This window comes from Arachis hypogaea, chromosome 17 (genome assembly GCF_003086295.3).
Source record: "Arachis hypogaea cultivar Tifrunner chromosome 17, arahy.Tifrunner.gnm2.J5K5, whole genome shotgun sequence".
NCBI lineage: Eukaryota > Viridiplantae > Streptophyta > Magnoliopsida > Fabales > Fabaceae > Arachis > Arachis hypogaea.
The window spans coordinates 44,592,585-44,664,673 of record NC_092052.1 but is presented as its reverse complement, the minus strand read 5'-3'; the positions used below and the strand labels follow the sequence as shown (position 1 = coordinate 44,664,673).

Genomic DNA, 72,089 nt, shown 5'->3' with positions numbered 1-72,089 from the left:
GATTTGAAAATCTTTGAAGCCTAACTATCCATCCTTCTTGCTCAAGCTTAGTTTTTCAAAACTTTTTCAGTGAATGCCTCTCCTCTTTCGTAAACATCCTTATCAAAACTTAGCCACCTTTGTGCTCAATCTTTGGCAAAAATTCTTGAAAAATTTAATCACATTCATGACATATGATGAATAGTTTGAATAATTGTTTTAACTAGAACTTCTTTACCAGTCTAATTTATAGTAGCTTTTATTTCGATCCCTCTACCTTATTCATCACTCTTTCCTTTATCCATGTTAGAGCATTATTTTTGGGTCTTTTCCATTGTGCTGGTAATCCCAAGTACCTTTTTGGATTATCCTAAGTAGTTATATCCAATATCTCTTCAATGTTGACCCTTATTTGGATCGGTACTTGACTCCCAAAGGTTATTTCAAATTTTTCAAGATTTCTCTTATGACCAGACACATCAGTTTATTTATTGAGGATTATAATAATTTGATAAATCTCCTCCTCTTTATCCTCTGCTATGATGATACAATCATCTGCAAAAGCAATTGAATGATAATTGATATGGTAATTACAAATCATGACCAAGAACAAAAAATGGTCCCTTATATAGCCTAATAGAAAGGCCAAACAATCCAATTGTTGAGGTGTACAACAACAAAAGCCAAACCAATAACAATAAGAGTATATAGCCATTTGTAACCATGAAATATTAAGGCGCTGACAATACTGACCATTACTAATTTAAATAAACTTTGTAATTATGAAAGATTTACTCCGTTTGACATTTCTAACCAAACGTCAATGTTTCAAATTTGCCGTTAGTTTTGCAGCCCACGTGGCAAGTTACTAATATAACGTGTTAATATACTATTTTAATTTAAAAATAAAATAGTTATTCACTTTTGTCTCCAGTAAGACTCTTTGGCTCTAAAGGTGAAACAAAAAAGGGTTGGAGTTCACGCGTAAAAAAGAAACTTCCCCATCAATGGTGATTCCCATTCTCCTCTAACCCAACTGAGTTCCTCACTCTTTAAAATCGCGCATCGTTTGTGAGTGGCATGCATTCATCATTTGCGTCTGCCCTTCCTCACTCTACAGCGGCCCTCTCTCGTGTATCCATCCTCTTCACGTCGTTGTGTCAGTTGTCACTGTCTTCATCTGTAACCCTTTCCATGGAAGTAGTCATTCTCTCCTTCAATCATCATCATCGGTTCCTCTCTTACAGGTTAGTGCAGTCCTCTTCTTCTCATTTTTTCCATTCTCTGGTTCAGGGCATAAGCTACTGTTCTCTAATTTAGTAATAATTTGGGTTAAAAATTTACAAAAATTTTGCTAATTAGGTTGTTGATTGCTAATTAAATTTTTTGTTTTAATAAATTGTTCCACTATTACTAGAGTAATTTTTACTTGATGATAATTGTTAATTTCTGTTTGCTATTGATGAATATTAGTAGTTTAGAGAAGAGGGTTGAATCTAGGCCTCTTTTAACTTTGTTTGAGTAATCTTAGATCAGGATGAAACTTTCGAATTCTATATAGTTGCCTCGGGTGAAAAGTATGAGATTCTTTTATTTTGTCTCTTGTCAAAGGAGGAGCCATAACAGAAGTATGTGTAAGGCATGTAGCTGTAAAGTCTATTTGGATAGAATAAGTAGGAGATTATTTTGTTTTGTCTCCTGAAAAACCAGAAACAGAGAAGAGAAAGAAAAATGACACAACCATATATCATGGTTCAGCTACTCAGTGCAATGTAGCCTACATCCAGTTTTCATCACAACAATGACGAAATTTCACTATCTTTGAACAAAATTACATTCACTAATTTCTCTAGGATTCTACCCAATCCTATCTAGGACAATCCCAGCTTCTACTCAAGTTAGATTTGACTAGGAACTCACCCTAGATTTCAACTACAAAGTGCTCACCCAACTTGCAAGAGAATCTCCTTAGGATCATGAAAACAAAAAGAAAAATGTACCAAGAATTTCTAAAATAAACATAGGCTTTTCTCCAAGTCTAACTCTCTTTGCCTTTTTCCACTCAATAGCTTTTTCTTACATTCCTCACAATAATGTCTTTTACCATTGAAAAAAAGAAAGATTAAACTGAGAAAATGGAATATTCAATGAGAACCATGAAGGAGAAGAATGAATAGCTTTGTAAGCTATGGGAATCCAAACTTTATGCTCTCACTCCTTGCTCCAATCCTTGACCGTTTTCCCCTTTAATAGAGGAGTAAAGCTTCCAAAGTTTGAAACTTTTCTTCAGCACATTTGACTTCTTCTCCAAAAAATTAGTAGCAGTAATGGCATAGAAGTGATGGAACAGAATATGCATGTCTATACCTTCTATCTTCTCTTTTATCCTTTTTCATTGCTTCAAGAATATGATCCCTTCATTTGTACTTTGGCTCTAAGTAACTTTCTTGTTCGTTGATTCTTTGCAAAGCTCCATGATATTCAAATCCTTGAGCTTTCCAATTCGGTGTATGTAGAGAGGAGGTTTTCTTTCACAAGCTTCAATGTTGCACAAAAATGGAAAGATTTCTCTAATGAGGCTTTGGATATGATCTTTGCTTTTAGCCATAACTTCTTTGACTTCCTCTTATTGCTTATATTTGATAACTCACTTTTTGTTCTTTGATTTTTCCCTAATCAGAGCATCTGTTTTTTCTTGCTTTGCTTCAGAGTTTCACGTGGGTGATGGAAAAGAGAAAAGAGAGAGAAGAGAGAATTTGGTTCGGTGGTGTGTGGTTTGGTTCAAATGAAAATGAGGATCCATTCTTTAGTCAACAACCAACTAGAGTGAGTAAGTAAGTGGACTTGGATCACTTAGTTGGGCCGTATGCTTGTGTTTGGTCCAATTTCATTTCTTCACATTAGCCATCTAGATTTTTTTGGGCTTTAATAGTTTGTTGGGCATGTTTTCTTACTCCTTGGGCCAGCTTGCTTTGATTTAATTTCCTGCACACTTAAGGAAACCAATTACACACAAAATTGGCTTTTACACCAATAATAATGTTTAGTCATCATCTATAATGTGTCGTTAGTTCTTCAAACTCAACAATCCCCTCTTGAGATAAACATTATAAAATAAATTGAAAAAAAGAAGAGTTTTAGGAACTTCACTTTGATGATTTCACTTTGATTTTAAAATTCTCCCTTTCTTTTATTCACTTTGCTCTCCCTGAATTAACCTGTGATCAACAAAATTTACATAGAAACAATACAAACATCCAAAAATTATTTTAAATAGTTTTATACATGAGAGAACCCGTTTGATCACTAGCAAATATTTACAAAGTTATTTATCCAAACAAAATTATCAAACAGCTTCAGCTAATATCAAATAGTAATTATAATAGTGATCAAAACTCAATTAGAGCTGCAACCAGTATTCTCAAAACATCATCCATCCTCAAGCAAAATTTTAAAACAACAGTCAACCTCAATTAACCAGTTCATCAAAGAAAAATAATCAGTCAGCCTCAATCAACTAGTTCATCAACCAAAATAAACATCTTGACAATTCATTTTTTATTTTTCTTTCATTTACTCCCTCTTTTGTTATCAAAGAGGGTAAGTGAACTCACACAAAGTTGTTAAGTGTCCAAAATAGTCTATCAAAATAGTTCAAAGTTAAATGCATACAACTATTACATTCATCTAAAGTTAAGTAAACACTATTTAAAAATATCCAAAGACCATAAATTTGCAACAACAGAAAACAAGGTTTTAGAAAGCAGCAACATCAAATAGGAGGTAGACATCAGATTTCTCATCCTCGATTCCTAGAAGATCTTCTTCTTGCTCAGGCATCACTTGATCATCTTCCAAGAAATCTATGTATTTTAATAGCACTTTAACTGGGTTTTGAGACTTCCGTAAGGAATTCTCATTCTGTAATGCTAGTTTCCTAGCTTGTTAGCTCGAGTTGATTTTTTTGTTTTGTGAGGTTCAAAAAATTCCTGTAAGGCATCCTTAACAATTCCATTAGTAAGTACTTGTGAGAGGATAATGTCCCTGCAGCTGATAGAAGAGGAACGCTTTCATCCTCTTCTTCTTCCATAACCGTATCCTTTGATGCCTTTGTCCCTTTTCCTTTTGATTGCTTGACTCCACGACCGCTCTTAAGATATGAAATTCAGTTCTATTGGGTCTTATTGTTTAGATCAACACCAAAGTACTCAAAATGCAAGTTAAAAATATGCCATATGGTAGAGAACTATTTTTATCGCTTTTGATACAATCATACATATGGCACATGATTAATTAAGCAAATGAAATTTTAGTTTTGTTGAGTATTGCATAGAGAACCAAGGTATCACAAAGGGTGACTCGTTGATATGAACCACTTTGGGGCATGAGAATGTAGGTAATGAGGCAGTGAAGTTGGGCTTTGACAGGACCTAGGGCTCTATGGTTGGGGGTAACACCATCCATGAAGGAAATGTTTTTACATATGTTTGCTAACATATTCTTGTGTGAAATGCCTAGATTATTATCTCACTTTTCAAAAATATAGGCATTGACACCAACATCATAATAATCAAGGGCTTCACCAATAGATTCCTTATTTAAATGTATTTCTTGGCCTTTTACATATGAATGACCAGATTCCTCACTATAATATATATTTGCAAAAAAAACTCTCTAACTAAGTCAGGGTAAACAGGTTTTCTGATTTCAAAGAGTTTTTTCCAATCCAAGTAAACAAAGTTTTCAACAAAATCAATCCCTTTTTTGGCCAGTGCCTTTAAGTCAGCCACAAAAGATGAATACAAAGGTCTTTTGGAAATAATTTCTCTATAGAACTCAAAATTCATACTTGAAGAAAAATGCAGCAGATCATAGTGAGAATATAAAAAGTTACAAAATGAGTTCTTTCACTGAGTTAAGGAAAGGTCTTCGATTACCTTTGGAAGGGAGACTAGAGGGAGTCGAACGTCCTTGAGGACAAGAAGATGAGTGAGGTGGAGGAGACAACGAGGGTTCTTTTTCGTGCATGGGCTTCTTTCCTTTGGCGACGTTTGACCTAGAAGTTCCTGCTTCTTGTGGTGCAGAAGATGGATGACGAGAAGTGATTTTGGTTCGTGCCAAAGGTTCAGGAATCGGAGAGGAATGAGAGGAAGGATGTGAGTGGATATGGATGAAGGTGAGCTTGGCCTTTGGGTGGTGGATTTCTGGGAGCGCGAACATGCCTGTACCTCTTCTCGTTGCAACCTTCCTTCTCATTTTAATGAAATAACAATGAATGCAGTTATGGAAGTGGTAAAGGTTGGATAAGATGAGGGGTTTTCAATGAATAACTGCTATAGATGCTTTAAAACCCCCTTTTTTTTAACACAAAAGGATAAAAAATGAAAAAGTATTTCAAATAAATTTGAATTAAAAAATGCAAGCAAGTAGTTTTTTAAAAGACAAGTCAAATATGAAATTTTGAGAATTTGAATTTGATTTAACTTGAAGAGAGATCCTAAAAGCAAAAACTCTTTTTGATGTAAATGATCAATGCAAACAATGAGGCCCACATCATAGAATAGAACTTCATCCTTTTGGATCCAGTGGTGGTTTGTAAGGAAACACAATGGTTCGCCAAAGTTCAGTTTTTCACCCAAATAAATTAACTTTACCATCACTCAGTCCGAAATTCAAAGAAACTAAAGGTAGTCATCATCTGTCTAGTTTTATCTCCTGTCGACATGGGAGACAAAAACAACCAGAAAGCAATTTCATCAATTTAATTTAAGAATTCAGCATCAACAATACCTAATGCAGTTCTCAACTTGCAAAATCTATCTTCACACAGAGGTTTTGTAAAAATGTTAGCAAGTTAATCCTCAGATTTCACAAATTGTATGTCAATTGTTTCCTTTTGCACATGTTCTCTAATGGAGTGAAATCTCACTTCAACGTTCTTAGTTCATGAGTGCAAAATAAGACTTTTGAAAATGTTAATTGCACTCATATTATCACAAAATAAAGGGATACTATTGACTTACAATTTGCAATCTGTAAGATGTGTTTTAAGCCATATCAATTGAGAACAACAAGAAAAAGTGGCTATATATCCATCATCAACTGTGGATAATGCAATAGTAGCCTTTTTTTTTTTTTGCTTGACTACAAGTTTAGGGACTGTCTAAGGAAGCAAGAGATTTTAGACGTGCTTTTTCTATTAACCCGGTCACTGACAAAGTCTGTATCACAATATCCTACCATACAAAACTCATTAGACTTGGGATACCAAAAACTAAAATCAATAGTGCCATTAATGTATCTAATGATCCTTTTTATAGCTGAAAGATGTGATTCTTTTGGATGAGATTGGAATCTAGAACAAATTACAACACTTTGAATAATATCTGGTCTAGAGGATGTTAGATACATAAGAGAACCAATCATTCCTCTATACCTTGTTTCATCCACATCTTTCTCTTTTTCATCCTTCTCAAGTTTAGAGTTTGGATGCATTGGAGTACTCATTGGTTTGAAATTTTCTAAACCAAACTTTACTAATTCTTTGGCATATTTATCTTGGTGTACAAAAATTCCACTAGGAGTTTGTTTGATTTGGAATCCTAGGAAGAATGTGAGTTCTTCCATCATACTCATATCAAACTCACTAGTCATTAAATTTCTAAAATCAGCACACAAGGCTTCATTAGCCGATCCAAACACAATGTCATACACAAAAACTTGAATAAGAATGAAATTATTATTAGATTCTTTAACAAAAAGAGTTGTATCCATAGTATCCCTTTGAAAACTATTTTTCAATAAGAAAGAGCTAAGTCTTTTATACCAAGCTCTTGAAGCTTGTCTCAAACAATAAAGTACTTTAGAGAGTTTAAAAACATGGTTTGAAAATTTTTTATTTTCAAAATTGGGAGGATGTGCTACGTATACTTCTCTATCAATAAATCCATTCAAAAAGGCACATTTAACATCTATTTGGAAGAGCTTAAATCCTTTGTGGGCTACATATGCAAGCAATAATCTTATTGCTTCCATCCTTGCAACCAAAGCAAATGACTCATCAAAGTCAGTGCCTTCCTCTTGGTCATATTCTTGAGTTACTAGTCTATTTTGTTTATAACAACATTACCACCCTCACCCAGTTTATTTCAAAAGATCCATTTGGTACCTGTTACCTTCTTACCATCCAGATTTAGCACCAATGTCCAAACCTCATTCTTCTCAAATTGGATCAGTTCTTCCTCCATTGCTTTGACCATAAAGGATCATCAAGGACTTCCTTCACATTTTGAGGTTCCACTTTATATATAAGAGTAAGATCATTGAGTTCCATTCTTTTTCTACTTGATGGTCTTGTGGGAACTCCTTGAGATGGATCTCTAATTATAAGTTTTTGTGGATAGTTCTTTAAAAAATTTCATTCTCGAGGTCTGGGTATTGCAAGAGCATATCTGGTATTGGTTGGCTTAGCATTATTGGGATTTTTAGAACTATTAGCATTGGTAGTAGATAAAACAGAATTGTTTCCTGTAATTTGCTTTGTAGAATCAGTTATAGTGCTTTCCAGCAAGGGATCTAATTTGGCTTCACTTTGGGTTCCACTTGAATTTTGTTCAATCTCATTTCCTGCATCATTTTTGTTAATAACACTTGAAATTCTGTTAGATTCATAACAGGTGACCTTAAGGTAAACTTTTAGGCTTTACTAGTGGTTGAATATCCAACAAAAATTGTAAAACCTGCAAAATTAATAAATAATTAGTCAATAAATAAATTATTATTTAAAAAATTAGAAAATTAAATTTTATAATTTAGAATAGAAAAAATAATTAAAATATGAATTTTAACATAAATTTTAAAGGTTTTGGCCCAAGATTGGGCCGAACGAGCCAAACTGGTTGAACCAGACCCATATTGGGCTCAATGCCCAACCCAATACCCATTTAATGAAAGAGCTTCAGCTCTTGTCCCTTCCCTCAAAACTTGTCAAAAAGGGGGAAGAACATATGAAGAACCCCAAACCCTTGTCAAACTTCAAATTGCCATAACTTTCAATTCGGAGCTTCAAACGCTGCACTGTTTGCGGCCACGTGTCCACCGCGTCAAGCTCTACAAAGCCCACTACTCAATTTAGTATGTACCTCATTATTTTTTTCTCAGCCACTCTACCCTAATTTCAAAAATTTGAGGATTTATTTTGAAGAATTATATGATTTTGGTGCTTTAGGATCAAATTAACCTTGTGGACTTGTCGGGCCTTGTCCCAAAACTTCCATTGGTAAGGTAAGGAACATTTAATCCTTGTCAAGTTATCTAATTAGTGAACCATATGGTAATTTTAGTGTTAGTTTGTGCAATTAGATTGAATTGTGTATTTTGAAAACAAATTGGTGGTGTTGGATACTTGATATTGGACTTTGGGGAGCTGAAGATCTGTTTGGTGTAACTTTGGAAGCTTGGGTTTTGTGGACGATGACAAATTGTGACATTCTAGGTTTTATGAGGAATCAGCCAAGGTATGGTTTTAGTTTCTCGGATATAATATGTAATGTGTCGTGAAAACTTAGACTAGACGACCTAGGATAAGTTGAATTATGAATTTTTGGAGCTTGATTGGTAGTTTTAGTTGATAATGTACTATGAATTGATAAGGCATGATAGATCAAATGATTTATGATATGAATATAGTTGGTTTGGTGAAAATGATTAATGAATGATGATGTTGATAGTGATAGATGAGAACATTGGATATGGATATATAAATGTTGAAGATTGTGTTAGTATGATTGAAAATGTTGGGAATAAAACTATTCAAAATTGAGGTATGATTGGTTGTGGTAGAATGTGTGGTTGTGTTGGCTATAATATGGTATATTTTGATGCTGGGTATGACTTTGTAAATGTAGTTAAAGAGTATGATTTGGTGAAAATAGAGGTTTAAGACTTTTGTGAAAATTTAATTTTTGGGCCGAAATTTGGCGGGCCATAACTCAGCTTACAAAACCTCGAACTTTTCCAAACTTGTCTTAAATAAAAATTGGGTTTGTGAAGGTTACGTCGTTCAAAGAACGGATGAAAAACGATTTTTAACGAAAAAGTTATGTGCGTCAGAAGTTTTGTGTGTAAAATAAAATTCTGCAACACTTAACAGCTTTTTGGCATTTTGGGGAGGCTCATATATGCGAGGGTACAGGCAATGTAGCCGTTTGGTTCGACCAGATCTGCTCGCGTACGCGGGAAAAGGTCGCGTATATGAGTTGGGAAAAATCACACTTCTGCGTACGCGGGACATGGTTTGCGTACGCGGGGTCCTATTTTTTAGCAAATTGAGTTTTGTGTTTTAAACATGATTTTGAACCTCTAAACCTCTATTTTACCCTCTAAGACCCTAGAATTGAGTTGTAGTGATAGTGAAAGGTGATGAACTAGGAAGGAAGGTTAACTTGGAAGTGAATAAAGTTGTGAAGTGGTGAATTATGAATGAGAAGTGCTGAAACACTAGATGGTGATGAGAGCGAACTTGATATGACAATGTTTTGTGGGGTTCATGGTGGTTTACCACCCACATGTTTTTAAATGACAATCTTTTGTGGGGTTCGTGGTGATTTACCACTCACGTATGTGTTGTTTTTCCAATTGAAGGTCTTACGAGGTTCGTGGTGGTGTACCGCTCGCGGTGGGTTCGTGGTGGTGTATCGCCCACCGGTTTTCAAGAGGACGATATCTGGGTTAGCTACCGGATATGTTGGGTTCTGGCAAAGTAACCGACACGTAAACTCAAGGCCAGTAAGAAAGGCATACATCGTATGTATTTATGTGTCTTGTTTGGTTTTGAATTACTTAGGTTTGCTTATTTGAATATCTGTGCTTATCTACTATATTTTCTATATTTGACTATCTACTTGTGTTTGCCTTGTCTGCTTTATTTGTCTGTGTGGCTCTGTTGGTGTTTTGGAGGATTTTAGAGGAAGGAGAAGGATATTTGGAGGGGCTTAGCTAGAGTTTGGTTAAGTTTAGGAACCTTAGAGAACCATCCCTATTTATGATTTCCATTTAAATCTTTAAGTTTTATAATCTGAGTGTCAGAGTTCTAGGACTGCTTTTGGCTTTTTCGGAACCTTATATCTTATGTATGTGGCACCATTACCATGCTGAGAACCCCAGGTTCTCATTCCATACGGATATTCGTATTTTTCAAATGCAGATCAGGAGGCACCTCACTAGGTGTCTGGAGTTCTCTACATCAAAGTGGGACTTTTAGGATATTATATTTTCTTCTATTCAGATATATCCATATGTATAAACTCTACTTATAAACTTGTTTCACTTTTGCACCTTATAGAGGTTGTATGGAGAACTAGGGTTTCTTTTGTGTAGTTTGGGACTTGGGATTTATATGTATATATATAAATATCCTCCAGCTAGCCTTAGCTTCGCAGACTGAGCTCGGAGCTTGAATATTTTGTATTCTTGACTCTCTACTCTCAATGTCTATATATGTATGTATATGTACCTATGCTTTCTTCGTACGCAAATAACGTTATCTCTGAGCGTTGTGCTTTTAATTTCACGATTTTGCTTTAACTATCATTCAAGGCTCCTCAAATATTATATTCTTTCAATTATTACACGTATATATATATATATATATATATATATATATATATATATTATTTTAGAGGTCGTAATACCACACTACCTCTGTTTTACAACTTAAGCGTAAAGTTCTGTGTGGTAGGGTGTTACATTATGGTATCAGAGCAGTTCGTCCTGTAGAGCCTAAGGGACTGACTAACTATGCTTCTGAGCATACTCTAGGAGTCTTTACATGCTAAATTAGGTTATCTAACTAATATATATGGCATGAATGTTCATGAGCATGCATTTGGGACTTTGAAGCACTAAACTTGCGATATCGAGACTGGTCAACTTGATATCACTTGTTTGGTGTGAACATGAACCAGATGTTGACTCATGAACGCAGTCGCGGGCGAGGCAGAGGTAGAATAGGTAGTGCAAACCCTGAAACGGCAGGAAACGACCCTGTTGCCTTTATGGCTGCCTTGGGAAACATGACTGCGACTATACAAGTGACAGCTGAAGCGTTGGGTAATCAAATGAATAACAGAAATGGGAACAACAGTGAAGAGGGGTTGATGACATTAGTCACTTTTCTGAAGGTGCATCCTCTGACCCTTAGAGGGACCACAAACCCTACTGAAGCTGATAATTGGCTTCAAGCAATGGAGCGGGCTCAGCAAGCTCAGCAAGTTCCTGAGGAACAATGGGTAGAGTTTGGGACCTACCAGTTATAGGGTGAAGCCCAGTATTGGTGGTAGGGAACGCAGCGTATCCTGCAACCAGATGGTGCTGTGATACCTTGGGAGGTGTTTCAGACGGAGTTCTACAGGAAATACTTCCCTGGCTTAGTTAGAAATACTAAGGATCTTGAGTTGCTGCAGTTAAAGCAGGGTCAGATGACTATTGCAGAGTACACCAATAAATTTGAAGAATTGTGCCAGTTTTCCCGAATCTGCCAAGGTGACCCAGAAGACTTTGCATAATGGAAATATATAAAGTACGAGGGAAGACTTTAGAGTGACATTCTGAGCTCCGTTGGGCCAATGGAGATTTGGGTTTTCTTTGAACTTGTGAACAAGAGCCGAATTGTTAAGGATTGTGTGTTAAAGGCAGCTTTGGATAAGGGTGACCACTAGGCCTTTGTTAGGAAAGATCAGGGTAAAAACTTTGCATCAAGGGGCCAAGAGTTTAGGAAGAGTGGTAGCCACCAAGTGAATGATAGAGGGAAGCAAACAACAATTAACTCAGAGGATATGAAGAGCCAAAGGTGTGGAAGCTTCCACCCAAATGGACCATGCCGAAATGGTTTAGGTCTGTCTTATAAGTGTGGGGTGCTAGGTCATATCTCTAGAGACTGTTCCCACAGGAGGACTCAGGATGTTGATCGAGCGTAACCACCAGGTGGAGGAAATCATGAAATTGCTAATCTAAATTTAATTGCTTTATATGATATTAGGATGCCACAATTAGTTTTAGCATATAATGGAGATAAGGACTTTGAGCTGAAGGTTCCAGGCTTTACTAGTAACTTGAATGTGCATATCCTAATTTCTTAACTTATAGCGGTTAAACTTGAAATTACTTTTCCTTGCCGCTGGATGGTTATTACGGGTTACCAACACACCATGTATCATTAGATTGTTTCAAATGTTCAAATCAATTTTTGCAATAGGCTTTGTGTCAATAAATCTTCGTGACTCAATCCATCCTTTCTTTTGGAAATTGTGTTAGGGTGCTATTTCGGATTTATTCCTGAATGACGATTTGATCATTTTCTGAATTCCATTCCTAACACACAAGAATCTGTCCTTTCCAAGGTGAGCTTGACCTTGTTGTGGTATAAACAAATGATCCATGTATTTTGAAAACTTGCTAAGAGTGGAGTGCTCTTTTACGTAACCTTACTAGGTTTGATCACCCTGTAATACATCCTTCTACTTTCTAGTAAACACCATTGTGTTATTTGATAACTTTTAAGCTTAAAATTCTTTTTGAAATCAACTCGAACTTAGTTAACACCTCATACAATTTCTTGATATAATCATCATGACGCTAGTTCCTTAGAGAAAGAATTCAGAACATGAGAAATGAGGAGTGTAAGTATGCGACATCAAGAGGAGTTTTGGAGCCTTGATTCTTTCCTACTGTATTGTCTGTGATTACATCGATGTTCCAGAATATACTGTTTGTATGGATGCCTAAATGTGAAGTAAGCTTTTGAACCTCGGGAGAAAGATTAACTCCAATGCCAGTATTCGTGATACCAAACCTGATGAACTATTCAAAATTACTGCGATGCATTATCGAAGGACTTAGGATGTGCACGGATGCAACATCATAACGTAGTGACAGATGCCTCAGTAGAGAATCTCTGAATATTGTTTGAAGAATTATTAAAGAGAAAGAATCGTTGGTGGTATTCTAAAGGGTCTCCTAAGGGATATTGGGTATAAGCTTGTGAATGAGTGTTATTGGCTGATATCTAGTAAGGAGCTTAAAGATAGGTTGAATTTACTGAGGACTGACAATGACATAATTGAGATGTATAATGCTGTCATCATTGATAGTAGGCAAATGGATGTGTTTACTGAGCATCCAATTAGTCTTTCTGTCCTAGCCAAATATGATAAATAGAAGTCAAGTGGAGACAATGTTATTATAGTGGAGGTTAGAATTTTACTGTAGAGGATATGAACAGCAAAGTAGATGGGGCAACTGACGAGAGTAGACAAGTTAAGAAGGTGACCCAAGTTATAGTGAACCAAAAATCTCACTCCAAGTCCACTAAATCTCACTTCCAGCCCACTAAACCTTACTCCCAGCCCACTAAATCCTTTCTCACCCTAACCCATATTCTGAAGAATCCACTGCAGCACACACGCAAGTACCATCCCTTTCTTCATTTCCTATACCTCCCAATAGTAACCAAGCTCAAGAAAAACTATTTACCCAATAACTCAGTAAGAAGCAAATACATCTAGTGGCACAATGAACTACAATTGAATAGCAACGCCAAGTATGGTCCACTTTAGGTTCAGACTTAGTTCCCTAATAGCAACCCCAAGCTGAAACAAAGAGTACTCCAGATGAAGAAATAGGTAGGAGCAAGAGAAAAGTTAGAAATGTTAGAAGGTCGGCTCCTGCGGGTCAAACGTTTCTTCAAAATCAGGATCCAATGAAATTTTCATGCATTTTCTTTTCCGTTAATGAAGAAGACTCTTCATCAGATGATACTGGATATCACAACTATGAGCCTGAATGTTGCAATAGCATTTGTAGTGATGAAGAAGATGAGCAGGCAGCATTATACCTATAAGAAAATGCAGATGCTCTAGTTCAGCAAGTTCATTTGGATGTGTGAATGGATTTTGAGAGCATGGCATTGTTCAAGAAAGCAATAAGAAAGTATAATATTATCCTTGGAAGGAGCATTTTCTTCCCCAGAATTGACCTGAAGCGATAAAAAATCATGTTACGATGAGAACTACCCATGGCAGATTTATTGTGCATGAAGAACATATCCCTTAAGTTATCAAGTGAAAACCTTTGTTGATCAACACACTTGGCAAGAAACAACAAGTATAAATCAGTTGATGGAAAGTGGGTAGTGGATGAATTAGAGGAAAAGATGCGAACTTATCCATAGTTGACAGTGAAAAAGGCTGAGTAATACTTTAGAGAAGAATATGACGTAATGGTAAATGAAAGAAAGATTTACCGGTGTATAATCAAAGCAAGGGAGAGGATTGGGGAATCAGAGAAGGCACAGTATTCATTACTTCGAGACTATGGATTTGAGATTTTAAGATGTAATCCTAGTTTAACTATAATTATTGAGACAACACCGATGTCTGATTCGGATAATCTGTTCAAGAGAATATATATCTGTCTTGACACTTGCAAAAAGGGTTTTCTGGGTGGATGTCGACCCTTTATATGCTTGGATGGGACGTTTCTTAAAGGATATTATGTGGGTAACTGTTGACGACTATCGGGCAAGATGCTAACAACCACATCTGCCCCAATAACCTATGCAATTGTTACTGCAGAATCAAAAGACAGTTGGAAGTGGTTTCTTCAACTATTATGAGAGGATCTTAAAGATGGTACATCACATGGGTTTATTTTTATGAGCGATCAACAAAAGGTAACATTATTTGCACCTCATTAACTTTGATTAAATGCATTGTGATTAGCCTATTTGATTAACTTTAGAATTAATTCATGTCTTTCTAGCTCCCAAATTTGTTTGGTTTGTTAGCTATTATTGCGTATGTTTTTTTTTAAATAATCTTCGATATAACAAATGGTTTTTGTTGATTTATTAGCTGTTATTGTCCATTACATTTCTATGTTATTTCTACTACTACATGATATATGTAATAGTACTATTCAGAATAAAATTAATTGCTTTATTATATAAAATTAATTACTTTATATGTAATAGTGTTGTTCAGAATAAAATTAATTACTTTATATAATTAATAATATGCAATATAAAATTAATTGTTTTATATGTAATAGTGTTATTCAGAATAAAATTAATAGCTGTAACATATTTGAGTGGTGTTGGATTTGTAGGATCTTATTCCTGCTCTACAGGAAGTTATGCTAGGATAGCATCACAAATTCTATTCTAGGCATATATGGCAAAATTTTGCTAAGAAATGGAATGGTCTTGACTTCAAAGGAGCACTGTTCAGCTGTGCAAAAGTCATGACTCTCCAAGAATTCAATGCTGCTATGGACAGAGTTAAGAGCATGAACCCTCATGCGTGTAAGCATCTATAGAGAATTGCACCTTCTCAATGGAATTGATCACATTTTAGCGAGTGGCTGAAGAACGATAATATCAAAGACAACAATAGTAAGGTTTTTAATGGTTACATAAAAAAGATGAGGGGCAAGCCACTTTTTCCACTTCTAACAAAACATCAACAATCTGATCTTACTTACCATCCACTTTGGACAACGGATGACGCTTCTTCCAGGATTTGTCATAGTACTAGACTTTAGCAATACCACTTTTATCCCACAGTAACATCTTCCATCCAAATTTTTAGCCTTCTTTTTCTTTAATTCATCGCTTTCAGAACTGTTGCAACTCGCATTAGATATAACTGGGTTTGTGATTTGGTACTTCAACATTCCTCCAACAAGCTCCTTTAAAATAGTTTTCTCAGCCTTTCATAATTAGGGTTTCAAATTTTTCAAAAACCCACACACTTATGAAGAAGCACTGGTACGCGGAATCGTGATTACACTTTAATTATGTAAAATTCATTGCTCTTTCTTTCCCTGGAAATGGCGCCAAAACTTGGTACCAAGACCATGGTTCACAACTCCGTGTAACTAACCAGCAAGTGCATTGGGTCGTCCAAGTAATACCTTACGTGAGTAAGGGTCGAATCCCACGGAGATTGTTGGTATGAAGCAAGCTATGGTCACCTTGCAAATCTCAGTCAGGCAGATATAAATTGATAATGGTGTTTTCGAATAATAATTAATAGAATAGGGATAGAGGTACTTATGTAAATCATTGGTAGGAATTTCAGATAAGCGAATGGAGATGCTTTTCATTCCTCTGAACCTCTGCTTTCCTGCTATCTTCATCCAATCAGTCTTACTCCTTTCCATGGCTGGCTTTATGCAAGGGCATCACCGTTGTCAGTGGCTACATCCCCTCCTCTCAGTGAAAAATATGCTCACATGCTCTGTCACAGCACGGCTAATCATCTGTCGGTTCTCGATCATGCTGGAATAGGATTCACCCTCCTTTTGCGTCTGTCACTAACGCCCAGCACTCGCGAGTTTGAAGCTCGTCACAGTCATTCAATCATTGAATCCTACTCGGAATACCACAGACAAGGTTTAGACTTTCCAGATTCTCTTGAATGCCGCCATCATTCTAGCTTACGCCACGAAGATTCCGGTTAAGAGATCTAAGAGATATTCATTCTAGCTTATTTCATGTAGAACGGAAGTGTTTGTCAGGCACGTGTTCATAGGGGAGAATGGTGATGAGCGTCACACATAATCATCACCTTCATCACGTTCTTGGGTGCGAATGGATATCTTAGAAGCGAAATAAGATGAATTGAATAGAAAACAGAAGTACTTTGCATTAATCTTTGAGGAACAGCAGAGCTCCACACCTTAATCTATGGAGTGTAGAAACTCTACCGTTGAAAATACATAAATGAAAGGTCCAGGCATGGCCGAATGGCCAGCCCTTCTGATCTAAGAACCAGGCGTCCAAATATGATCAAAAGATTCAAAGATGGTTCAAAAGATGCCTAATACAATAGTAAAAGGTCCTATTTATAATAAACTAGCTACTAGGGTTTACATGAGTAAGTAATTGATGCATAAATCCACTTCCGGGGCCCACTTGGTGTGTGTTTGGGCTGAGCTTGAGTGTTGCACGTGTAGAGGTCTTTCTTGGAGTTGAACACCAGCTTTTGTGCCAGTTTGGGCGTTCAACTCTGGTTTTGGCTCCTTTTCTGGCGCTGGACACCAGATTTGGGCAGAAAGCTGGCGTTGAATGCCAGTTTACGTCATCTATTTTTGGCCAAAGTATGGACTATTATACATTTCTGGAAAGCCCTGGATGTCTACTTTCCAACGCAATTGAATGCGTGCCATTTTGTGTTCTGTATCTCCAGAAAATTCATTTTGAGTGCAGGGAGGTCAGAATCCAACAGCATCAGCAGTCCTTCTTCAACCTCTGAATCTGATTTCTGCTCAAGTCCCTCAATTTCAGCTAGAAAATACCTGAAATCATAGAAAAACACACAAACTCATAGTAAAGTCCAGAAATGTGAATTTAACATAAAAAATAATGAAAACCTCCCTAAAAGTAACTAGATTCTACTAAAAACATACTAAAAACAATGTCAAAAAGCGTATAAATTATCCGCTCATCACAACACCAAACTTAAATTGTTGCTTGTCCCCAAGCAACTGAAAATCAATTAGGATACAAAGAAGAGAATATACTATAAATTCCAAACTATCAGTGAAACATAGCTCCAATCAAATGAGCAGGACTTATAGCTTTTTGCCTCTTGAATAGTTTTGGCATCTCACTTTATCCATTGAGGTTCAGAATGATTGGCATCTATAGGAACTTCAGATTTCGAATAGTGTTATTGACTCTCCTAGTTCAGTATGATGATTCTTGAACACAGCTTCTTTATGAGTCTTGGCCGTGGCCCTAAGCACTTTGTTTTCCAGTATTACCACCGGATACATAAATGCCACAGACACATAATTGGGTGAACCTTTTCAGATTGTGACTCAGCTTTGCTAGAGTCCCCAATTAGAGGTGTCCAGAGTTCTTAAGCACACTCTTTTTTTGCTTTGGACCTTGACTTTAACCGCTCAGTCTCAAGTTTTCACTTGACACCTACACGCCACAAGCACATGGTTAGGGACAGCCTGGTTTAGCCGCTTAGACCATGATTTTATTCCTTTAGGCCCTCCTATCCACTGATGCTCAAAGCCTTGGGATCCTTTTTATTTCCCTTGCCTTTTGGTTTTAAGGGTTATTGGCTTTTTTTGCTTGCTTTTTCTCTTTTTTTTTCTATATTTTTTTTTCGCCTATATTTTTTTTTCTGCAAGCTTTGTTCTTTGCTGCTTTTTCTTGCTTCAAGAATTATTTTTATGATTTTTCAGATTATCAAATAACATGTTTCCTAGTCATCATTCTTTCAAGAGCCAACATATTTAACATTCTTAAACAACAACTTCAAAAGACATATGCACTGTTCAAGCATACATTCAGAAAACAAGAAGCATTGTCACCACATCAATATAATTAAGCTAAGTTCAAGGATAAATTCGAAACTCATGTACTTCTTGTTCTTTTGAATTAAAACATTTCTCATTTAAGAGAGGTGATGGATTCATAGGACATTTATAACTTTAAGACAAAGTTACTAACTACTAATGATCATGTAATGAAGACACAAACATAGATAAGCACATAACATAGAAAACAAAAAATAGAGAAAGCAAGAACAAGGAATGAATCCACCTTAGTGATGGTGGCGTTTCCTTCTTGAGGAACCAATGATGTCCTTGAGCTCTTCTATGTCTCTTCCTTGTCTTTGTTGCTCCTCCCTCATTGCTTTTTGATCTTCTCTTATTTCATGAAGCATGATGGAGTGCTCTTGATTTCCACCCTTAGTTGTCCCATATTGGAACTCAATTCTCCTAGGGAGGTGTTGATTTGCTCCCAATAGTTTTGTGGAGGAAAGTGCATTTGAGGCATCTCTGGGATCTCATGGTGATGAGCTTCATACGCCTCTTGAGCTCCATGAATGGGCTCTCTTGCTTGCTCCATCTTTTTCTTAGTGATGAGCTTGTCCTCTTTAATGAGGATATCTCCCTCTATGTCAATCCCACCTGAATTGCATAGGTGGCAAATGAGGTGAGGAAAGGCTAACCTTGCCATAGTGGAAGACTTGTCAGCCACCTTGTAGAGTTCTTGAGGTATAATCTCATGAACTTCCACCTCTTCTCCAATCATGATGCTGTGGATCATGATGGCCCGGTCTATAGTAACTTCAGACCGGTTGCTAGTGGGAATGATTGAGTATTGAATGAACTCCAACCATCCTCTAGCCACAGACTTGAGGTCCAATCTTTTTAGTTGAACCGGCTTGCCTTTGGAGTCAATCTTCCATTGAGCTCCTTCTACACATATGTCCATAAGGACTTGGTCCAACCTTTGATTAAAGTTGACCCTTCTAGTGTAGGGGCGTTCATCTCCTTGCATCATGGGCAAGTTAAACGCCAACCTCACATTCTCCGGACTAAAATCTAAGTATTTTCCCCGAACCATTGTAACATAGTTCTTTGGATCCGGGTTCTTACTTTGATCATGGTTCCTGGTGATCCATGCATTAGCATAGAACTCTTGAACCATTAGGATGCCGACTTGTTGGATGGGATTTGTTAGAACTTCCCAACCTCTTCTTTGAATTTCATGTCGGACCTCCGGATACTCATTTCTTTTGAGTTTGAAAGGGACCTCAGGGATCACCTTCTTCTTGGCCACAACATCATAGAAGTGGTCTTGATGTGCTTTGGAGATGAACCTTTCCATCTCCCATGACTCGGAGGTGGAAGCTTTTGTCTTTCCTTTCCCCTTTCTAGAGGATTCTCCGGTCTTAGGTGCCATCAATGGTTATAGAAAAACAAAAAGCTTATGCTTTTACCACACCAAACTTAGAATATTGCTCGTCCTCGAGCAATAAAAGAAAGAATAGATGAAGAAGAAGAAGAAATAGAGGAGAGGGAGAAAGTGATGTGGTTCGGCCAAGAAGGGTGTAAAGGGGTTGTGTTGTGTGAATTTGATGAAAAATGGAGGGCTTTATATAGGGAAGGGAGGGGGGGTTGTGTGAAAGAGAGTGGTGAGAAGAAGTGAGTGGAGGTAGGTGGGGATCCTGTGGGGTCCACAGGTCCTGAGTGGATCCTGTGGGGTCCACAGATCCTGAGTGGATCCTGTGGGGTCCACAGATCCTGAGGTGTTCAAGGATTTACATCCCTGCACCCATTAGGCATGTAAAAATGCCTTTGTACACAACTCTAGGCGTTCAGCGCCAGGTTGGTGGCCATTTTGGGCGTTCAACGCCCATTTGTGTGCCATTTCTGGCGTTGAACGCCAGAACCATGCCTGTTCTGGCGTTCAGCGCCCAGAAGCTGCCCATTTTGGGCGTTCAACGCCAGCACCATGCTCTGTTCTGGCGCTGAACGCCAGACAGATGCTCCTCCAGGGTGTGATTTTTCTCTTCTGCTGTTTTTGATTCCGTTTTCAATTTTTATATTTATTTTGTGACTCCACATGATCATGAACCTACAAAGACATATAACTAAAAAAATATAGTTAGATAAATAAAAATTGGGTTGCCTCCCAACAAGCGCTTCTTTAATGTCAATAGCTTGACAGTGGGCTCTCATGGAGCCTCACAGATGTGCAGAGCTTTATTGAGACTCTCCAACACCAAACTTAGAGTTTGGATATGGGAGTTCAACACCAAACTTAGAGTTTGGTTGTGGCCTCCCAACACCAAACTTAGAGTTTGACTGTGGGGGCTCTGGTTGACTCTGCTTTGAGAGGAGCTTTTTCTGCTTCCTCTCCATGGTTGCAGAGGGAGATCCTTGAGTTTTAAATACAAGGGAGTTCTCATTCCATTGAAGGACTATTTCACCTCTGTCAACATCAATCACAGCTCTTGCTGTGGCCAGGAAAGGTCTTCCTAGGATGATGGATTCATCCTCTTCCTTTCCAGTATCCAGGACTATGAAATCAGCAGGGATGTAAAGGCCTTCAACCTTTACTAACACGTCCTCTACTTGTCCATATGCCTGTTTTCTTGAATTGTCTGCCATCTCTAATGAGATTTTAGCAGCTTGCACCCCATAGGTTCCCAGTTTCTCTATTACAGAGAGGGGCATGAGGTTTATTCCTGAACCAAGGTCACATAGAGCCTTAAAGATCATGGTGCCTATGGTACAGGGTATTATGAACTTTCTAGGATCCTGTCTCTTCTGAGGCAATGTCAGTTGATCCAGATCACTTAGTTCATTGATGAACAAGGGAGGTTCAACTTCCCAAGTATCAATGCCAAATAATTTGGCATTCAGCTTCATGATTGCACCAAGAAACTTGGCAGTCTGCTCTTCAGTAACATCCTCATTCTCTTCAGAAGAGGAATACTCATCAGAGCTCATGAAGGGCATAAGGAGGTTCAATGGAATCTCTATGGTCTCTAGATGAGCCTCAGAGTCCTTTTGTTCCTCAGAGGGAAGCTCCTTAGTGGTCACTGGACATCCCAGGAGGTCTTCCTCCTTGGGATTCACGTCCTCCTCTCCCTCATTGGGTTCGGCCATTTTGCTTATGTCAATGGCCTTGCACTCTCCTTTTGGGTTCTCTTCTGTATTGCTTAGGAGAGTACTGGGAGGGATTTCAGTGATCCTTTTACTCAGCTGGCCCACTTGTGCTTCCAAATTTCTAATGGAAGACCTTGTTTCATTCATGAAGCTCACAGTGGCCTTGGATAGATCAGAGACTAGATTTGCTAAATTAGAAGCATTTTGCTCAGAGTTCTCTGTCTGTTGCTGAGTGGATGATGGAAAAGGTTTATTATTGTTAAACCTGTTTCTTCCACCATTATTAAAGCCTTGTTGAGGCTTTTGATCTTTCCATGAGAAATTTGGATGATTTCTCCATGATGAGTTATAGGTGTGTCCATAAGGTTCACCTAAGTAATTCACCTCTGCTATTGCAGGGTTCTCAGGATCATAAGCTTCTTCTTCATAAGAAGCCTCTTGAGTACTGTTGGATGCAGCTTGCATTCCATGCAGACTCTGAGAGATCATATTGACTTGCTGAGTCAATATTTTATTCTGAGCCAATATGGCATTCAGAGTATCAACTTCAAGAACTCCCTTCTTCATAGGCGTCCCATTACTCACAGGATTCCTTTCAGAAGTGTACATGAACTGGTTATTAGCAACCATGTCAATGAGTTCTTAAGCTTCTGCAGGCGTTTTCTTTAGGTGAATGGATCCACCTGCAGAAGTGTCCAGTGACATTTTTGATAGCTCAGATAAACCATCATAGAATATATCCAGGATGGTCCATTCTGAAAGCATGTCAGAAGGACACTTTTTGGTCAACTGTTTGTATCTTTCCCAAGCTTCATAGAGGGATTCACCTTCTTTCTGTCTGAAGGTTTGAACATCAGCTCTAAGCTTGCTCAGCTTTTGAGGAGGAAAGTACTTGGCTAAGAAAGCCGTGACCAGCTTATCCCAAGAGTTCAGGTTGTCTTTGGGTTGAGAATCCAACCATAATCTAGCTCTGTCTCTTACAGCAAAGGGGAAAAGCATGAGCCTGTAGACTTCAGGATCTACTCTATTAGTCTTAACAGTATCACATATCTGCAAGAATTCAGTTAAGAACTGAAAAGGATCTTCAGATGGAAGTCCATGAAACTTGCAGTTCTGCTGCATCAGAGAAACTAATTGAGGTTTCAGCTCAAAGTTGTTTGCTCCAATGGCAGGAATGGAGATGCTTCTTCCATGTAAATTGGAATTAGGTGCAGTAAAGTCACCAAGCATCTTCCTTACATTATTATTATTTTCGGCTGCCATCTCCTCTTCCTGTTCGAAAATTTCTGAAAGGTTATCTCTGGATTGTTGTATTTTAGCTTCTCTTAGTTTCCTTTTCAGAGTCCTTTCAGGTTCTGGATCTGCTTCCACAAGAATGTTCTTATCCTTGCTCCTGCTCATATGACAAAGAAGAGGGCACAAAAAAAATAATAATAATAATATGGATCCTTCATACCACAGTATAGGGATCCCTTTGTGAGTGGAAGAAAAGAGGGAGACAAAGAGTGTGATGTAAAGAAAGAAACACAACTGTGAGGATGCCAGAGATGTGAGATGAGATGTTAGTAGATGAATAAATAAATAGAATAAGATGGGAGAGGGAGAATTTTCGAAAAATATTTTTGAAAAAGAGTTAGTGATTTTCGAAAATGGTTTTTGAAAAATGTTAGTATTTTTCGAAAATTTTTTAAAATCAAAAATAAAAATAAGAATAATTAGTTAATTAAAAAGAAATTTTTGAAAAAGAGGGAAGATATTTTCGAAAATTAGAGAGAGAGAGTTAGTTAGGTAGTTTTGAAGAAGTTAAGAAACAAACAAAAAGTTAGTTAGTTAGTTGAAACAAATTTTGAAAAGATAAGAAGTTAGGAGGTTAGAAAAGATATTTTGAAACCAACTTTTTGAAAAAGGTAAAATGAGAAGATATTTTTGAAAAGATATGATAGAAATTAGTTTTTGAAAAAGATTTGATTTTTAAAATCTCAATTAATGACTTGATTCACAAGAAATCACAAGATATGATTCTAGAACTTAAAGTTTGAATCTTTCTTAACAAGTAAGTAACAAACTTAAAATTTTTAAATCAAAACATTAATTGGTGATGTTATTTTCGAAAATTATGATGTAAAATTAAGAAAAAGATTTTTGAAAAATATTTTTTAAATTTTCAAAAATAACTCAGAAAAATGAAAAAGATTTGATTTTTGAAAAAGATTTTGAAAAAGATGAGATTTTTAAATTGAAAATTTGATTTGACTCATGAAACAATTTGATTTAAAAATTTTTGAAAAAGTCAATCCAAATTCTCGAATTTGATGAGAGAAAAAGGGAAAGATATATTTTTTTGATTTTTGAATTTTTATGATGAGAGAGAAAAACAACAAAAAGACTCAATGCATGAAAATTTTGAATCAAAACCATGAATGCATGCATGAATGATATGAATGTCAAGATGAACACCAAGAACACTTTGAATGTCAAGATAAACATCAAGAACATATTTTTGAAAAATTTTTTATGCAAAGAAAACATGTAAGACACCAAACTTAGAAATCTTTCATGTTTAGACTCTAAGAAACGAAAAATGCACATGTAAAACAAGAAAAGACACAAAACATGAAATCATCAAGATCAAATAAGAAGACTTACCAAGAACAACTTGAAGATCATGATGAACACTATGAATGCATGGAAAGTTTCGAAAAAATGCAAGATGCACATGCAGTTGACACCAAACTTATGATATGACTCAAGACTCAAACAAGAAACACAAAATATTTTTTATTTTTATGATTTTCTAATTTTTTTGATTTTTTTTTCGAACATTTTTGTGAAAAATAAAAATAAGGATTCCAAAATTTTTAATATGAATTCCAGGAATCTTGCATTCTTAGTCTAAAGCTTCAGTCCAGGAATTAGACATGGCTCACTAGCCAGCCAAGCTTCAGCATGTAATTCAGACATGACACGCCTGACATACTCATTCCCAAAGGAATTAGACATGGCTTTACAGCCAGCCAGGCTTCAACATGCTTCATGAAACACTAGAATTCATTCTGAAAAATTTTGAATAAAATTTTTGAAAACATTTTTATATTATTTTTTTTCCGAAAACAGATGAGAAAATTTTTGAAAGATTTTTGAAAAATTTTTGAAAACAAAACAAAAAGAAAATTACCTAATCTGAGCAACAAGATGAACCGTCAGTTGTCCAAACTCGAACAATCCCCGGCAACGGCGCCAAAAACTTGGTACGCGGAATCGTGATTACACTTTAATTATGTAAAATTCATTGCTCTTTCTTTCCCTGGAAATGGCGCCAAAACTTGGTACCAAGACCATGGTTCACAACTCCGTGTAACTAACCAGCAAGTGCACTGGGTCGTCCAAGTAATACCTTACGTGAGTAAGGGTCGAATCCCACGGAGATTGTTGGTATGAAGCAAGCTATGGTCACCTTGCAAATCTCAGTCAGGCAGATATAAATTGATAATGGTGTTTTCGAATAATAATTAATAGAATAGGGATAGAGGTACTTATGTAAATCATTGGTAGGAATTTCAGATAAGCGAATGGAGATGCTTTTCATTCCTCTGAACCTCTGCTTTCCTGCTATCTTCATCCAATCAGTCTTACTCCTTTCCATGGCTGGCTTTATGCAAGGGCATCACCGTTGTCAGTGGCTACATCCCCTCCTCTCAGTGAAAAATATGCTCACATGCTCTGTCACAGCACGGCTAATCATCTGTCGGTTCTCGATCATGCTGGAATAGGATTCACCCTCCTTTTGCGTCTGTCACTAACGCCCAGCACTCGCGAGTTTGAAGCTCGTCACAGTCATTCAATCATTGAATCCTACTCGGAATACCACAGACAAGGTTTAGACTTTCCGGATTCTCTTGAATTCCGCCATCATTCTAGCTTACGCCACGAAGATTCCGGTTAAGAGATCTAAGAGATATTCATTCTAGCTTATTTCATGTAGAACGGAAGTGTTTGTCAGGCACGTGTTCATAGGGGAGAATGGTGATGAGCGTCACACATAATCATCACCTTCATCACGTTCTTGGGTGCGAATGGATATCTTAGAAGCGAAATAAGATGAATTGAATAGAAAACAGAAGTACTTTGCATTAATCTTTGAGGAACAGCAGAGCTCCACACCTTAATCTATGGAGTGTAGAAACTCTACCGTTGAAAATACATAAATGAAAGGTCCAGGCATGGCCGAATGGCCAGCCCTTCTGATCTAAGAACCAGGCGTCCAAATATGATCAAAAGATTCAAAGATGGTTCAAAAGATGCCTAATACAATAGTAAAATGTCCTATTTATAATAAACTAGCTACTAGGGTTTACATGAGTAAGTAATTGATGCATAAATCCACTTCCGGGGCCCACTTGGTGTGTGTTTGGGCTGAGCTTGAGTGTTGCACGTGTAGAGGTCTTTCTTGGAGTTGAACGCCAGCTTTTGTGCCAGTTTGGGCGTTCAACTCTGGTTTTGGCTCCTTTTCTGGCGCTGGATGCCAGATTTGGGCAGAAAGCTGGCGTTGAACGCCAGTTTACGTCATCTATTCTTGGCCAAAGTATGAACTATTATACATTGATGGAAAGCCCTAGATGTCTACTTTCCAACTCAATTGGATGCGCGCCATTTCGAGTTCTGTAGCTCCAGAAAACCCATTTTGAGTGCAGGGAGGTCAGAATCCAACAGCATCAGCAGTCCTTCTTCAACCTCTGAATCTGATTTTTGCTCAAGTCCCTCAATTTCAGCCAGAAAATACCTGAAATCACAGAAAAACACACAAACTCATAGTAAAGTCCAGAAATGTGAATTTAACATAAAAACTAATGAAAACATCCCTAAAAGTAACTAGATTCTACTAAAAACATACTAAAAACAATGTCAAAAAGCGTATAAATTATCCGCTCATCAAGCACATAGGGTCATTATGGTAAAATCAGGAGATAATACCATGTTGGGAAGCCAAGATGGAATAGTATTTGCCACGAGGACTGTTAAACTAATGGCAAATTTGAAAAATTGATGTCTTGTTAGAAATGTCAAACAGAATAAATTTTTAATGGTTACAAAATTTATTTAAATTAGTCATATTCAGTATTATCAATGTCTCAATCTTTTATGATCAGAAATAGCTATTTACTTATGACAACAATAACACCTTTCATAACATACCTCATTGACTCCATAAATTCTTTACCCAACAGTGCTTAGGTATTGCTGAACCACGAGAAGATGTAGTGGCGATGACACTAAAAGAAGAAGCAGCGACATTGGCACCTAAAAGGAGAAGCAGCGGAGATGAAAATAGAAGGGAAGCAACAAAAGAAGCTTTTTTTATAAACCAGGGGAAGGTGGTTTAAAATGTGAGAAGGAGAGAGAAATTATTTTTTTAGTGGAATTTCATATTAGACTTGTTTAGCAGTCTGTTGTAGCGTTGGTTTCATAACACTTTTGAAACAAAACCAATGGTCAATGGTTCCATGTTATATCCTAAGATGTTTCTTGTTTGTAGTTTTGTTTTCTTTTAGTCATAATGTAGCATGTCGTGTTCACAGCGTCAGCTCAAAGGAACTTAGGAACATCACTTTCACATAACATGCCCTAGCCATTTCTTGAAGACTTTTATTTCTTCTTTCCACAACGCCATTTTGTTGTGGTGTTCTTGGGTATGAAAAGTTATGTGAAACTCTAAGTTCATCGCAAAAAGACAAACAATAGATGACATGAGGTTTTCATAAGGACTTGCATGATCAAAATCTCAACCTGGCTTTAATACCACAGGGATGGATCCAGGCGTACTCATAAAAGTGAGATCCAAATTTTATGGATGTTTTGCAACTATTTCCCAATAGACCTATAATAGTTTCAAAACAGAGGTCGTCAATGGAACTCTTAACAAAACATCCTGAAATTTTGGTGCTCTTTTCTTTTCCAACACTAGAAATTCCCATGGATTTGATTAGTTTTATTTTTGATAGGTAGGATCCTCATACAAGAGGCAAGGCTAGAGCATACGTGAAACTAAGAAGCAACGATAGGCATATTAAAGAATCAAGTTTTTAGAGAGGAAGAGAATTTTAGCAAGTATTCATGGTGAATATATCACAATGGGTTTTTGAATTCGAAACTGAGTTGGTCCATTACAATGATAGAGGCCTCTATATATAGAGACTTATAGATAAGGCTAAAATCGTCACGACTAATAAAAACAGAATATGTGGCAGATAAGAAGGAATCTTATCTCCTACTACAAACAATACATAAGGACAAACAAATTTAAACAGACTACCAAGATCTAGACACGTGGAGGATGAGGATAAGGATCTTATCAACTCCATTATTACACATTTATTGCATACATAATTATTTGGCTAAGGGCCAGAACTTAGTGATAGGCTCATGCTCCGTGATGTCATCTATGTGTTCTAAATGTGGAGCAAACACGGTTGTATCTTCTTGCTGAAAATAATCCCCAAGTCTTTCATAGGCAGTAAATGGCACTTCAGTTGGTTTTTCAGTGTCATCATCAATTCCTGCAACCACATGTGTTGAGCTAGATAAAAGTGGATAAACCCTTGCATCTAGTTCTTCTTCATAGTTGTAAGTATTTTGAGAGAATGGTGGATTATCCCACGGGCTTGAGTCTTGAGCGAGTGATGGGGTTTGAAAAGAGATGGACCCAGTAAGAAAATTAGTCTGGAATTGTCGTAACTCTTCTTGTATTGTTCTGGTTGTCTTCGAGGAGCTAGAACTGTCTTCTTCTTGGCAGAGAGAAAGTCCTTCAATAATTCCCGATAGCGTATTGATATTAGGGTTATTGCAAAAAGTAAGATGTTTGGCAAGAATGTTGAGATAGCTTTTTTCATCTATGGGCCACATCTTTGAATGCTCTACTATGTTAATGTTGCATCATGTTTAGAGGGTTTCTTGCTTGTAATAGAACTGTCTCCTTAGGACAAAAGAACAAGAAAATTTCTGCTTCTTTTTGTGAGGAATATTCCATATTCCATGAGCCTCCAGTGCATTGTAAAGTTTCCCTCGTCATGTTGGGATAGGGACAAACATAGTCAGAAGTTGTTCAAGGAGTGACCCCGATAATTACCTATCACAAAGCATGATATATGGCAAGAGCGGTAACAATTATGGCACAGTCATATTGGGCAGAAAGTGCCCACATGAACTATAACATTTCTTCTAGAATTGGTCCCATGATGATGGGGATGATGTAGTAAGGAAATTCAATATCAAAATATCGAGGGTTGGCTGTTATCTGCATAACAAGGAGGAGTCTATGTAACCAGTAAAACAGACATTGTTGGGCTAGGGTTTTTTACTTCAGTGGGATTTGTTGGCTTGGCTGAGAAAGGTAAAGGCTCTACTGGTCTTCTATAAAAATGATGGTCTTGAGGGCAGTCTGAAAGAAGAAATATTGGTAGATTGATGGTGTTTATTGTTAAAAGATGGAGGATTTTTGTTGAGGTTCTTTATTAGGACGAGAGAGATAATCGGCTATTATGTTATGGTTTTCTTTGATGTGCTTAACTGTGAATTTATAGCGAGAAAACCAATCTTTCCATCTTAAGAGTTGTGAATCTGGAAGTGTCTTCCCTTTGGTTTCCAACATTGATGGAAATGATGTATTGTCCATTTCCACGATAAAGTGGTAAGGACTTAGATGAAAGCTGAATTTCTTTATCCCTCTTTTGACTGCAAGAATCTCTTTGTATGTGGCATGGTAATGCTTTTCTGATTCTTTGAATTGTCCACTGGCATGTGCACAGTAATGTCTTGTTCCATCAATCTCTTCAAGTAGAACATCTCCCCAGTAATTGTCGCTAGCATCAGTTTACAGAATGCGTTGTCTTTTGCTAGGGATTTTTAATGGATGGGGTTTTTGAGCTACTTCTTTTAAGTGCTTGACAGCTGCTGTTTGTTCAGGACCCCAAGCTGGGGGTTGCTTTTTCAGCATCTTTGATAACTGACTCGTGTGCCTAGACACATTTGGAATAAAGTCCACAACGCCCAAGAACTATTGGACTTGTTTTGTCGACAGGTGGTCGTCAGGAAAATTTAACAGTTCTTTAAAAATGTGATCTCCTGGTTGGAAAAATCCATCTCGAAAGGTTATTCCCAAAAATTTAATTTGGGCCTGTCTAATGTGACTTCTTTTTATAGATAACATGATTCCATATTTCTCAATAATGGTAGCAAATTGGGCCAAGAGAGTTTGATGAGTTGGACCATCTTTTGAGAACAAGAGAATGTCATCTATGTAGATTAGGGTTGAATGGAGTATGGGCTCAAAGATTTTGATCATGGTATTTTGGAATAATGATGGAGCCACCTTTAATCCAAATAGCATGACAGTCCATTGGTATTGTGCATCAGGTATACAAAAACCTATTTTGTATCTATTTTCAGGATGAATACCAAGCTGCCAAAATCTAGCTTTTAGATCAAACTTGCTAAAAACCTTAGCATCGCTGAGGCGAGAGGTGATGGCATTAATTCTGGATATTAGGAATTTGTCATCTTGAAAGAATGTATTTAAGGGTCTGTAATCAATGACTAATCTCTTTTTGCCTCAGATTTGTTCTAATCTTTTTTCAACATAGAAGGCTTGACACGCCCAATTTGTTCAGATCTTTTGTCATAGTAACGCAGCACATTCTTCCTTGGCTAATTTTAAATCTTCAGGATTCATTCCTGAATGAGTTGTTTTTGTGAGATTGATATCTTCATTCTTCTTGAAAGGTAGTCGGATATAGAATTCTTGATTTTTCCACAGAGGGAGAGGATGGACGAACTTGTCATGGCTGTCACACCAAGTTTTCAACAATCTTTTCTGAACGTCTTCATATTCTGAAGGGGCCTTGCTGATTTCAAAGATACCAGTAGTAGTGACGAATGGCAAGAAGTTTTTCTTGTATTTTAATCCATCTGGCCATATGGAAATTCCTTGTGTCCGATAATAGGCATCGAACCCAAAAAGTACGTCTTGTTCAGGAAGATAGCTTCCTAAGACTCTTAGCCATGTTGTTGCCCCTAGGAATATCTGAAACCCGACATTTTCTTTAGAAATGAGATCAATTGTGAAGATCTCTTTGTTTGCTGCAGTGAATTTTTTGTTGAAGGGGATCCATGTTTCTGGAGGAAACAAGTCAGGTCTGACTACTGGAGCGCAGGATCCTGTAGGAGTCGCGAATGAGGGCCTGGTGGTGGCTGCGTCGCGACAGATGGAAAGCTGTGGGGTGCAAGTGGCGAGCGATGGGGAGTCGCAAGCGACGAGGATGCATTGGGCGAGCGAGGTGAGTGCGAGTGGAGGGTGAAGCAGAAGTGCGATGGTGGCTGTCTTTCCTGCGCGAACGACAAATGAGGTGGCGGAAAAGGATGCAAGGACGACTGGCGATGGTGCGCGAGGAGGTGCAGTGGCGGCGCTACGGCGGCACGACGAAATCGCGACAACGTGGGGCATTGGGGAGAGGGATTAGGATTTGTGGTTTTGTGTGGTGAATGGTGAGTGGAAGTGAAAATAAATTAGGGTAAGTTTTGATTTAAAAATACCATTAATGTTAATTAATCAAATTTTGAATTTAAAAAAATAATTTAAAATTAATAATTATTAATTAAGTTGTTCAATTCTTGACTGGTTAGACACTTGGTTCCCTATACTTTTCCTTTATCCTATTATTAATGAAAGAGTAAAGACCTAATTCGGTCTTTATCTATTTTTACAAAAAACAAAATGATTCCTGTCTAATAAAAAGAGACACTTTGATCTTAAACCTTTTTATTTTGGGACAATACGATCTCTCTATTAAAAAATACATAAAGTAGTAATAAAAATTAAGTTTTTTGGAGTTTTATTTATAATTTGAAATTTTTATTTACTAATAGTGGTTAAGTGGAGAAAAAGCATTATTAGAAGTAATATTATATGGAGAACAAGTAATTACAGTACAAAAATCTTTTAAAGAGAAAAAAATAAGATCGAATAAGAAATGAAAAAAGAGAATAGTAATGTTGATAGTATTTGTTCATACCCTGGCCCAACGCTAAGGCCCAGGTCCAAACGGAAGGCCCAATCCAAAGGATTGGGCCTCACCCCAACGCCGACCTTCGCCCTGAGAAGTCGGTTCTTGCCACGACTTGCTCTAAAGAAGTCGGGAACAAAGATTAGCTGGCAGATAAACACTCATTCAAATGAGTAATTGCCCCTAAAATCTCTCTACCCACTTCCAGGAGCTTTATCCCAACTTCCCTAAGATAAAGGGACGGTTATTCCCCCCTTAAATGGTGGAACTACTGCAACGGTGGTTATGGGTTCACCATTATAAATACCCTGACATCTCTTAGGTATCACTAAGCCCAATACTCTCTAAACCTGCTTATTCCCTTGCTAACTTAGGTATCGAAGTGTCTTTGCAGGTACCACCCCCCGCTCATTCATACTCACAAGTCGGACGGAGGCACCAGAACGTGATTCTCTTCAAAGGCTTCCCCCTTTAGGTGATTGAGCCAACCTAACAAGTCCAGCCCATTAATCTCCGGTTACCCATCGTAACATTGGTGCCGTTGTCAGGGACCCGAGAGATCAGCCACTAATAGCGAATATGTCACATGAAGACGGTTATGTAGCGTCAGATTCCGAGCAAGAAAATCTAGATACCGGAAACAATGACGCAGATCTAACTCATCACCAGGGAACCAATGACCAACATAGGGAAGGCACCTCCAGATTGAAAAATCCGAAGATGAACTCCTCGGAGAGGCGTGAATCGGAAAAGGACGGACCATCCCATGCGACTGAACTAATGGGACTAGTCCATGGCCACCAAGGTCGTTTGGAACAGCTGGAACAGGAGCTGGAACGACAAAGGGAGGCAGAAAAGAACCTAAGGAAGGAGATGGCACGACGAAAAGAGTTAGAGGAAAAACTCTTAAAACTAGAATCCTCCCTCAAAGGCCGGAACTCCCGTGGCGATCGAGAAGAGTCGCCCCTAGGAGGAGAGGACCCCTTCAGTGAGGACATAATGAGGGCAAAAGTTTCAAGAAACTTCAAAAGCCCTGATATGAACATCTATGATGGAACCACGGACCTGAAGCATCATTTAAGCAATTTTAAAAGCCGGATGTATCTGGCTGACGCTTCTGATGCAACGCGCTGCAAAGCTTTCCTGGCCACCCTGTCAAAAGCGGCGATGAAGTGGTTCGATAGCCTCCCCCCATGGTCGGTCACCAGCTTTGAGGACCTCTCGAGGAAGTTCTTAATGAGGTTCTCCATCCAGAAGGATAAAGTCAAGCATGCACCGAGCCTCCTGGGAATAAAGCAGGAGGTCGGAGAACCTCTACGGGACTATATAGAAAGGTTCAACAAAGCATGCTTGGAGATTCAAGACTTGCCCATTGAGACAGTTATTATGGGGCTAGTAAATGGGCTTAGAGAAGGTCCCTTCTCACAGTCCATATTAAAAAGGCACCCCGCCTCCTTAAGTGATGTACAAAAAAGAGCTGAAAAGTACATCAACATGGAGGAGAATGCCAGACTACGAGAGCCGAGCTGGCGACCTGGGCACCCCCACTCGGTAAAAGAGAAAAAAAGAGAGCCCAAGAAAAAAGAAGAGCTCGTTCTCGACAGACCAAGGAAATATCACTCTTATACTCCTTTAAAGGTTTTCATAGTGGATGTATACAGAGAAATCTGCAATACTGAAAGACTGCCGCCTCCCAGGCCCATTAAAAATAAAAGGGGAGGAAGTCGCAGCGACTACTGCAAATACCATAAGATATATGGTCACTCCACAAATGATTGCTACGACCTCAAAAATGTGACAGAAAAGCTGGCCAGAGAAGGCTGACTTGACAGATATCTCATGGAAAGGTCGGACAATCATGGGAAGAGAAAGTGAGATGATGGGGACAGAAGAGACCCACCACCACAAACCCCCGAGAGACACATACACATGATCTCGAGAGGATTTGCGGGAGGAGGACTCACCAAGTCATCTCGCAAGAGACACCTCAAGCGAGTCTACCAGGTCGGGAGCGAATCACCCGACCTCCCTACTATCTCATTTACAAAGGAGGATGGGCAAGGAGTAATCCCTGGACACGATGATCTAGTGGTGATAACCATGATCCTAGCCAATGCCCATCTCCACAGAACCCTAGTAGATCAAGGGAGTTCAGCAGACATCCTTTTCAAGCCCGCATTCGACAAACTAGGGTTGGATGAAAGGGAGTTAAGAGCCTACCCTGACACCTTGTACGGGCTAGGCGACACGCCAATAAAATCACTAGGATTCCTACCCCTCCACAATACCTTCGGAAAGGGGGAAAAATCCAAAACTCTGAGTATAGACTTTATAGTTATCGACGTGGGGTCAGTATATAATGCCCTAATCGGCAGAGCTACCCTAAATTGACTCGAAGCGGTGGTGTCTACCCCTCATCTTTGCATGAAATTCCTGACACCTGCGGGGATAGCAACGGTACGGGGAGATCAGAAATTGGCAAGAAAATGGTACAATGAAATCCTGAACCTGAGGGAAAAAGGCAAGGAAGTCCACACCATAGAGCTCAGTGGCGCAAGGGCCAAAGAAGAGTTGCGACCACAGCCAGGAGGAAAAACTGAGGAAATACAGGTCGGCAAAGAGGAAGGGAAAAACACCAACATAGGTACCAACCTAGAGGAAGTCTTAAAGCAAAGGTTGACCAAGCTCTTAAGAGACAACTCTGACCTCTTTGCCTGGAAAGCCTCCAACATGCCCGGGATAGACCCCGAGTTTATGTCCCACAAGCTCTCAATACATCCAGGATCCTGACCTGTACAACAGCGAAGGCATAAGCTCGGCCCGGAACGAGCCCAAGCGGTAGAGGAGCAGGTACAAGCATTCCTAGAAGCCGGCTTCATCAGAGAAGTTAAATATCCAACATGGCTAGCGAATGTAGTGCTAGTCAAGAAGCAAAACGGCAAGTGGAGGATGTGCGTCGACTACACCGACCTGAATAAGGCATGTCCCAAAGACTCTTATCCACTCCCAAGCATTGATGTTCTAGTGAACTCTAGCTCGGGATATCAATACTTGTCGTTCATGGATGCCTACTCGGGATACAACCAAATTCCAATGTACAAGCCGGACTAAGAGAAAACGTCATTCATCACGCCCAGAGTAAACTACTGCTACGTGGTCATGCCTTTTGGATTAAAAAACGCAGGGGCCACATACCAAAGGCTGATGAACAAGGTGTTCACTCCCCACCTCGGGAACTTAATGGAAGTCTACGTGGACGACATGCTAGTGAAAACCAAGGACAAAGCCGACCTCTTGACAGACCTCTCGCAAGTCTTCGACACCATAAGGTTACACGGGATGAGGCTAAATCCCGCAAAGTGTGCCTTCGCGGTGGAAGCTGGAAAATTCCTAGGGTTTATGCTAACACAAAGGTGGATCGAACCAAATCCAAACAAGTGTAAAGCTATCCTGGAAATGAAAAGCCCGACTTGCTTAAGAGAGGTTCAACAACTGAATGGCCGACTTGCAGCCCTCTCCAGGTTCTTGGCAGGGTCAGCATTAAAATCCCTTCCATTGTTCACTCTACTAAGAAAGAGATGCCAGTTCGAATGGACTCCAGAATGCGAAAAAGCATTCCAGGAGTTCAAAAGGTTCTTGAGCCAACCTCCAATCCTAACCCGACCTCTAGTTGGGGAAGACCTTGTCCTATATTTGTCTATAGCAGACAAAGTTGTCGCATCAGCCCTGATAAGAGAGGACGAGGTCGGACAACATCCAGTGTACTTCACCAGCAAAGTTCTACAGGGCCCCGAACTAAGGTATCACAAACTAGAGAAGTTTGCCTACTCCTTAGTAATAGCCTCACGGAGGTTACGGCCTTACTTCCAAGCCCACACGATAAGAATCCGAAAGAACCAACCTATGAAGCAAATCCTCCAAAAGACGGATGTTGCAGGGAGAATGATTCAGTGGGCGATAGAGCTCTCCGAGTTTGACTTAAAGTATGAAACTCGGACAGCAATCAAAGCCCAATGCCTCACCGACTTCATAGCAGAGTACGCGGGAGACCAAGAGGAAAATCCAACTATGTGGGAACTATACGTAGATGGATCCTCAAACAAGACCGGAAGCGGTGCAGGCATAATACTGGTTAATAAAAAGGGAACCCAAATAGAGGTCTTCCTCAAATTTGAATTCCCAGCTTCAAATAATCAGGCAGAATATGAAGCCCTGATTGCAGGATTGAAACTGGCAGAGGAAGTCGGTGCAACAAAAGTGATGATATTCAGTGACTCTCAAGTGGTGACCTCCCAGATAAACGGAGGGTATCAGGCCAAAGACCCAAATATGAAGAGATACTTGGAAAAAACTTTGGAACACCTCGGGCGCTTTGCAGAAACCGAGATCAGGCATATAACTCGGGATCTTAATAGCAGAGCAGACGCCCTCTCCAAGTTAGCAAGTACTAAACCAGGGGGAATAATAGAAGCCTGATCCAGGAAACTCTCCAAGAACCCTCTGTGGTGAAAGCAGAGGACAAACAAGATGTCCTTGAAATAATCGGTCTAAACCTCGGATGGATGAATCCCTTGGTCGAATACCTAAAATTCGACATCCTCCCCAAAGAGGAAAAAGAGGCCAAGAAAATCCGGAGGGAAGCACAATACTATACTCTGGTGAAAAATATCCTCTATAAAAGAGGAATATCAACGCCATTGCTGAAGTGCGTACCGACCTCAAGGACCATTGAAGTACTAGAGGAGGTTCATAATGGGATCTGTGGAAACCATCTCGGAGCCAGGTCACTGGCCAGAAAAGTAATCCGAGCTGGGTTCTATTGGCCGACCTTGCAGAACGATGCCACAGAATTTGTGAAAAAGTGCCAACCATGCCAGATGCATGCAAATTTCCACGTGGCTCCCCCCGAGGAGCTCATCAGTATAACTTCTCCATGGCCCTTCGCAAAATGGGGAATGGATCTGTTAGGTCCTTTTCCCCAGGCCCCAGGACAAGTCAAATACTTAATTGTGGGAATAGACTACTTCACAAAGTGGATAGAAGTAGAACCATTAGCTACCATCACAGCCCAGAGAAGTCGGAGGTTCCTCTACAAAAATATCATCACAAGGTATGGGATACCCTATTCCATTAATACAGATAATAGAACCCAGTTCACCGACTCTACCTTTAGAAGCCTAGTGGCCAATATGAAGATCAAATACCAGTTCACCTCGGTGGAACATCCACAAGCAAATGGACAAGCCGAAGCAGCTAACAAAGTCATACTGGCAAGACTAAAGAAAAGACTACAAGATGCAAAGGGAGCTTGGGCCGAGGAGCTCCCACAAGTATTATGGGCTTACCGGACGACACCACAATCCGCCACAGGAGAAACACCCTTCCGACTTGTCTATGGCATAGAAGCCATGATACCAGTGGAAATCAGCGAACAAAGTCCAAGGGTGATCCTCCATGACGAGATCGGAAACATACAGGGGCACAAAGAGGAGTTTGAATTGCTCCCCGAAGTCCGAGAGCAAGCCCAGATAAGAGAAGCAGCATTGAAACAAAGGATGACTACCAGGTACAACAAAAAAGTCATTCGAAGAAGTTTCACCCCAAACGATTTGGTTTTGATCAGAAACGACAATGGAGTCAACAAATCGGGGGAAGGAAATCTCGCTGCTAATTGGAAGGGACCATACAAAGTTAGTGAGGTCTTAGGAAAAGGCTATTATAAGGTGACCAACCTAAACGGCACCGAGTTACCAAGGTCGTGGCATGCTTGTAACATGAAAAGGTACTATCGTTAAAAGCGAACTCTACTCCCTGATGTATTCTTTTCCCAACTTCATGATTTTTTCCCAAAAGAAAAGGGTTTTTTCTGAAGGGGGATTTTTAACGAGGTATCATAGTAGAGACTAAGGGAAATAGATTATAAAAACCCTTAGTAGCAGTAAAAGTACCTTCCCAAATAAATAAAGATCTTTTAGAATATCTCTTATAAATTTCTTCTCGCTTTTCTTTCTTTCTACAAAACGCGCCGACTTAAGCTCGACAAAACGTGAAAATCTCATGAACCGACCTAGATGGTCGTCAGGATGAAACGACGAGGTACAAGTCGGTGTAAAGAGGTTATAAAAGTTGATCGTGAGAAACTCGGAAATGTTCCGACTCATAAGACGAAATGAAAAAACCGAGCAGCAAAGAAAACGCATCGCAAAAATAACCTAAGTCATAGGAACTCAATAAATCAAAAAAAATTGAGCATAAAGAATACCAAAAAAGAGATCGAAAAACCTATTAAAAGCGCCAAAGCTAAAGACTGTCCTAAGTTCTTAAAGAAAAAAGAAACTCAAAAGGAAGGACAGTCAGCCAAGAAAAAGGGTTTTCAAAATAAGGATCAAAGGGGTTTTCCAAAAACCTAAAATCAGAAAAGCATGCACACAAAAAGACAAAGAAAGGTAACTTAAACCCTTATCCAAAAAAGGGTATTTCTAAGTATTTTGTTTACGGCCTTAAAAGGCCAAGAAAAATGTTAGCAGACCACCACCACATAAAAAAAATAAGTTTAAAAAAGAGGGGACCCACAGGTCGGGCCCCCATATAGCCACAATCAATTTTTTCAAAGAACATCACCACCAGAGCCGAGAGGATTAGAAGGAGCAGCACCAGAGTCAGGAAGAGTAGTCGGAGCGCCATCAGGACCAGGGAAAGAAGTGTCCATAGGAGAAGGAGTGGAGGTTCCCGGAGCCTTCGAGGAACTCGGAGCATCCTTTGGTCGGAGAGGAGACTCCATTATCCTCTGCCCCCGAGTCTTTAAATCTGACTCAGTGACATATTGGGGAGAAGGAGGATAGACTATAGCCCCGTCAATGACGACCTTGTCCGGGTCCAAAGGAGAGAGATCTAGGTCGGGAGCAAGAACTCCGACCTGTTCCTTAAATATCCTCCATGCTTCCTCGGCCCCGTCAGCAATAGAGTCCTCCAACTCGGTATAGTCATTCCGAACTTTCAGTAAATCCTTCTTCACCACCACGAGGTCTTCGAACAAGCTCGAATAACTCTCCTGTGCCTTCAACCTCAGGCCCTCCTCCATGTTGCACTGAGCCTGCAACTTGCTTTCCCTCTTCCGGAGGCCATCCCTCTCCTCCTTCAATTTGGTGACCTCCTCCCTCAGTCCCTTCTCCTGCTCCTGATATAAGAGAAGCCTCCCCTCCAACTCTTCAACCCTCGAGGATGAACCCAGAGAGCTAAGAGGAGTCTTCTCAAAAATATCAAGGAACTTCGTGCACACCCCCGCCGCCCTGATACTCTCCTGAGCCAGAATAGTAAGGTGGTTCCGAATAGAAACATCATCCATACCTATACGGGTATGAGGATAGATGTACTTTCAAACAAATTGAGGCGCATCCACTTTAGCCTCACCTTCAAAAGAAGAGCTAGACTCTAAAGTCTTGCGCTTCTTCTTTTCTGGCTTAGGGGAAGATCGGGGAGGAGGGGACGGCTGAGAAGAAGTCGAGGAAGGAATAACAATAGGTCGGGAAGGGGTCCCCAAACTGCGGGAAGGAGGGGGAGGAGAAGGAAGAGAAGAGCTAGTTACCCTGGAGCCACCAACTCTGGCGCGGGATCTTGCCTTGGCAACCTGAACTCTCTAGTAAGACTCCCTGGAATTCTTTTTCGCCATCTCGGTAAAAAATAAATAGGTAGCCAAAGTCAGCAAAACAAGTCAGAAGAAACGAAGTCGGAAAATATAAACAAACCAAAAGCTACCTAATTGTGTCTGGACAAAGGTCGGAGCCCCCTAGAGAAACTTTTGGTATCCAGATAGGGGGCCCTCCCCCACACTTCTCGGAGGAACCCCACAATGGCTGCCTCCACTTCATCCAGGTCATCCAAACTATATTTCTCACAGGGGGAGGCCTCTAACCAGTACAGAGGAAAGCGAGGAGAAGAACTCTCATCCAGGAAAAAGGGGTGGTGACCCTTTACAACTTGAACTTTGAAAAAATAATTTTTAAAGTCGTGAAAAGATTCATCAAAAAGGGTGAAGACTCTCTGACCTTGTATAGCTCGGAAAGATACCCACTGTTGCTTGTTATTTTGCCCACTAAAGGGCTTAGTCATGTGGAAGAGGAAAAAGAAAATCCTCAAGGACGTCAGAAAGTCTAAAGCATGACTAATGAACTGGTAAATTTTCAGAAAACCCCAGGAATTGGGGTGAAGCTGGGTAGGAACAACACGGGAGTGACATAGAACAGCGATCTCAAAATCAGAAAAAGGGAGAAAAATGCCCAGGCAGGTGATCATACTCTCATACATATAGAAGAAATGAGGGGCTGCCTTAGAAGCCCTCCCGAAACAAACCCGGTCTTCCGAACCCGGGGCAAGCAGCTCATACTTTGGCTCATTCTCATCAGAGGTGCAGAGCCTGTGATGAGTGTGAAGGTTGGTGATAAAATCGATATCAACCATAGGTTCTTTCCCTAGGACTGTGACGTCGACCCACTGAGCAAGAAGTTCAAGGGAAGACATTTTTTCCTAAAGAGGATTAGTAAAACCTACAAAGGGAAAAAGGAAAAGAATCAAAAACAGGGTCTCTAAGGGGCCTGGAATCAAAACAGAAGTCTACAAGCCAACTCCTCTCTCTAAAATAAAAGCATGCAAACAGAAGCACCTTATGAAAAGAGAAGAGGCGAAAAAACTAATCTTTGCCTGGAAAAAGGATAGAGAAAGATGAATGCCTTCAAACAAGAATTCCCCACGAGCAGATGAGAAGAGGTTTGAAAATTCGCAGAAATGAAACAACGAAAGAGAGGGAAAGTATTTATAAACACGTTAGGGGCATAAAAGTAAAAATAGAAGCGGTCATTAATGGGTGCACCGTTACCAAGGTAATTAATCCCTACGTGAAGGTACACGAACCTCTAACGGACGCGACGTTTGATTAGACGCAACTGTAAAAATTCAAAAGTCACGAAAAGTCACGTCGGTTCCAAGCGATCACATCGGTTCTTCCACAGGTCGGCTACGACCTCGAGTAGAATACTCGAACCCAAGTCTTAAAAGAAATTGGGCTCGAGTAGGGGCACTGTTCATACCCTGGCCCAATGCTGAGGCCCAGGTCCAAACGTTTGGATTGGGCCTCACCCCAACGCCGACCTTCGCCCTGAGAAGTCGGTTCTTGCCACGACTTGCTCTAAAGAAGTCGGGAACGAAGATTAGCTGGCAGATAAACACTCATTCAAATGAGTAACTGCCCCTAAAATCTCTCTATCCACTTCCAGGAGCCTTATCCTAACTTCCCTAAGATAAAGGGACAGTTATTCCCCCTTAAATGGTGGAACTACTCCAACGGTGGTTATGGGTTCACCACTATAAATACCCTGACATCCCTCAGGTATTACTAAGCCCAATACTCTCTAAACCTACTTATTCCCTTGCTAACTTAGGCATTGGAGTGTCTTTGCAGGTACTACCCCCCGCTCATTCATACTCACAAGTCGGACGGAGGCCCAAGAACGTGATTCTCTTCAAAGGCTTCCCCCTTTAGGTGATTAAGCCAACCTAACGAGTCCAGCCTATTAATCTCCGGTTACCCATCGTAACAGTATTGATGTTGGTATTAATGATGGTTGAGAAGATAATAATAATAAAATATACTTGCACAATAGAAATAGTAAAAGTAAAAATTATAATAATGAGGATGAAAAATAGTGGTATAATTAGCCTTATTATTGAAAAGAATTTTGAGATTTAAAATCTCAACAAATTACAAATAAAATTCCTCACAAATTTAACTTCAGTTATTATTTATTGAATTTTTTAACTGAAAAATATATTATCCTAAAATAAAAAAAAAAATTAATAGTCAAAGTGTCTTTTATTTTTAGACAAAAATTATCTTAATCGTCATAAAAATAGACAAAATCGAGTTAAATGTTTACTCTTAAGATAAGCAAGCAATGGATTTTGGTTCTTTAGGCCTCATTCCTTCACGGACCAAATGTTCTAATTTCCTCTAATAACTAAGGATCGTCCCAAGGAACAGTACTCTGAAAATTCACGTCGCTGGAGTTGCACTAAAATTAACTTTCACTCTCACTTCATGTATGAGTTAGTCCACAATGTATTTTGGTCAAAACAACGTGGTTTGATCATTTTCACTCCATCTCTGGACCTTCACCTATGCAAAAATCTCTCACCTATGAGCCACACATATCTACATCTTAAATAGTTTGTCTTTATGTTCTTTTGAGCATACCTTGCCTTTCGCTTCAGTTAGTTGCTTAGTTCCATATGCTAAAAACTACAAGGAGAGAAGAGCAATAGTCCAACAAAAAGAGAAAAGCAAGACAAAGTTTCCTAGCTATCAAGAGCGATGGTTGAAACTGATGGAAGTGAAGAACAACCAAACCAGTCATCCACCATGAAGACAACTAAAATTTTTGGTCTCATTACAAACTCCATATTTCTGGGCTTAGGCACCTCCGGCGGCCCACTCGTTATGCGCCTCTACTTCATACACGGCGGAAAACGCATCTGGCTCTCTAGTTTCCTCGAAACCGCCGGCTTCCCTGTCATGCTCATTCCCCTTTCCATTTCCTATATACATCAAAGATGCAACAAAACAACCAACTCTGCAAAACCAAAGCTTATCTCTATGGAGCTTTCTCTGTTTCTTGCCTCCGCTATAGTAGGCATCCTCACCGGCCTCGACGACTACCTCTATGCCTACGGTGTATCTCTTCTTCCAGTGTCCACTTTTTCTCTTATTCAGGCCTCCCACCTCTCTTTCACTGCCGTCTTCGCTTTCCTATTGGTGAAGCAGAAGTTCACGGCTTATTCGGTGAACTCCATAGTTTTGTTGACCATTGCCGCTGTGGTTTTGGCGCTACGGTCCAGTGGGGACCGTCCTCACGGTGAGTCCACTGGGAAGTACATAGTTGGTTTTCTTATGATTGTAGCCGCGGCTGCATTATACGGGTTTGTTTTGCCTCTTGTGGAGTTGGTTTACAAGAAGACCAAGCAACATATCACTTATTCTTTGGTCATGGAGATTCAGTTCGTTATGTGCTTCTTTGCCACTTTTTTCTGCACTATTGGGATGATAATAAATAACGACTTTAAGGTCTGTTACCACTTTATTACCCCAAGAATTATATACATTTTAAGAAATACTTGCATGCATGCTCGTGTGGTTTATTTAATGCTTTCTCTAAAAACTTTTCCAATCCCTTGTTAGTAATGAATAAGGCTAGAGAAACACTATTTCCGTCAATTTCAACCAATATTATAGTAGGTTGTCAAACAAATTTGGTATAAACCTTACCTCATTTATGATGAGTTTTTATTAAGTTTGGATTTCGAATATTCTTATTTTTAAGAATTTCGAATATTCTTTTCCTTCTGTTGAATGTTAGCTGCAATGTTAGTCGTATAATGTTGCCTTCTATGATTTTCTCAATTTGTAATGTTTAAGACAATTTTGGGCGTTTCGTTTTGCAGGTGATTCCACGAGAAGCTAGAGATTATGAGCTTGGAGAAACAAAGTACTATTATGTGTTAGTGTGGAGTGCTATGATGTGGCAATTTTTCTTCTTGGGAGCAATAGGGGTTATCTTCTGTGCCTCGTCATTGTTGTCTGGGATTATAATTGCCGTGTTTCTGCCTGTTACTGAAGTGTTGGCTGTGATCTTGTACAAGGAGAATTTTGAAGCAGAGAAGGGGGTTGCTCTGGTACTTTCTCTGTGGGGCTTCGTGTCCTACTTCTATGGAGAGATCAAACAAGAATGGAAGAGGAACAAAAATCACCGCCTCAATACAGAGCAAGCTCAGTGTCCCCCTCGCTCTCTTATTCCATGATTGACAAGTCAAAGTCATTGTCATGATTTCACCATCTTAGGTTGCTTCTGCTTCAATTGTCAATATAGCAGGTCGCCCTAGGGCCCATGATCTTGACTAAAACAACGAACGAATATCCATTCCTATCTTTTCAACAATGGCGGTCCATTATCATCCTTAGATCATCTTTATCATTGAATGTACTTAGTAGTAAAAAATTCTAGTTTATAATACTTCTTTGGATAAGTACATCTGAATTTAATTTGGTATATATTTGAATCAAAGAATTAATATACAGTTCATCCTATATTGATACATAGACATATCAAATTTCTGAACCGACAGAAAAAGGAAAGGATAGAGGAATTATATTTTGGAAAACTTGATTAATTGCCAATTAGCCTATCAAAAGAATGTAATTTGTGGTTATATCATTTGAAGTATAACAATGGATTGAAGAAGGCAACACTTGGGAATAGTTACAAGATTATCGCACCAAATTTAAAATATTGAAAGAATAAGAGAAGAAAAAATGATACACAACATGTTCCCATCTCTGTTCTGAATACCATGATGATGGCCTAAGAATTAATCAGAAGGGTCCTCGTGAAATTTTCATAAGTATTGAAAAAGGAACTGGCGCCAAGAAATAGCTTCGTACAACTACAACTTTATTCAGTAATCTGAGCACCCACTCCTTGCTTCACTATATCATATCTGCCACAACGGAAGTGAGCAATAAGCATAGTTATCTAGAGTTACAAATTAATAGGCCAATGCCCGACTCAATAAGGAGTCCTTGGACCAATATGTTAATGCACCCATTCTGATATTCAATTGTTACCAAAAATTAACTGCAAACAGAAGGAACTAAAACATCATTTGATTTGATTTTTTTTTTTTTTTTTTTGGGGGGGGGGGATTTTTAACATCAATCTCGTGAAAAACTTTAGTCTAATCTAAAATAGCATTTAAAAAGTTCTATAAAAACCGACGAAATATCTTGTGATGCCACAAAAATTCTCTCCATCGATACATGCACATAAGACAAATGAAAGTGAACGAGGATAGCTAGAACGTACCAGATTGTTTATGTGCCTGAATGGTAAATTCATTACCTTCTACTTTACAAGGTAGAAGAATAAAACAAATCCATGGATTTGTCTTTGGCAAGTCCAAGGAAATGATGTCTGAACAAGCTCTCAGCTCAACAATTTGTGCATGAGGACGAGGATTAAGATCAGCACAGATAGTTCTACCATAATATTTGGACTGTTCAAGTGTTCAATAATTTGCTTCCACCTGTAAGTTCAACCAGTACATAGCTGCTGGTAAAGCCTGTTATCCATGTTGGATCTAAATTACAATCAGATGTTACTCAAGAATACAGCTCTATAATAGAAAAAGCTAATCTAAGCAAATCAAGAAAGTATGCAAATAATGAGGATATCAACCAATCCAATAAAGTGCTAACTGCTGTACCTACGATCAAATGAATCATACTCAAGATAAAGTATTTGTAAGCAGTTACTGGGGTAGGTATAGATACTAAACCAATATCCCTTATACCTCATCCTTTATTTTCTCTAAATGATCATAGATAAGAGTTCATGAAACAGTGCCTTTATATTTTTCCTTTTTGTAAAATCTCTAGAAGTACATTAATATAACTTCTACTTCAAAGCATTCTATAGTATTTTCTACAACATGCACAGTCAAGCAACCATCAAGCCTTACTTTGGACATAAAGCAACTAGAACTACCAGTACTAAGACAAAGGCATACCAGTTTCCTTCAAATGTTGAGTGGTTTTCCTGCTTTATTTCCTCCTCTGCTAGTTCTTCAAGTATAGCACGTTGTCGTTCATTAATTTTACTAAAACAAGAAAGAGTGGATCGTAAGTAATTTATGAGCAGGCAAAAGTAACTATTACTTGGCAAGCTGGAGCTTATTTTATTTATAAATATGAACAAAAAGAAAAATGTAAAAGCACTTGTGTATACTAACTTATTAAGGAATAAAAAATATCATCTGGAAACAACTTGATAATAATGCATGTCTTTGTTTTTTGATTAAAAAAAAAAAAAACAAATATATCTCATTCTGACAACTGAATAATTCTGTTCAATTTTCACAACCATAACAACAAGCATTGACCAAACAACAACCTGTAGCATAAAGAAATAGCACTACTGCTTTTAGAATAGCAAATACTCTTTGATCCATGTTCTTGATGAACGGATAATATGTGTGGTTGTGTTGGAAAAACGTTTCCCTTTTCAATGCCCTTCCTCGTATAACTGGAACCCACAAACTCATTGCTTTTCAAAAATCGAATGCCCAAATATGCCTCTTCAATCTCTTTAATCCCCATCCACCCAAAATCCCAAACAATTTAAACATTAGATTTTGTTACATTGAATCACAGTCTTAGACATCTGTGATAGATCAAGGAGAACAACCAACAACTAGAAGAAATACTGGAGCTGAGGACAAGTGTATGGAAGTTTCAGAAATCACAGATTCAAAGCTTTAACAATGAGAACAATGAAATTGATCATGTGATATTGGAAACAACATCCTTTTTAGGAAGAGAATGCGGAGTAATGCTTGGATTTTCTTAACAAAGCAGTAAGAGTGTTGTCCAAAAAGAAAGACGAGTCAAAAACTGCTTCGACAAAGTATTCAGTTTTAGAGGTTGGTGACTAGGACTAACATAAATGGTTCAGTTTGAAACATTTCATGGAAAACCTGGTCTTCAACTCTTCATGAATTGGTTTCAGCTCTCAGTTTATGGTTTAGTTTTATTAACTCTTGATAGATACTTTGGGCCATATGTGCTGCCCAAAGTCCCACATTGTAGTTGTTGAATATCATATTAGAGATACAGGCTTTATATAAGTTATTTTGTTTTGATATAATTTCCGTCTTTAGATATCTGATTCTGTTGTATCTCCTAGTATTAAGGGATTTTATTTCTGTACCTATATATATATATATATATTGACGCTGAGAGATGATTCTCTCAAGGAATTCATCCAAAACACAATCCTTGTCTCACTCCATTCGTGTATTTCAAGTTGGTATCAGAGCGGGTTCCGACCCGGCTCTGGTTTCTATTTGTTTTTCTTCTTTTCCGGCTGCAATCTCTCAGCGTGTTCCCTTTTCCCACCAGCTGACACTATCAGCTGTGTCTCTTCGTCAGAAACTGTTTTTCCGGCCAAAACCTTGTCAAACATCAGACCCACTCCGAAGCAACCCCAGAATCAGAACCGGAAAGCCAAGTTCGGCCTGTCCCCAAAATTTCACCGCCGTCAACCGCCGCACGCGCCGACACGCGCCGCCCCTTTTCCTGCGCGTGGTCCTCACGCGCCTCCGCTCCAGACGCACGTGAACGTCACGCTCCCATGCCCAGGCTTTTTCCGGCCCTCGTTTCCCTTCTGCAGGTGTTTTCCGTCCGTTTCTGAGTGTCTGTCATCATGTCTTCTGAGGTAACCCCCGACACCAACTCCAATGGTGGCAAACCGGCTGATTCTGTGGAACTTTGGTTCATGGGCCAAGGCTATGAAGACCACCTTACTAAATCTGTTGATGTTCGCGCCACTGACAAAACCACTTGGAAGAAGATTGATGCCCAGCTATGTAACCTTATGTGGCAGATCATTGATCCACCAAAGCTAACTATGTTTCGGGCTTACAAAACTTGTAAAAAGGTGTGGGATCGTGCTAAAGCTTTATACACTAATGACATTGCAACACTTTACCATGTTGCTAAGAAGCTGTGTAGTTTACAGCTTCAAGGAACTGATATGGAATCTTATGCTGGGGCTGTGGAAGCTGTCAAGGAAGAGTTTTCGACTCTCCTTCCCTATGTGTCTAATGCTGATGACCATCATGCTCAACAGGGAAAGCTGTTTTTGATACTTAAGTTACTTGGGTTGCCAACTGAACTTGAATCTCTTCGGCAACAAATATTGGGCACCTCACCCGTTCCTTCCCTTCAAGACGTATTTGCACGACTCTTGCAATCCGGCCCCTCTCGAGACCCATACTTTCGACCAAACTGCATTGGCATCCCAATCTTCTTCTCAAGTGTCCTTTCAAGTGCCCACTCGCGGCGGCCGTGGGGGTCATGGTAATGGTCGTGGTAATCGTACTCGCCTTAGTTGTACCTATTGCCATAGGATTGGTCATACTCAGGATAAATGTTATGCTCTCCATGGTCGTCCTACCAAGGTAGCTAATGTTGTCCAAACTAATGAGCCATCTGACGTTCACTCCACCGCACAACCACAAGGGATATTTGTCTCTGGCAATGATTATGATGAGTTTCTCAAGTACCAAGCTTCAAAGCAGGCATCTACTCCCATTGCTTCGGTGGCCCACTCTGGTAATTCTATTGCTTGTATCTCTCATTCCTCTTCTCTTGGACCATGGGTCCTTGACTCAGGTGCTTCTGATCACATTTCTGGTACTTCTTCTGTCCTCTCTAAACTTGAACACCCTGCATTTCTTCCTTCTATCACTTTGGCTGATGGTTCTAAAATTGGTGCTAAGGGAATAGGTCAAGCTACTCCTCTTCCTACATTACCTTTGAAATCTGTTCTTTACATGCCCAATTGTCCTTTCAATTTGATTTCTATTAGCCAACTTACTCATTCTCTCAATTGTTCTGTTACCTTTTTTGCTGACTCCGTCATTGTGCAGGATCGAGGGACGGGACAGACGATTGGTACAGGATGTGAGTCTCAAGGACTATATCGGCTTGCCTTACCCACTATTACTATGTCTTCTGTTGCTGCTGTTGAGTCTCCGGAGGTGGTCCATTGTCGCCTGGGACATCCCAGCCTCTCGAAGTTACAAGCTATGGTCCCGAGTTTATCTCGTCTTACTACCTTAGAGTGTCAAACTTGTCATTTAGGTAAACATGTTCGTAATTCTTTTTCAAGTCGTGTCAATACACGAGCTGCGTCTCCCTTTTCTGTTATTCATTCTGATGTATGGGAACCTAGTCATGTTACTTCTCATTCTGGTTTTCGTTATTTTTTCACCTTTATTGCTGACTTTTCTCGTTGCACTTGGTTATATTTAATGAAGGACAAATCTGAATTATTTGTACATTTCAAGTCTTTCTGTTCTGAAATTCAAAACCAATTCAAAACTTCAATTAAAATTTTACGAAGTGATAATGCTCGTGAGTATTTTTCAGCACCCTTTTCGTCTTACTTGTCCTCCCAAGGCATTCTACATCAGTCGTCTTGTCCTCATACCCCTCAACAGAATGGTGTGGCTGAGCGTAAACATCGTCACTTGATTGAAACTGCTCGCACTCTTCTTCTCCATACTCATGTTCCCCTTAAGTTTTGGGGTGAGGCTGTTCTGACTGCATGTTATTTAATTAATCGTATGCCTTCTTCTGTTTTGCAAAATCAAGTTCCTCATTCCATTTTATTTCCTCATGACCACATTTTTTCTCTTCCACTACGAGTCTTTGGTTGTACTTGTTTCATCCATGATCTTACCCCAGGCAAAGAAAAGTTAACTACTCGCTCTATCAAATGTGTTTTCTTAGGGTACACTCGATTTCAAAAGGGTAATCGCTGTTATTCTCCAGCTCTTAATCGTTTCTTCGTGTCTGCTGATGTCACTTTTCTTGAGAATACCCCTTTTTTCTCTGCACCCGACATCACTTCACCTTCCATTACGGAGGTGCTTCCTGTTCCTTACTTAGATGGGCCTCCTATTCCCACAAAGCCTCTCCAGGTTTATCATCGCCGCCAACGGCCTGCAGTTCAAGATAACTCATCTCCTGAACCTGTGGTTGAACCGTCCTTGGATCCTTCTTCGGGAGTTAGCAGTAATCCTCCTATTGCTCTCAGACAAGGTACTCGTTCCACCCGTAATCCTAATCCTATTTATAACTTTCTTAGTTACCATCGTTTATCATCTTCGCACTATGCTTTTACTTCCTCGTTGTCTTCTGTTTCTATACCCAAAACAACAGCAGAAGCTCTTTCACATCCAGGGTGGCGCCAGGCTATGATTGAGGAGATGTCTGCCTTACATTCTACTGGTACTTGGGATCTTGTTCCATTGCCACCGGGCAAATCTACTGTGGGTTATCGTTGGATCTATACTATTAAGGTCGGCTCAGACGGAACCATTGATCGATTAAAAGCCCGCCTTGTGGCTAAGGGATACACTCAAATCTTTGGTTTGGACTATGGTGATACCTTCTCTCCTGTTGCGAAGATGGCCTCTGTTCGTCTTTTTCTTTCTATGGCTGCCATTCGCCATTGGCCTCTTCATCAACTTGATATTAAAAATGCTTCCTTACATGGTGATCTCGAGGAGGAAGTATACATGGAGCAACCTCCCGGGTTTGTTGCTCAGGGGGAGTCTTCCGGCTTAGTATGTCATTTACGCCGATTTTTATATGGCTTGAAACAATCCCCTCGAGCTTGATTTGGTCGCTTTAGTGCTGTTATTTCTAAACTTGGCATGATTCAGAGTGAAGCAAATCATTCAGTTTTCTCCCGTCATTCTTCCTCCATGACCTCCATATATCTGGTTGTTTATGTGGATGATATTGTCATTACTGGAGATGATCATGAGGGAATCACTCAGTTAAAATATTGTCATTAAAACAGCACTTGTTTGATCACTTTTAGACTAAGGATATGGGGAAGTTAAAATATTTCCTAGGAATTGAAGTGGCACAATCTAATGCCGGGATCTGTATCTCACAGAGAAAATATGCTCTGGATATTCTTGAAGAAACTGGAATGTTGGGATTCTAGACCTGTAGATACACCAATGGATCCCAACACAATACTTAGTCCAGATCAAGGAGAACCTCTTGCAGATCCTGGTAGATATCGCAGATTAATTGGCCGATTGAATTATTTGACAGTCACTCGGCCAGATATTTCATTTGCCACAAGTATCCTAAGTCAGTTTCTTGACTCCCCATGCGATAGTCATTGGGACGCAGCTGTTAGAGTCCTTAGATATATCAAAGGTGCTCCAAGAAAAGGTTTGTTGTATGAAGATAAAGGACATAACCAGATTGTTGGGTATACTGATGCAGATTGGGCAGGATCTCCATCTGATAGACGTTCTACATCTGGTTATTGTGTTTTTATTGGTGGAAACTTGATATCTTGGAAGAGTAAGAAGCAAAATGTTGTAGCAAGATCTAGTGCGGAAGCCAAATATAGAGCTATGGCACTTGCCACATGTGAACTTATATGGTTGAAGCAATTAGTTAAGGAACTTAAGTTTTGTGAGCCGAGTAAGATGGAACTGGTGTGCGATAATCAAGCTGCCTTACATATTGCTTCCAACCCTGTGTTTCATGAACGGACCAAGCATATAGAGATTGATTGCCATTTCATAAGGGAGAAGTTGCAAAGTGGGGAAATAGTAACAGCCTTTGTCAACTCCAACGATCAACTTGCAGATATTTTCACCAAAGCTCTCCAAGGTCCTCGGATACAATACATATGTAACAAGCTTGGTGCATATGATTTATATGCTCCAACTTGAGGGGGAGTGTTGAATATCAGATTAGAGATACAGGCTTTATATAAGTTATTCTGTTTTGATATAGTTTCCGTCTTTAGATATCTGATTCTATTGTATCTCCTAGTATTAAAGGGATCTGATTCTGTTGTATCTCCTAGTATTAAGGATTTTATTTCTGTACCTATATATATATATATATATATTGACGCTGAGAGATGATTCTCTCAAGAAATTCATCCAAAACACAATCCTTGTCTCACTCCATTCGTGTATTTCAAGTGTAGTAAGGATGCTTGGTGTTGTATTCAAGGAGAGTAATTCCCCAACCTTTAAAAGCTAACTTTGACCGTACAGTTCTCCGGTTTCCTTGGGTAGTTATTGAGGGTATCAGAGCATTTGATTCAAGCGGATTCATATATGTACAGCAATGGAGGCCAAGCTTGAAGGGGACTACATCCCAGCCATTGCGAGGAGACAGGAAGAACATGGCAAGGCCATGGAGACGACTGCATTGCAGATGAGAGTGTTGATCAGAGAAAGAATTCCTCACAGAACATAAACAAGGAGCAAGCTCTGATGTAGAACACAGTTCCAAACCAGAATAGTGGGATCCACAGTTCCTCTGTTTTCAGGTGATGGTGTGTATGGATGGTTGATTAGGGCAGAAAGCTTCTTCAGACTCAATGCTTGGAGGATTATGAGAATATGGAGCTGGCAATGGTTCAAGGGCGAAGCTCTCCAATGCAACCATTTTTAACAACTGTATCAGAGCTTGTTGTTGGCACACAAAGTGGGCTCCTTGCAGAGGGTTCTGACTAGCAAAAAGCTGAGTAAGATGTTGTTGAGTAACGTACTGCAAAGTGCAACCTTTAGGATGTGAGACAATATAGGGTGGTGTACTAATAGAGACCTATCGGAGTATGGGATTCCCAAAGTGCTCCATCAAGTAGTATGCCCCCTACCCCTCTCTCCCCAAGCTCGCTCCTTCTCTATAACAACTAGCTTCTGAGGATGTGGCTCTCCACTTTCCTTGGGTACTCATCAACTGGTTTTAATGAACAGATCAGATTAAGTGGCACTGACCCTTGATTTTTTATCCTTCATTTTTTCCCCAAAAAAATTCACTGATGTAAAGGGCAGGAAAAAGACAGCAAACAACTATATAACCCATTTTCCATGATATTATAATATCAACTAGCATCAATAAAGAAATAGAGGGGGAAAAATAACATTATAGCAGGAGCATTTTACTGCTACTTTACATGATAAATAACAAATTCCTCAAAGTTTCTAAGATATATGAACTCAACAAAAAAAAAAATTAAATAGTACGGGAACTTACGTGGGGAAGTTAATACGAAAACGCACATACTGATCCCCATGATGTACAAGAAGATAACCATGCTTTGGTAGTCCTGCATCAACAAGTATGGTAAAGAAGCAATTCTAGAACCATAAGAAAAAAGACAACTTATCCAAAACTGTATATGAAATGGGGAACCGTTCATTTAACCTTTTCCTCGTAATACTAGTAGCTGCCCTGGTTGAACACCTTTGGGTATCTGATGGGAACAGAATAACACCATTAGACCAAGTAGGTACAAAACAAGCAGTGCTGCGAAATATGCCCATGGCAAATGATGTGAAGACTTGAATTTATGAGAGGGAGATGATGGCATAAAACAAGCCGCGTTTGTGACACCATTAAGCACAAAGACTTTCAATGGAAAAGTCCTCATTTTTCAAGAAATAAAATGTTTCAATTTGCACACACACACACACACACACACACACACACACATATATATATATATATATATTTGGTAACTATTTTTAAAGCTCAAAATATTAGACTAAAATATCAGACCCGCATGTCATCATTTCCAGTCAAGTTTTTACACAATGCAACCAGTTTATATAAGACCCATGCATGACCTGCTGAGTAAAAGTCTAGAAGAGTCTATTAATTATTAGTAGAGTTTCACCCTAACATAATTATGCTTCTTGTTAGCAGGTCAAACTATTCTGAACCACTGTCCTCCTAGGAAAAAGTTAACCCATTTCTTCATGGGTACATAACTTCAATTTTTTTCCCCCATAATTGTGCTGTCAGAAGTTTCATGGATTTCACATATGGAATCAAAACAACAAAACTAGAGAGTGAAGTTTTGCATGTAATAACAGCAGTATGCCTTCCGTAGCACTTTGTTAAATTTATTGTTGTACTGGAAGAAAACGGGGGAGGAGAAACGGTTTAATCTTTGGGTCCTGTGAAACACAAAATGAATACTGCAAAGGTTGTCTTAACAAGGAAGATCAGATAGAGCTGAGCTGATCAAGGGTTCGTGTCAAGTTCAATTCATGAACTTTCATTAAGGAGTATTAAGTATCCTTATGCACCCTTACTGAAGCCTATGCCATGCCCTGACCTTAAAGGATCAGGCATCATCTCCATGTCCTTCCCTAAACCTTCCTTCCCCAATGATGAGACTCTTCTATCAAAATAAATTGTATCTTACCTTTACTTGCATCTTCCCAGATAGAGTAGGCACATCAACTTTGCCACCAAGAATAGCCTGTAAAATGTTTAAAACTTTGCTATAAACTAAATATATTAGAGTGGGGGCGTTAACACCCAAATAATTAAGATGCAAATGGTATGTTCCTAAAACATTACAAGCAACAGCATGGGAGAGAATAAACTTCAGTATAACTGAAGTTATTCCTCTTATATTTATGAGTGAAAATCTGTTCCCTCAGGCTGAAGGAGGTGAGACGTATTACTATGCCTTTTTCAATATCTGGTCTCAATATATACATCCATTTCTATGCAAAATGAATTCTACAACATTAACAAATGGTTCTCATATAACATAAGAGGAACACCATTATTTTCAACCGAAGTAAACTATATACTAATAAGAAGCTAGGATTAATAAACAGTCTTGAAAGAAACACCATTTACTGCAACTTCAGGCTAATCTTCTTAAGGCTTATCAGCCTTTTAAAATAGAAAATAACAAAGTACCAGATGGACATCCATATGTGAAACCACAAAAAGTATTTTAGGACTCACCTGCGTAAAGCTAATATTAGAGTCCACATAGATATCTGCACCATCCCTGGCAAAGACTGAATCCTCGGCAACCTAACAACCAGAGATAAGATGACATTCTAATAAGAAAAGAAGTACAGAAAATAATTAACCATGGCCACGAAGAAAATTATATTATTGGTGGAGAACATATATCTCCATGCACATGAACAATATAGATGTCCAAGTGCCAAAAGATAAAATATGCATGCTATACAGGTATCAAATCCAAAATATTGAACACCCATAATTACATGCTCAAGGAACAACCTAGCTCTTCTTCTGTGATGTAGCACTGACCTGTCCATAATTAAGCTACTAGCCAAGTTGCCTAGGGGTCCCAGGGAAGAGCTAGATAAGTTGAATTGAGCAGGCTAGCACACAAACCATAGTGGATTATTTATACAGATGATTTTCATTGATAACAACTGATATGTTAATGTTTGTCACGATTTATTTGGTATTATATTAGTTAATTCAGACTTTCTAAATGAAATCTTCACCTAACTTATCATTCGCATAATGCATTTATATTCATTGAGGAATGATAATTTAATATTCAAACTTTAACATTCTAATCCAAGATATAATCTTAGACAAAATATGCCAGTCATGAAACAAAGCTGTAGAAATAATTCTGTTAATTATCTATTTTAATTTATAAATATGGATTAAATGTATATTCTAGTTCTCCAAAGATATCCACTAAATATTTAAGATGGCTTTTTGTCAATCTTGCTAACGTGACCCTCTGACCCTGAATAATTTGGTGTCAGTCTATATGCATTTTAAGATCTGCACTGAATAAATAAACAGAGAAGAAAAAGGTGGGGATCTTTACCTTGATTTTGATGTATAAACTCCCAGGTCGAGCTCCACTTTTAACGGCATTCCCGGCCTCTGGCACATGGATTGTATCTCCAGTATCCACACCTAACCATTAATTTAAGAATTCAATAAGACTAACAGAAAAAAAAGTTCGACTTTGAATGAAATAAAATGAAAGTAAGTATGGCAAAAGGTGAACCAAATTAAGGCAAGTCAGATCTGCATCATGCATAAAGCATCTCATTTCTGAAATATTCTCATGTATAAGAGGGACCAAATTAGGCTAAAGCAAATCTACAGAATGGAGAAGATCTCATTTCCTAAAAACACCTGTGTATAATAACTAACACTTTAAGAGAGATTGGATACTATCCCGTATCACCTCAATTTGAGCAAGTACAACGAAAAATGATCAAATTCATTTTTCTAATTGACCATTTCAAATAAGAATAAGCAACTAAAATGACAAACATCAAACCATGTTCCATTAAATTTAACAATAATGATGCCGGGCAAAGCTGCAGTTCTTGGTAATCTCATCACAAATACTAAAATCAAACCTGCTGGTATTGTAACTTTAACCTCTTTAATCCCTTCAACCACCCCAGATCCTCTACATGACGTACAGAAATCCTGCACAAAATAGGGACAGAAAATACAAGTTTACACAAAGCAACCAACCTCACACGATTATTTTGGCATGGACTGTGGAATTAGGATAACACCTTAATGACGCGACCTGATCCTTTACAGGTAATGCATGTTGATGTAAATGGAGGTATTGTTACCTGGCAGAAAAAAACATTACAATCAAGAATAAAAGAATGTTCTGATAAGTGATAACTGATAACTTCAATACAACAAAAAGAAATAGTTTCATGCATGAGTCAAATCTTGTTTAAAAATGTCCAATATTAATAAAGAACATAGATCTTTCAGGGCACTTACTCGACCTAATCCCCGGCATGTTGGACAAACTTTAGCCTTCGCACGCGGTGGATACCCTCTCCCATCTGGATTAACATAAAAGGAAAATGATTGCATCAAATGGGATTACCGTATGTCACAGGGTACAACAAACATATTGGCTCACTTCACCAGGCCAAGGATTTATCTTTTACAAATTGGATTCATCACAAGATTTCATCATGAATGTTTCCTGCCTAACAGGATGGCATTAGCACTTGTACTAATCAGGCAGCTTTTTGCAAGCCTCATACACAAATGGGAAACTGTAAAACTTCAATAAAGTAAAACGTGGGCTCATTTTAAATTTTTATTATAATTAGATAAACTAGATTTTGCACTAAACTACTTGTGCAGTTAATGATCATTCAAAGGCATATTATACCATTTCCAAACACAACATAACATATAGAAAAGACAAATGTGGAACTCTAGAAGAGATGAATTTCTCCTCCTAGATTTCTTAATTCCCTGAAAATAGTAATTTTACTCACCGCAATAATCACATGGAACGAATGCATCAAATGACACATGTTTCGTGCACCCTCTTGCAGCTTCTGAGAAAATAAGGGACAACTCCACCTATTAGCAAAACATTTATAAAGAAGTTAGGCTTGAAAAAGTAGAAATTGTTTCAAACAATAGATCAGAAACAGAGTTAAGCTGACCTCTATACTTGATGAAGAATGAGTGATTTCTTCTTCAAATAGCTGTCATGATCAAGAATGCTGAGAAACCTCCTTGGAAAAATACTTTATGAAATGAACAAAATAGGTGAAAATAAAAACAACATTAAGTATGAGCAACCAAAGTACCTCAGAGAATACTGTATGAAATGAAGAAGAAAACTCATGGTGAAAACCATTTCGAAACCTTTCTTTCGCATTTTGAAACCTTTCTGCAAAATCATCATTATGGTCGTCATATTCTATGTTCTGTGAACCACGGCTTTGCATCTTCATCTGAAAAAGGTGGTTCATCGAATAAAATGATGGTAAAGTATTAGTCAATTCAACTTCCTAAATTGGAGTGGAAGTTATATAAATTACAGAAACTAAACAAAAAAAAATTACAAAAAAGCTAAACAAAAAAAATCTTAAATGTTAATAGCATTTAGGAAGAGAAAAAGACCTACCTTGTCATATTGGGCCCTCTTTTTAGAATCTCTCAACGTCTGATATCACATACAAAACCGCAGGTGAAATATCATTCTGCTGATTAATTAGTTTAAACGACCACCACGCAGGGAAATAAACAAAGTCATGATAAGGACCTCATAAGCTTCTCTTATATCTTGAAATTTCCTCTTTGCAGATGGATTATTCTTATTTGCATCTGGATGGTACTTTTTAGCAAGCTGCACACACCAGAGAAAGTATGCCATAATACAGTGTTAGTAAAAGAAGACCCTTCAATCCAAATATTCCCAAATCAAAGGTGCATAATAACAGGATATATCAAGATTTTAACCAAAATACTCAGGAAAACTGCTGCTAGCCTTCTAGCATGTTCCAAACTCTAAAAACATTAGCTGTACAATATAAAATTGATGAAGATAATTGAGACATCGATTAAACCCATTTTTCTATTTAAAACATGATAATTGCTATGAATTTGAAGACGTGATCTCTTTAAAACAAAGGAGCAATACAAAAAAGAAGACAAATGACTAATCTTATTCCAAATCAGCTGCTGTGACATTGGACTAATTCCTAAATAGAAGATAGTTTATAGTTAACAAAACAAATTGTCATACTATCATCTATATAAAACTATTTCTCCTCGTGTTTTACACTTGTAATCATGGATGTACCTCTTCGCATGCATCACCTCTAACTATAAAATTCAAAGAAAATGATAAAACAGCTGCTTGACAAATGCCAAATATGCACAAAAATGCAAATAAAAGAGAAGGTCGGTGAGATGGCAAATGTTTCTTCCCCAAGTGTGGCCGTATTGGAATCCATCATTAATCTAATCTAACAAGCATAGCCTTGACCAACCAACAACCATACATGCAAAACAAAGAATTCCTAGCAATCACTCACCAACAGAAACGCCTTCTTTATCTCATCCTGAGTGGCGTTCTCAGAAATGCCAAGAACTTGATAATAATCCTGCTCAACCAATGTCGAAAATGCTGGAAGAACGCCATAAGCATAAAAAGAGAAAATAAATAACTGAACACATCTGCAAATAAAACTCGTAGATAATTGATCTAAAGGGGAAGAAAAAAAGTAACATAACTTGTACTAAGTTTCTTATATCCATCCATTGCGTTTCCAAATCACAACAAAAAAGGGATACGTGACTATATTTCCGGAGACCATCAATTAAAAGTGTGTACTCACTGAAGAAAAATACCTACGTAGTCTTGTTTGATCTGAGAATCGAATAATATGGATATAAGGAACTTCATCTAAGCTTTTCCTAAATAAAACCCATAGTGATCCTTTATCATAAAAACCTGCATCATGAATATATCGATATCTCAATGGTTTACTCAAACTCAGAAACTCCTCCGATTTTGGGACATTACTGCGATTGAACAAAGCTGGAACATAGACACATTCAATTCAATAATAAATAAATCAGTAAAAAGGAATCGATAACTACTGAACCAATATATATATTTTATAAAAATAAAAAGACTCGACAGAAATTCATGAAATTGAACCGGAACGTGCCTCGACTGAGAAACGGCGATTGGCGAAAAGGCAATAATTCGGTGAAGCAGTGTCCTCTATGGACGACAGGTTCTGAAAACGCAAAAGAGAGCAAACGGCGGCAATACTGCAATGAAGAAAGAAAAGAGGAGAATCAAGAATGTGAAGGAAGAAAAAGAAAAGAAGAAAGGAAACAGTAATTTTTATACTTGTAATGGTTTTGGTTCGTTGAGATTACCGGCGTAAACCACGTGAACCTTCTCATTGGGAGGGATCCTCTTCGGAAGCGAAATTGAGTTACAGTTATGCTCTGCTACCACACACACAGCGAACACTTGAAGGGGGTTTTAGACTTTTAGGCAGTGCATTTGGGTTTTAGGCTTGGACAAACGGTAACCACATTTTCTCGTTTTGACCTTTGAACCTGACTTTTTTACATTTCCTTACAAATTGTTTTCCTTGTTATTACCATCATCGATCTACCATCTCAAATGGTAAAGGAAAAAATTCAGCAGTTACATTTGAGCTTGATAGTTAAAATGGTTAAATAATTTGACAGATTTAATTAAATTATTATTTAATAATTTTTAATTATTAAATTCATAAATTTTCACCAATTATAAATCAATTATTCTTGAAGAAATATAGTATTACAAGCAGTGGTGAGATATTATGTCCTCTAAAAATAAATGCATACATAATATTTGAAAAAATATATGTTAACTAGGAGTCTGTGAAAAAAGATATAATCTAAAATCGCATCTCGTTCGAAAGCCGACGATAATCACGATATACATAAGTAGAACGTCAGAAAAATATATATATATGATTCAAAGGTTATATATAACTAACACTAGTTTTGACATGTGAAGATAAGGCCGACTAGTTAATATAATGGTGAGTTCTACACAATCCCCTCTAAATCAACATGTAAATTACCCCTTGTAAAGTGGCATGTTTTAATTGGATGTTTAGTTTTAGTTTGAGTTAATTTAACTCAATAAAAGTTAATATCTTAACTAAAGTATGGCAACTTTATAATTAAATATTTTTATAAGAGGGAAGAATTTATAATTTCTGTAAACATTAAAAAGTAAAGTTATATTTCTTATCATTGTTCAGAAGCTCAATGCCCCTTGGCCCCATTCCTCTCTGAAATTAAAAGAAAAAATAACTCAACCTATACCCACCCATTGACCCAGCCCCGCCGCCCGCAGCCCGCAGCCAGCAGCCACGCCAACCACTGCAGCCACCTCAACCCCACAGCTCCGTCGCATGTACAGGCATTGCGTGTGGAAGGTCGGCGCCGTCGCAGGAGCTTGAAGTCGTCTCCTCTATTCGAGAGCGCTCTCTCTGTGTTCACCGTGCCTCCGTCACCGTCACTGTAACCGTCACTGTCAAGAACTTCTTCGTGCTTCCCTCACCGCCTGATATCTCTGTTCGTTCTGTCTTCATCCGTTAGCTGGAACCTTCCCTCACCACTGACATCTCTCTTCGCTCTATTCGTGCTTCAGGTAGGTCTTCTCCTTTTCTCCATTTTGTAGTATTCATTTATTTGTGTATTCTAGCCTGAGTTTTGTGCTGTTCATTCTTGTGATTACTGATTCTAAAATTTTTAAGTTGTTCATGATTTTTAGTTCTGAATATCTTATCTTCTGTGACTAGGAAATAGGAGTCATTTATTTTGGTTAATTACTTAATTTTGTTCATGATTTTTGTTAGCTGGATTTTGAATTTTGTTTGCCGTGACTTGGAATCATTTTATAGTATTTATTTGTGTATTCTAGCATGAGTTTTGCGCTATTCATTCTTGTGATTACTGTTTCTAAAATTTCTTATTGTTCATGATTTTTGGTTTTGAATATCTTATATTCTGTGACTATGAATCATTTAATTTGTGTTAGCTGGATTTTGAATTTTGCTTCCTGTGACTTAGAATCATTTTGTTTGAAATAAAAAACCCCAAGCTTTAGAGGGTAGAGAAAGAAGAAGAGGAATTGAAGGAGAGATACGTTGAATCAATCAAAATGAGATGATTATGTTATGACATAAGGTGAAAGCTAAGTGAATTACAATGAGAAATGAAATTACTATTATAAACTAACTAACAAAAGTTGTTAGCATGTACTCCTTCTTACTAATCTCTAGCTATAACTAAGCTAATTATAACTAATTTGTGCTGACTCATTACTAATTATAATTAAGTCCTTACTAATGTATATACATACCATAACTCCTATCATTATCTCTAATTTTCTTATTTTTTAAGCTGTTTCTTTTTTCTTTGATCTTCATCATCTCTAAATTATGCTTTCTTGAAGACTGTTGTTGCTATGCTGATTTGACCTTGATCACTAATGCTAAGTTTGTCTCTGAAGTGTAGAAAGTTTTATGAGTGTGTAACCTTTGTGAAAATATCAACCACTTGCACAGTTTTTGGAATGTGGTTTATTCCGATTTCTTTGTTATTTACATGATTTCTAAAAGAATACAAGTATATCTTAAAATATTTGGACTTAGAATGTAAAATAAGATTGATAGCTAATAATACTGCACTGAAGTTATCACAGTATATCATTGGAACTTCTATTAAAGAGAATTTTAACTCACTCATCATAGTTTTTAATCAAATCAAATTTTCTACTATATCTACTATACTCCTATAGTATCCTTTTATACTTGACCTAGTCACAGTCGTTAATTTGTTGATGCCTAAGACACTAAATTCGAATCAAGAAATACACATTATTCACTAATAGACTTTTTATCATTAAGATCCTTAACCTAATTTGAATCACAATAAAAAATAACTGCTATAAAATTATTTCTTTTTAAATATAAATCATAGCTTATTGTACCATTTAAGTATTTCAATACCCGTTTCAACATTTTTTAATAAGAATCTAAATTAAAGGAAGTTGGATAAATTGAGAAAACTTGTACACACTATAAGAGATTTTAGGTTTGGTCACTATTAGATATTGTAAGTGAAGGATTACTATGTGTTCATAACACACGCAGCGGAAGAAAATAAAGTAATCCTTAAAGATCTATTTTGTGCTTAAATTTTATTCCAATAATATACAATATATAGATCAGATCTAAATACCTGTGTACGCTAGTAAAAATCACTTTCTCCTTCGATGGTACGAAGGCGCTATGCGTATCCACACCGAGACCAACCTTTGCTGTCAACTCCTTGACCAATAGACATCTGATCTAAATTGAGAAACCTCTTGCAACTCTTTGCACGCCATAAAATTCTTCTCCAAGAATCAGGCTCACATACGTTTATGTGTGTAGAGGTAACGGAATAAAACTCTTGTTATTCTCGTCTGTCTTTTCTATACTCTTGACGTACATATATATAGTATGAGATTTGTTACTGATTTTAAATTTGAATCTCAATTCAAATTCAAATCATATCTTTTTATTCAAAATCTGAATCCTTCAAATTTTATGAATCATATCATAACAATTTAAAACAGAATCAGTTAGAATCTCATCCGAATTTAAAATTCAAATTCAGAAATAGAATAACTAATTATTCTCAAATCTCATTTAATATTCTCAATCATCGTACTATTATTATATTCTTGGTGCTAGCAAAGAATATAATAATATTCTATTTGAATTAATATAATTATTTATTTGATCAAATCAAAATAATAATTAAATAATTATACAGCAAAGATTAGAACACTCGTTAGTGTGTGACCCCATAGGTTCAATACTAAGCGGGTAGTAAATTAGTCATACTAAATTTACTAATCAAGGTTGGCGTCTAGCAACACTCCTCAACGACCCGATAGTATGAAGTAATATATTTTTATTTTGAGAACCTCAGAAGAACAAAGTATAATTCCTTCCATCTTTCCAGCTCTTGGTTAACCTTTAGAGTATGGTTTAATTGTCAAACTCTAACTTGTTACCATTATTATAATGAACCGTGAATGACCTAAGAAACTCATTTCTTCATTCATTCAATCCCCTTGGCCAAGGTTTTATTCATATCAGTCATTATAATTATAGAGCTCAAACTCTTTACTGAGAGTTGATGGATTCCTTATTGACTAATCATTAATTCTACAAGTATTTAAATCATACCCAATATCCATTCAACTAGCACCCTAGGGTATTAGGTGTCCGGAATCAAAGTATAATAAATATATTGTTAATTACTATGATAGTCGCAGGTCAAAGGAAACTCTATTACCATGTTCATCTTGAGAATATCCTATTGACAAATATGCGGTAATTATAATCATTAGGAATTCTCAGAGTGAGTCAGTTCAATGGTCATATATCTATATGCACCATCTATATATATAATTTAATAAATGAGATCTATTAATCTTCATCCAATAAAGACCATTATATATATATATATATATATATATATATATATTGATCTTTCCGGATTATTAATGTCCTTTTAATAATCCTATGACCAAGAATAATTTAGATTAAATTATAAAAGATTTATCTCTCAATATTATGATCACTATCACAATGATAAATCTCTAAATTTAATCAAGGACCTTATTATATTATCATTTTAATATAATAAAAATAACAAATTATTTGACACATGATTGATTGAATTGTGGTCATACTTCTTATTCCCAACAGTAAGCTTCCAATTACATATCTAAATAGTTTTGGATCACCAAAGCTTGAACTTCCAAAAGCCGTGTTAACATTAGACCTCCATCAACATTAGTGTAAATCTCCCATATTCTTCATAGCAAACTCAGCATTCAGTTTCTCTCTGACATCTCTGTTCGTTCTGTCTTCATCCGTTAGCTGAAACCTTTCCTCGCCGCTGACATCTCTATTCATTCTGTTCGTGCTTCAGGTAGGTCTTCTCCTTTTCTCCATTTTGTGGTATTTATTTATTTGTGTATTCTAGCCTGAGTTTTGTGCTGTTCATTCTTGTGATTACTGATTCTGAAATTTCTAAGTTCATGATTTTTAGTTCTGAATATCTTATCTTCTGTGACTGGGAAATAAGAATCATTTATTTTGGTTAATTACTTAATTTTGTTCATGATTTTTGTTAGCTGGAATTTGAATTTTGTTTGCTGTGACTTGGAATCATTTTGTAGTATTTATTTGTGTATTTTAGCCTGAGTTTTGTGCTGTTCATTGTTTGCTTGATGTCCCTTAATTTTGTTCTGAACTGAGTTAATTGGATTTGAAGTAGGTAATTGGAATAAGAGTAGATTTAATTTTGATCAGAAACATCTTGGATGTTGTTATGTTATTTTTCCGAACCTTTCATCTTGTTATAGTTGCTGATGTTGTGTTGTTGTTGGTGTTTTGTTTTGTTTTTTTAATTTATCTTCTTGCAATTAATTAGTGATTGAAAGAGTAAGCGTGGTGTACCAAATATTTAAAGATGATTATATGAGATTATGGACAGCATTTGTCAGGGAGTGGCTGAATAGAAAAAAGAAAAGAAGGTAAGCAATGGTTGCTTTGTTGAATTGGGACCCTGCCCAAGTAGATAGAATTTGACTTCAAAACAGTGAAATTAATATAATCCACTTAAAGTAATTATATCCCAAGGACTTGGGATGACCCCCTCTGTTTGCTTGTGTTCTTCTGTTACTTGAGGATATAGTCATTTTTTGCATTTGTTTTTGGTTAATTAATTCAAAATAGCCAATATAACCCTTCAGAGAAATTGTCACTGGAGTTAATGTTGCATTCGGTCCTGCTGCATTTTGGCCTTCTTGAAAGAGATAACCTCCATATTTAATTTCCTGAACAATTATAGGCTTATGTCTTTCCCTCATTTTTTATTCACTGTATGTTTGATTGTAGCCTCTGCTTCTCAAATGTCAAATCTTTTTGTTTATTTATTATTCTTTTTTTATTTATATTGTCAAAATCTTGGGTTCTGCTGATTCTATTTTGAACTAAGATGCACAGGCATTAGTATATTGAATCCGATTTTATTGCCTAATACTGGAAGTTAGGAAAAAATATGTTTTTAAATGTTAAGTTTATTATTAAAATCTCCCTTTTTCATTAGTCACAAAAAAAAACAACCTCCCTTTTCATTCCTAAAACTTTTATTTGCTTTGATCTTTTCTTGTTGTTATAGTTATATTTTTTTTGGGTGACTTTACTGACTTGATTTTATAATTTTGCTCTTTCCGTTTACCCTGGAGGTTTCAACATCATTCTTAGGAAAAATACTAACACATACACCTAAATACACAGTTATATACCCTTTTTTTTCTTTTATGTAGTATGGCACAAAAAGGAGGACAATTTATTGCATTACTTCACAACCTATGTAATGTAAATTTACCTTTTAATAGGATCAATTTTAGAAAGAACATGCCAACTATTTTATAGCTTTTTTAGAGTTATATCTTCTATTAGTTAGGCCCTCATGCTTTTTTGTATAGTTGGAGAAGGAATGGAATTATAGGCACTTGTTTTATGTCAAGATCAATAAGCTAATTAGTCAAAGTCTTATCATATATTACCTTTTATTATGTTTATAGTTATATCATTGTTTGATGTGCATTTAGTTTATTAGCACGCACCAAGTGCAATTGTGCATTCTCCAAGTTATTACTATATTTGGTTTGAAAATTTTGAAATAATATACACCAAGAGTAAGTTCTTTTAACATATGCGTGCATAACATGAAGTTAATTATTTTTTATTCTGGTACTGGTTATTGATGGCTCTTTTACAACTAAGATTCTTATAACTAAATTGACTACTTTATTGTTCATGTCTATGTATTTGCATAATCTACTTTAACAAACTTGATGGATACTACTTAGCAATTGGAGAAAAACAAAAATCTGAAAATATGTTGCAAGTAGAAGCATGTTCCAAGTAAGAATAAGAATGTCTGTTTAGGTCTTTAAGATACAAAGAAGCTAGTAAACCAAATGGAAAACATAAAAGTAAATACAATTTGATGGATTGTATTAAAATCTTTTAGTTCTTTAATAATAATCTTAGTTCTGCCTTCAATATATTTGGCATGCTTTGGGCCTTTTGGGGTTAAATTCCTGCCTACACAGTCTGTATTTTGTTTCCTAATTTTAGATTTTTGTGAATAAAACAATAAACACCAGATTTTTTTAATCATTAAATCTTAAAAAAAGGAAAGAGAAGAAAAAAAACAACCAAAACATAAATTAAAAATATAAAAATTTCAAAACAAAACAGGACTTTATTTATCTTACCAATTACATACTTGCTTTGTGTCTTCATTTCCTCTTATACAAGTATAGACACCTTTAAAACATGATGTAAATTGATGGATTAATTTCTCTACACTTATGGGAATCATTATATATTTTTATTAGTATTTTAAATTCAAAAGAAAGGATATAATCATGTAGATAAGTAAAGGTGTGACTTATTTACTCAAATTATTGATGCAGAGGGTAAGATTGAAAACAAAAAACTTGCATAGATGTGGATGATGCAGTTTATTTGCATATGGCTATGTATACTAAAAGTATAAATATGTAATGATTTTGTTTAATAAAACTCCATTATGTATATATGTATAAATGATTTGGATCTGGATATGGACGAGCCTGATTGGAAATATGAGATTATAAAAATGTGTTATGTATGTTATTTAGAGGCATAGAGACTCAACCCCAAAGGTGATCATTTTTCTTTTTGAATGAAAATTTAAATTTTTATTTAGAAAAAATTAGCGAGACTTTTCCACAAAATAGGTAATATTCAAGATGGTATTTCTTTATTTATCATGCTAGATCAGTTTATGTTTAATTTGTTTATATCTGTTAGTAGTTTTTGGTTCCCGTCTCTGTTCATCTAGTTTTTTATCATTGATCACTTGAGTAGTCAAATTGGATTTGCTTTTCTCTTTATATCAGATTTACAATTTATTTTTTTTTCTTGTTTTTAAGGGTTTCTATTGTATTAATAAGCTACTAGACCAACTTGATTAAATTTAATTTGGTTACTAAAAATAACGAGTATTTTTTGCCACAAGGATTTTTCTCTATTTTGTCAATTCATATATTATTTATATCAGATGATATTATATCTCTTGTATGGAAAAATATATAGCTTGTCCTTCAAAATTGATATCTCTAGAAAACTTTGCTTTATAAGACTAATGACTAAGGTCATTAGTTATGGAAATTTGCTTATCTATTTAGAGCGAGGATCTCAACAAATACAGAACTTGAATTGTTAGTTTCAATGTTTCGCCTTAAAGAAAGCTATTAGAATTTTTCACTTTAGGATGGATTTGAATCTTAACAAAGTGGAGGGTGCATTCAGTTATCAATTGAAGGTATAATATAATTATGTAGGTAGAATGGTGGATTGTCCAATGTCATTCTAAATCCAATTTTAATGTGGAACAATAGAGAATTGGGGGTGGATGTCTAGATCCTTTCCTCCATTCAAAAGTTTCATCAAATTTGGGTCTTGCCATCTTTATACACCCAAACAGAACTTTTGAAAAACGAATGTAATGGTGGAATTTTGTCCTTATCTATAACAATATGTAACGCCAATACATGGGTTTGGTATCCAAAATTCTTTTTCAATTTTGCCTTTCCTTTTATCCCACTATATGTATGTCAGTTATTCTACATTAAAAAACTTCCACTACCTCATCTTCTCTCTTATCACATACATTCAAGTTCTCTCTTATCTCATTAATTCACAATTAAGCAACTTCCATAATTATCTATTTTCTCTCCTACTATCTATCATACTGTTACTGCATAATAGAAAACTTTTTTTCTTTTCTTATTCATCTTTTCTTGCATCCTTCTCACTTTACTTAGATATAACATAAAACCTAATATAAGAATAATTGATACCTAAATTTAAGTTCTAATATTGTTTCTAAAGAAAAGTTTATTATTAAAAAATTCTTTCATTAGTTACGTTAAATAAAAAATTTTCTATCCATTTTTTTATAGTAATTTGATTAAGATTTTTGTGTTGGATGTAAATTATTGTTGCAAATTTTTTTTATTTGAATATATTTTTAAAGAATAAAAATAAAATAATTCAATAGGGACAATTTATAAAAAAATAAATTTACACAAAATAATTTTTCTCTTATCATACTCTTCTAATATACTCTAGGTACCTACACAGTATATAAGGTCAATTGGCATCTAAATTAAGTTCCAATATTATCCTAGAGAAGTTTACTATTAAAAAAATTTCTCCCGTACATCCGTCAGTTACGTTGAATAAAAAAAACTTTCACACAATTTTTCACACCAACTTTATAAGAGTTTTCTATTGGATGTAAATTATCCATGCGAATTTGTTTTATTATGGATATACTTTTAAAAGAATAAAAGTAAAATAGTTTACCAGGACAATATTTTTTAAAAAAAATTACACAAAATAATTTTTGTACTAATATATGAGGATTCATTCTATATATAATATTCATTCATCTGAATTTATTAGTGGAGTATTTTATAGAAATTATATTTAAGTAATTTTTTTTATCTTATAATCATTTTATATTTTGGGATTCAAAATTTTGTATTTTTATTTTTATTCAAGTTTTGTTTTTATGTTTTATTTTAGTTCTGTTAACAAAAAAGTATTAACATTAGTTTTAATGTTTAACTTTTAGGATGAATAAAAAGATGAGATATTCTTTATAAATTTGATGATTAAAAAACCATTTATTATAGAATAAGTTAAGTCTATTTCTTGACTATAGGAATATATATAATTCACTCTTGAATATAATCAAAATAAATATATATTTATTTAATTTTTTAAATTTTACATTAATTATTAAAACCATGATATAATGGATGTACTCCTATAAAAAAATGAAAACGACTTCATAACTATTTTTTTGTTGGAAGAAAACCGCACTTAATGACTGACGTGTACCCCGCTAAGATCGGAATTAACATCAACATCAGCAAACCGACCATAAATCTCGGTAACAAACATATCCAAACTGAAACAACCATTTGACTAAAAACACACGTGAGTCACACACTATCCTCTAGCCGTTACCAACAACAACGGAACTCATCATCTGATCCACGAATATCGGAACAACCAAGTAACATACATCACTTCATTTCATTTATAAAACCAAACCTAAAGCAACCTAGGAAGGGCAGGTTACATGTTACTAATTCTAGTTTATTTCTCTTATTCTCTGATAATACTTATTCTTACTTGAGCGTCGGAGTGCTTGTTGCAGGTGCTCCCGCCGCCGTGTTTCAAGGTACCGAGGTTCTCTTGCAACGCTGCCCCCTGGACGACATATAAGCTCTCCAAAAGACACAAGCAGCTAACTTTGACGTCGTATACCTCGGTTCGCCTAGGACGGAACATTTGGCGCCCACCGTGGGGCCGGAAAGTCACACTGACCCCACTCTTTTTCCATATAGTATTTTAAATTTTCTTTCTACGCAGGGTTTTTCAACCTTCACACATGGCCGATAATGGAGTTCACCAACCCACCCAGGCCGAGCTCATGGCCCAAATGGCTGAGCTACAAGCAGAAGTCAAGAGACTTGCCGAATTATCAACCCTGAACAACGCCAGCAAACAGGAAGACAATTCCAAAGGTTCAACCCAGGGCGGCGTAGACCTTTTAGGCATCAACCACCCAAAGGAGAAGCTGACCTTAGATAACCCGTTCTCTGAAGATATCACAAATTACCAGATGCCAAAGTACTTTACACTACCCTCCTCGCTCGAGCCATATAAGGGGATTGGTGACCCCCGGGCTCATATTAAGAAATTTCAGTCTATGATATTTTTTAATGGACCTAATAACGAACCTGTGCTTTGCAGAGCTTTTCCTACATACCTTGACGGAGCTGCTCTACTTTGGTTTTCAAAGTTACCTGCTGGGTCAACCTCTTCTTTTGAAGAGTTAGCAAGGTCCTTCATAGACTACTTTACAGCAGCACGAATTTACGTACACGGATTGGACTATCTCAGCACTATTCGCCAGGGTCCCCAAGAATGTTTGAAAGATTATATGACCAGATTTACAGAAGCGACCATGGAAATATAAGATCTGAACCCAGCCATCCACCTACACGCCCTCAAAGCTGGTCTACGGCCTAGAAAGTTCAGAGAGACAATCGCAGTCACAAAGCCGAAGACGTTAGAAGAATTTCGAGAAAGAGCGGCCGGACAAATGGAGATCGAAGAACTCCGTGAAGCCAACAGAACAGAAAGAAAACCTAGAAAAGAGAAAGATAGGATACCAAGGTCGGCGAATAATAAAGAGCTCAGCAAACCGTTCAAGCTCACCCCAAAATTTGACAACTACACCAGATTCAACACAAGGAGGGAAAAGATAATCAAAGAAATACTCAACACTAAAATCATCAAACCACCGACAAGGGTTGGGAGCTACCAGGATCAGAGATTTGTCGACAAAAGTAAACACTGTGCCTTCCACCAAAAGTACGGACACACAACCAACGAATGCGTGATAGCTAAAGATCTATTGGAGAGATTAGCTTGATAAGGCCTCCTAGATAAATACGTCAAAGGAAGAAAACACAAAGAGGGAGATAGAGACAAAGAGGAACGCCAACAAACCTCAGCGAACAAGGAAGCCAATAAGTGGCCCAACAACTCACCACCTAAAGGGGTCATAAACTACATATCAGGAGGATTCGCTGGAGGAGGTGAAACAAACTTGGCAAGAAAGCGCAGCTATCGCACAATGCTGGCAATAGAAGCGACAACACCACATAGCAGCAAGGACGCATCTGACCTGGAAATCACTTTCAACCAAGAGGATATATCCTCGGCTGCACCACACTCAGACGACCCAGTAGTAATTTCTATCCAGACAGGCGACTTGTTGGTAAGAAAAGTCCTTCTGGACCCAGGTAGCAGTGCCGACGTTCTGTTTTATAATACTTTTTTAAAAATGAAAATATCCGAAAGACTTATACAACCCTCCTCCGGAGAATTAGTCGGATTCTCTGGAGAAAAGGTGCCAATCAAGGGTTACATATGGTTGAGGACAATGATGGGAAACCACCCATTATCACGCACCATTAACATACAATATCTCGTAGTTGACTGCCCTAGTCCTTATAACATTATCCTTGGAAGACCTGCTCTGAACATGTTCAGGGCAGTAGTTTCAACTTTTCATCTATGTGTCAAATTCCAGGCACAGGACGGAGAGATAGGGACACTCCATTCAAACCGGCAATAAGCTCGGCAATGCTATAATGTAAGCCTAAGAAGGTCGGCTCCGAGAAAAGGGTTCCAACAAGAAGTCAAAGCAATTCATAACACAAGTGAGGTACTCTCTCTGGCAGAGCTGGACCCTCGCGAGGACACCCAAGAAAGGCCTCAACCAGCAGACAAACTACAGGAAGTCCAGCTGATGGCGAAGCCTGAACAAGTTACATACATCGGTCAAGCACTACAAGGTAAAGAAAGAGCCGAGTTTGTAAAAGTATTGCAAGACAATGCGGACCTATTTTCCTGGACTCTAGCAGATATGCCAGGAATAGATCCAAACATAATCTGCCACAAGCTCGCCACCAACCAAACAAGCCGACCTATAGCCCAGAAGAAAAGGAATCTGGGAGCAGAAAAATCAAAGGCAGCACTAGAAGAAACCAAGAAACTGCTTAAAGCTAACTTCATCAAAGAAATCAGATTTACCACATGGCTTTCAAACGTGGTAACGGTAAGGAAAAACTCAGGTAAATGGCGCATGTGCGTCGACTTTACAGATTTAAATAAGGCATGCCCCAAAGATGCCTATCCTTTACCTTGTATTGATAAACTCGTAGACAGTGCATCAGGTTTCAAAAGCTTGAGCTTCATGGACGCATACTCTGGTTACAACCAGATACTCATGCATCCAGAAGACCAAAGCAAAACGGCATTTATAACTGAGCATGGAAATTTTTGTTATAGAGTAATGCCATTTGGTCTAAAGAATTCAGGTGCAACCTACCAACGCCTGATGGACAAGGTATTCCATCACCAATGATGCGTGGAAAACTTGTCTCTCAACAAATCTCCCTTCGGCAAGTGTACCGAAGTTGTCGTCAAGTAAAAACTCACAATAGAGTGAGGTCGAATCCCACAGGGATTGATTGATCAAGCAACTTTAATTAGAAGAATGTTCTAGTTGAGCGAATCCAGAATTTGGGTTGAGAGTTGCAGAAAATAAAATGGCGGGAATGTAAATAACAGAAAAGTAAATGCTAGAATTAAAGGACTGGAAGTAAATGACTGAAAATAAATTGCAGAATTGTAAATGGGAATGGGGGATTTGCTCATAAAAGTAAATGACAGAAATTAAAGAGAATGGGTAAGATTAGAGATGGGGAGTTCATTGGGCTTAGGAGATGTTGCAATTCTCCAGATCAAGTTCATTTTCATCTCTTCCTCAATCAATGCATTCATTGATCTCCTTGGCAATCTTAAGTGATTGAATTGCAATTCCTTGCAATTCAATCTCTCAAATCTTGATCAATAGCCAATTCCTTGGTCAATTGCTCATGAGAAGAGATGAAGTATGGTCACTGATTATACCACATGCATTTCCCAAACCAAGTATTGAGAGGGTTACAGTCACATACCCATCCAAACCCAATTTGGTCCAGCATGAGAAAGCATTTCTAGCTTGATCTCTTCATTCCTCTTCCA

At 37.7% G+C, this 72,089-nt stretch overlaps 2 protein-coding genes and 1 non-coding gene across 3 annotated transcripts; 2 read left to right on the top strand and 1 right to left on the bottom strand.

Annotated features, from left to right (window-relative positions):
• The first annotated feature begins 22,218 nt into the window (after positions 1-22,218).
• LOC112767617 (small nucleolar RNA R71) lies at positions 22,219-22,326 on the top strand. Its single transcript, XR_003185059.1, has one exon. It is a non-coding gene; the product is annotated as a small nucleolar RNA R71 (small nucleolar RNA).
• Positions 22,327-41,478: 19,152 nt separating this feature from the next.
• Positions 41,479-43,647, top strand: LOC112764799 (purine permease 1). The gene is made up of 2 exons (XM_025810590.3): positions 41,479-42,627; positions 43,005-43,647. The coding sequence occupies exons 1-2, from the start codon at positions 41,878-41,880 to the stop codon at positions 43,359-43,361; spliced, it is 1,107 nt and encodes a 368-aa protein (XP_025666375.1). The 5' UTR covers positions 41,479-41,877; the 3' UTR covers positions 43,362-43,647.
• A 64-nt stretch (positions 43,648-43,711) lies between these two features.
• On the bottom strand, positions 43,712-58,764 carry LOC112764797 (chaperone protein dnaJ 1, mitochondrial). The gene is made up of 20 exons (XM_072222799.1): positions 58,631-58,764; positions 58,443-58,548; positions 58,223-58,309; positions 57,804-57,895; positions 57,029-57,112; positions 56,891-56,929; positions 56,571-56,717; positions 56,424-56,465; positions 56,250-56,337; positions 55,738-55,802; positions 55,515-55,577; positions 55,350-55,422; positions 54,803-54,894; positions 53,944-54,015; positions 53,387-53,443; positions 52,381-52,429; positions 52,210-52,282; positions 45,126-45,215; positions 44,423-44,642; positions 43,712-44,057 (listed from the first exon to the last, which is right to left on the bottom strand). Exons 7-19 carry the CDS (start codon positions 56,715-56,717, stop codon positions 44,543-44,545), a joined length of 1,011 nt encoding a protein of 336 aa, XP_072078900.1. The 5' UTR covers positions 56,891-56,929; positions 57,029-57,112; positions 57,804-57,895; positions 58,223-58,309; positions 58,443-58,548; positions 58,631-58,764; the 3' UTR covers positions 43,712-44,057; positions 44,423-44,542.
• Positions 58,765-72,089: the final 13,325 nt, after the last annotated feature.

Coding starts and splice junctions, on each gene's coding strand:
- LOC112764799 (XM_025810590.3), top strand. CDS start 41,878: ATGGTTGAAACTGATGGAAGTGAAGAACAACCAAACCAGTCATCCACC. Junction 42,628..43,004: donor TAATAAATAACGACTTTAAG/GTCTGTTACCAC, acceptor TTCGTTTTGCAG/GTGATTCCACGAGAAGCTAG.
- LOC112764797 (XM_072222799.1), bottom strand. CDS start 56,717: ATGAAGATGCAAAGCCGTGGTTCACAGAACATAGAATATGACGACCAT. Junction 55,803..56,249: donor CGTTCCATGTGATTATTGCG/GTGAGTAAAATT, acceptor ATGTTAATCCAG/ATGGGAGAGGGTATCCACCG. Junction 52,283..52,380: donor ACTAGTATTACGAGGAAAAG/GTTAAATGAACG, acceptor TTGTTGATGCAG/GACTACCAAAGCATGGTTAT.